The 72,089-nt window shown below is 45.0% G+C and overlaps 1 protein-coding gene, 1 long non-coding RNA gene and 1 pseudogene across 2 annotated transcripts; 1 reads left to right on the top strand and 2 right to left on the bottom strand.

The window, feature by feature from the left end:
• Positions 1-21,249: 21,249 nt before the first annotated feature.
• Positions 21,250-25,294, bottom strand: LOC123147388 (uncharacterized). The gene is made up of 3 exons (XR_006473176.1): positions 25,111-25,294; positions 21,669-21,851; positions 21,250-21,496 (listed from the first exon to the last, which is right to left on the bottom strand). It is a non-coding gene; the product is annotated as an uncharacterized lncRNA (long non-coding RNA).
• A 440-nt stretch (positions 25,295-25,734) lies between these two features.
• Positions 25,735-27,321, top strand: LOC123153703 (MADS-box transcription factor 31-like; annotated as a pseudogene).
• A 10,901-nt stretch (positions 27,322-38,222) lies between these two features.
• LOC123154567 (nuclear transcription factor Y subunit C-4) lies at positions 38,223-43,094 on the bottom strand. The gene is made up of 3 exons (XM_044573263.1): positions 41,597-43,094; positions 41,178-41,294; positions 38,223-39,239 (listed from the first exon to the last, which is right to left on the bottom strand). The coding sequence occupies exon 3, from the start codon at positions 39,189-39,191 to the stop codon at positions 38,487-38,489; it is 705 nt and encodes a 234-aa protein (XP_044429198.1). The 5' UTR covers positions 39,192-39,239; positions 41,178-41,294; positions 41,597-43,094; the 3' UTR covers positions 38,223-38,486.
• Positions 43,095-72,089: the final 28,995 nt, after the last annotated feature.

Below are 72,089 nucleotides of genomic sequence, written 5' to 3'. Positions count from 1 at the left end.
TGCATGGCCCGTGCATGCGCGCAGAGCTCGATCGGCACCGGTGGTGAAGGATGTGAGATGCATGCACGATCCATGCATGTATTCGCCGCCGGTAGAGAGGTGGTGAACTGAAGACAGAGCCCGTGGACGCCGGCGAGGAGAGTACTCTTAGTTTCATTGCACGCGAAACTGGTTATCTGCTGGTCCGTGTCGTCCGGGTGTACTGTGTCTACAGATAATTAATACACTCTTTGGAGTGCGCTTGTCAATGGCCGAACTGCTACTGCTGCTACAGGAGTACTAGTCAATGGCCATGACTTGTCCGACCTCTAGTTTTTCCACGAAACCCTAAAAACCTCCCAGGCGGCGGCGACTATGTTGGCGCCGCCTCCTCGCAGCGCCGCTCTTCTTCTTCTACCTCGAGCTGCCTCGCACAACTCTCTCTTCTCTCTTCTAAGGTTTCTCTCAAGAACACCTGAACGCACACTACACACACACATGCACCAAGGAACAGACCATCCGCTAGCTTTGCCGAGAGGCTCCGTCCTTGGTGAATACAGTGGCTACATGTTTCTGCTCTAGCCCTCACGGCCTCTGTTTTCATTACTCAAAGCAACACATTTATACAGAAGAAGCTGGCACTTACGGTGCAAAACTCACGCCACTACCTAGACCCACTACTCCACTAAACTCTCCATGCACTAGCACCACACAACCGACTAATCTCTATGACCTTATCTCCTCCTAGAATCTCTCCAAGAGCTATGACTTGGCCTCAACAGCAAACTGCATGCGACTAACAAACTCATACGCAACTAACTAGCACTGGCTACTTGCACGGCCATGTTCGGCAGCCTCCGCAACCGCCACGGACTCAAACCCAGCCAGTACCCATGCAACTGATAATAGCTTGCCGGATCACCCGGCTCAACTTGATCTTGCGGCCCATCACGCTCCAGCCACCATCGCGTCGTGCCGTATCTCACGGCGTTGCCGTATCGCACAGCAACATCGACATCTTGTCGTCCTCGCCGCATCGCACGGCAGCCTTACATCTCATCTTCTTCGCGCGCCTGCATGAAACTTCACCGGACTAGCTACTCTCTAACCTATCCTACATGCATGGCAAAAGCAAACTAAATATGCAGATACATGCATCAAGATTAAAGCTAACAATTCCCCCCTTAATCTTGATTCCCCAATCTCCTATGCGGATCACCCGCAACCACTTGCGGACGCCATCGCAGCGCCGCAGCCACTTGTTGTTGTCGACGCCCTCACGGCGCCAGTTGCCATGGACCATCTCGTCGCCGCAGATGATGCCCTAGCAACGCCAATCACCACGCCTTCTTGCCGTGGACGACGCCGTCGCGGCGCCGTGTACCACGACCTCCTGCCACATGCAACGACCATCTCTTGATGTGGACGACGCCTTCGCGGCGCCGATCGCACCGCCACCAGCCTCCTCCTTGCACCGCCGGCCTCCATCTCGCATGGAGTCCGCCGCGCCGCCGCCGTCGCCAGATCGACTAGGCTCTGATGCCAATTGTTGGCGCCGCCTCCTCGCAGCGCCGCTCTTCTTCTTCTACCTCGAGCTGCCTCGCACAACTCTCTCTTCTCTCTTCTATGGTTTCTCTCAAGAACACCTGAACGCACACTACACACACACACATGCACCAAGGAACATACCATCCGCTAGCTTTGCCGAGAGGCTCCGTCCTTGGTGAATACAGTGGCTACATGTTTCTGCTCTAGCCCTCACAGCCTCTGTTTTCATTACTCAAAGCAACACATTTATACAGAAGAAGCTGGCACTTACGGTGCAAAACTCACGCCACTACCTAGACCCACTACTCCACTAAACTCTCCATGCACTAGCACCACACAACCGACTAATCTCTATGACCTTATCTCCTCCTAGAATCTCTCCAAGAGCTATGACTTGGCCTCAACAGCAAACTGCATGCGACTAACAAACTCATACGCAACTAACTAGCACTGGCTACTTGCACGGCCATGTTCGGCAGCCTCCGCAACCGCCACGGACTCAAACCCAGCCAGTACCCATGCAACTGATAATAGCTTGCCGGATCACCCGGCTCAACTTGATCTTGCAGCCCATCACGCTCCAGCCACCATCGCGTCGTGCCGTATCTCACGGCGTTGCCGTATCGCACAGCAACATCGACATCTTGTCGTCCTCGCCGCATCGCACGGCAGCCTCACATCTCATCTCTTCGCGCGCCTGCATGAAACTTCACCGGACTAGCTACTCTCTAACCTATCCTACATGCATGGCAAAAGCAAACTAAATATGCAGATACATGCATCAAGATTAAAGCTAACAGACTAGGGTTCGGGGGAAAAAGAAGGCGCTCGTCGACGTCTGATCGGCGGTGCGCAGCGGGATCCCTGGAAGATGGCCTCATCTGATCGGGGCAAGGGTGCGGGCGGGTCGGAATCGCCGCGCACGGCCAGGGCTCGGCTGGAAGAGGCCCTAGGAAAGCTGGGTATTACCGAGGAAGAAGCTACTCCGCTGGTCATCGATGATCGCGAGGAGGATGCGCCGGAGAAGTGGCTATTAGCAGGGAAGATTCTTCACCGAAATCTACTGCATATCAACACCATTGCTAATGCTCTCCGTCCGGCGTGGGGGAATCCCCGGGGGCTCCAGTTCAGATCTATGGAGGAGAACATGTTTGTGGCTGATTTTGAATCTCAGAGAGATCGTGATCGCGTGTGGGCGGGGTCCCCATGGCATATTAGTAAGAATGCCGTGATTTTGTCCGGGACTGCATGAGGCCAGACGAGGTTCGTTTTGACAGGCTCCATCTATGGGCAAGGGTTTTGAACTTGCCCTACAATCTCCGGGATGACTCATGGGGAAGGATGATAGCAAAACAGATTGATCCATAGGCTTCCTCGGCGCAGTTCGATCACATGGGTGGTTTTCTGCGCGCTAGGGTTGCCATTGATGTAAACAAGCCTCTTAGAAGGTGGATTGTGATTGATTCGGCGAAAAGGAAAAAGCAAGATGCATATGATATCCAGTATGAGAATGTTCCTCACTTTTGCTTTTCTTGCGACCGATTGGGTCATGCTGACCCGTTCTGTCCTACTCCTGGTCAACGGGATGTCAATGGCGAGCTCCCGTTTGGTTCGGGTTTGAGGGCTGAGGAGCGGAAGAAGACTGCATCCGGTGATTCGGCCGGCAGGGAATATTATGCTGAACCGGGCAGTCAGAGGGAGTCAAAGAACTCCAGCAACGTTCCGGCAGGTGGTAAGGAGGTGAACTCTCCTAGGAAGAAGAACACCAATCTGAACAAGAGAAAGGAGGCGCCAAAACAGGTTTATCGCCGTGTCGATAGCACATCTCCCCTTCTGCTGACTGCTTCGGGTGAGGGGACACAGAACCCGGACCCGGGATGTGATGAGGAACAGAGGGGTGGGGAGGAGGATGGGACTGAGGAGGGATTCGAACGGATACCAAAAAAGAACAAACCAACGCCAGAGAATTCGACAGAGGCTGCAATGCAGCCCTGCCCGTCCCAATGAATTGTTTGAGTTGGAACTGTCGCGGGCTTGGGAACCCGGAGACAGTTCGGGAGCTTCGCAAAGTGGTGAAGCACTAGTGGAAAACAGGGCTATGGTCCAGGCCGGGTCAGCCCATTAGTCCCGGTTCAGTGTAGAACCGGGACCAATGTGGGCATTGGTCCCGGTTCGTGAGCCCAGGGGGCCGGCCGGGCCACGTGGGCCATTGGTCCCGGTTCGTCTGGACCTTTTGGTCCCGGTTGGTGGGACGAACCGGGACCAATGGGCCTCGCTCCTGGCCCAGCACCATTGGTCCCGGTTGGTGGCCTGAACCGGGACCAATGGCTGCCCTTTAGTCCCGGTTCATGCCACCAATCGGGACCAATGAGGTGCCTATATATACCCCCTCGCGCAAGAGCAGAGCACAGTGCTCTGTTTTTTCTGGCCGAGGGGGAGAGGGCTTTGTGGTGCTCTAGCTCACCTCCTATGCACATGAGGTGTTCGATGGAATGCCCGAGCCACACTACTTAAGCTTTCTCCTCTCGAAGCTTGACCTCCAAGCTCCATTTTCCTCGAGATTTGTCTAGATTTAGCGGTCCGTCACGCCCCGTCCCCGTCTTCACCGCCGTCGATCACCCGCGCCGATCTCATCACCGACACCACCGTGGTGAGCCTCTTGTTCTTATCTTCTTTCTGAAAGGAAAAATATTCTTACTTGTATGTTTAGATAGATACTTGTATCATTTTCTTACATTTATTATTGCATCTTATATAGTGCGATGGTTTTGGTATCCGCCCCCGTCGGCCCTCGTCCTGTCTATGATTCGGATTTGGTATGTATATTATCTTTATAACTATTGGTTCATTTATTGTTTATGAAAATTATGCCGACCAACGTGACATAGATTTTATTTATCTAGGATGTATGTGAATCGGAAATGCCAACCGACCCTATTGTCGAGAGGTTAAATTTAGTTGAAGAAGAAAACAATTTGTTGAAGGAAAAAATAAAAAAATTGAGGAGGAGAAGATGATATTGGAGTTGCATGTTGCGGATGTCGTCGATGATCACAAGATCAAGATGGATGCAATGCGCTTGAAGATTAGAAAGATTAGAAAATATGCCATTCATACCGAGGCTTGGTATCATTATGCCGTTGGATCAATTGTTACCTTGGTTGCGATTATGATCGCATTTGTTTTCGCATTGAAATGTTTTACATAGTTTCAATGTATGGTTTAATTAATTAGATGCTCTGGAGAGCTATATGTTGTTAGATGAGAACTATGTATGCACTTTGGTTTTAATGTGATGATGAATTTCTATTAATTTGGACACTTAATTATATATAATGCACGCAGATGAACCGGCAATGGATGTACGGTGACAGACACACCCGCGAGTACATTAAGGGCGTGCATGAGTTTCTCGATGCGGCTGAGGCAAACAAGCAGAATGGTTTTATGTGTTGTCCATGCACTGAATGTGGGAATACGAGGTCTTACTCTAACCGGAAAATCCTTCACTCCCACCTGCTTTACAAGGGTTTCATGCCACACTATAATGTTTGGACGAGGCACGGAGAAATAGGGGTTATGATGGAAGACGGCGAAGAAGAAGAGTACGATGACAACTATGTGCCCCCTGAATACGGTGATGCTGCAACGGGGGGAGCTGGTGAAGATCAAGAGGAACCAGACGATGTGCCCAATGATGCTGCCACGGGTGAAGCTGCTGAAGATCAAGAGGAACCAGACGATGTGCCCGATGATGATGATCTCCGCCGGGTCATTGTCGATGCAAGGACGCAATGCATTAGTCAAAAGGAGAAGCTGAAGTTCGATCGCATGTTAGAGGATCACAAAAAAGGGTTATACCCCAATTGCGAAGATGGCAACACAAAGCTCGGTACCGTACTGGAATTGCTGCAGTGGAAGGCAGAGAATGCTGTGGCTGACAAAGGATTTGAGAAGCTACTGAAAATATTGAAGAAGAAGCTTCCAAAGGATAACGAATTGCCCGACAGTACATACGCAGCAAAGAAGGTCGTATGCCCTCTAGGATTGGAGGTGGAGAAGATACATGCATGCCCTAATGACTGCATCCTCTACCGCGGTGCATACAAGGATCTGAACGCATGCCCGGTATGCGGTGCGTTGCGGTATAAGATCAGACGAGATGACCCTGGTGATGTTGACGGCGAGCCCCTCAGGAAGAGGGTTCCTGCGAAGGTGATGTGGTATGCTCCTATAATACCACGGTTGAAACGTCTGTTCAGAAACGAAGAGCATGCCAAGTTGATGCGATGGCACAGTGAGAACCGAAAGAAAGATGGGAAGTTGAGAGCACCCGCTGACGGGTCGCAGTGGAGAAAAATCGAGAGAAAGTACTGGGATGAGTTTGCAAAGGACCCAAGGAATGTATGGTTTGCTTTAAGCGCGGATGGCATTAATCCTTTCGGGGAGCAGAGCAGCAATCACAGCACCTGGCCCGTGACTCTATGTATGTATAACCTTCCTCCTTGGATGTGCATGAAGCGGAAGTTCATTATGATGCCAGTTCTCATCCAAGGCCCTAAGCAACCCGGCAACGAAATTGATGTGTACCTAAGGCCATTAGTTGAAGAACTTTTACAGCTGTGGAATGGAAACGGTGTACGTACGTGGGATGAGCACAGACAGGAGGAATTTAACCTTAAGGCGTTGCTGTTCGTGACCATCAACGATTGGCCCGCTCTCAGTAACCTTTCAGGACAGACAAACAAAGGATACCACGCATGCACGCACTGTTTAGATGACACTGAAAGTATATACCTGGACAAATGCAGGAAGAATGTGTACCTGGGCCATCGTCGATTTCTTCCGACCAACCATCAATGTCGAAAGAAAGGCAAGCATTTCAAAGGCGAGGCAGATCACCGGAAGAAGCCCGCCATGCGCACCGGTGATCACGTGCTTGCTATGGTCAATGATTTACACTACGTAATCTTTGGAAAGGGTCCCGGTGGACTAGCTGTTCCGAATGACGTTGAGGGACACGCACCCATGTGGAAGAAGAAATCTATATTTTGGGACCTACCCTACTGGAAAGACCTAGAGGTCCGCTCCTCAATCGACGTGATGCACGTGACGAAGAACCTTTGCGTGAACCTGCTAGGCTTCTTGGGCGTGTATGGGAAGACAAAAGATACACCTGAGGCACGAGAGGACCTGCAACGTTTGCACGAAAAAGACGGCATGCCTCCGAAGCAGTATAAAGGTCCTGCCAGCTACGCTCTTACGAAAGAAGAGAAAGAAATCTTCTTTGAATGCCTGCTCAGTATGAAGGTCACGACTGGCTTCTCGTCGAATATAAAGGGAATAATAAATATGCCAGAGAAAAAGTTTCAGAACCTAAAGTCTCATGACTGCCACGTGATTATGACGCAACTGCTTCCGGTTGCATTGAGGGGGCTTCTACCGGAAAACGTCCGATTAGCCATTGTGAAGCTATGTGCATTCCTCAATGCAATCTCTCAGAAGGTGATCGATCCAGAAATCGTACCAAGGCTAAGGAGTGATGTGGCGCAATGTCTTGTCAGTTTCGAGCTGGTGTTCCCACCATCCTTCTTCAATATCATGACGCACGTCCTAGTTCATCTAGTCGACGAGATTGTCATCCTGGGGCCCGTATTTCTACACAATATGTTCCCCTTTGAGAGGTTCATGGGAGTCCTAAAGAAATATGTCCGTAACCGCGCTAGGCCAGAAGGAAGCATCTCCATGGGCCATCAAACAGAGGATGTTATCGGGTTTTGTGTTGACTTCATTCCTGGCCTTAACAAGATAGGTCTCCCTAAATCGCGGTATGAGGGGACACTGACTGGAAAAGGCACTCTTGGAAGAGACTCAATAATATGCAGGGACGGATATTCTTGGTCTCAAGCACACTACACAGTTCTACAGAACTCTACCTTGGTGACCCCGTATGTCGATGAACACAAGAACAGTCTGCGCTCCAAACACCCGGAGCAGTGCGACGACTGGATTACATGTGAACACATCACGACTTTCAGCAGTTGGTTGGAAACACGTCTCAGAGGTGACAACACTGTTTGTGATGAGTTGTACTTGTTGTCCAGGGGACCATCTTTGACTGTATTGACTTACAAAGGATACGAGATAAATGGGAATACATTTTACACGATCGCCCAAGATCAAAAGAGCACCAACCAAAACAGCGGTGTCCGCTTTGATGCAGCAACCGAGAGCGGAAAGGACACATATTATGGTTACATAGTGGACATATGGGAACTTGACTACGGACCTGATTTTAAGGTCCCTTTGTTTAAGTGCAAATGGGTCAATCTGTTAGGCGGCGGGGTACAGGTAGACCCACAGTACGGAATGACAACAGTGGATCTGAAAAATCTTGGGTACACTGACGAACCGTTCGTCCTAGCCAATGATGTGGCACAGGTTATCTATGTGAAGGACATGTCTACCAAACCGAGAAAAAGAAAAGATAAGGAAGCGAATACATCATACGATGAGCCAAAGCGCCACATAGTTCTTTCAGGAAAAAGGGACATCCTGGGAGTGGACGGCAAGACAGACATGTCTGAAGATTATGAAAAGTTTCATGAAATTCCTCCCTTCAATGTCAAGGCTGACCCAAGCATCCTGATAAACAATGAAGATTATCCATGGTTACGGCGCAATAAGCAAATGACACAAGCGAAGAAAAAGTGAAGACTTTCTCCCGCAATAAGCAAATGCTATGTGGGTGAAATTATGATACCATCCCAACTTTCAACTTTTTCAGAGTTCATTTGAAATGCTTTCATGTCTTATGGTTCGAAACTTTGATACTTCGAAAGTGATTGTCCATTTTGTACACGAAGTGCATCAAGTTTTTGTCGTAACCCTCTCTACTTTTTGGAACATGCTATGTGGGTGAAATGATGATACCATGCCAACTTTCAACCTTTTCAGAGTTCATTTTGAAATGCTTTCCAATTTCAGAGTCATTTAGCTCAAAGAATGAATTAATAGCAAACAGAATGAACTACAAAACTTTTATGAAAATAAAAACAATCAATTAAAATATTATGTTATGATCAACTAAAATAAAACTATAATATTCTTCAATAGCAAAAAGAATATAATTTTTGTGACCTAAAATCAAACTATAAGTATTTAATTGTAAGTATAAATAAAAAATAAATAGCAAAGAAGAAAAAAATTCTATTTTTATAGTAAAGTTATTCATAAACTAGTGATTCACACAAATTTTATAAAATTCCAATTTAAACTATTCAAAATTTTAAAACTAATGGCACTAACAGAAAGTTTATAATTTTTGTGACCTAAAAGCAAAAAGAAATCACTAAAAAACTATAAGTATTTAGTTGTAAGTATAAATAAAAAATAAATAGAAAAAAATTCTATTTTTATAGTAAAGTTATTCATAAACTAGTGATTCACACAAATTTTTAAAAATTCAAATTTAAACTATTCAAAATTTAAAACTAATGGCACTAACAGAAAGTTTATAATTTTTGTGACCTAAAAGCAAAAAGAAATCACTAAAAAACTATAAGTATTTAGTTTTAAGTAGAAATAAAAAAATAAAAAACCAAAAAAATGTAGAAATAAAAAAGAAAAAACCAAAAAAAATGCCTCCTACTGGGCCTCCACGGCCTGAATACGACTAGAAACCCTACATGGGCCAGGATTCAGGCCCGCAGAGGCCCAATAGGCCCACAGGCAGTAGCAAGTTTAGGCCCGAAAGCCTGCATTAGAGAGGAGCTCGAATGGGGAGGCACAGCAGGGCTTATAAACCAGTGCCGGCGCCCTTTAGCTAGCGATGTGGGACTAAACTTTTAGGCACTGGCAGCACAAGGGCATTGGTCCCGGTTGGTGGCACCAACCGGGACTAAAGGGGGCATTGGTCACGGTTCGTGGCACCAACCGTGACCAATGCCCCCCTTTAGTCCCGGTTGGTGCCACCAACCGGGACCAAAGGCCGCCGCTTCCCGCCCTTTGGGCTGCTGAAAATTGGCCTTTGGTCCCGGTTGGTGGCACCAACCGGGACCAAAGGGGTGCATTGGTCACGGTTTGTGCCACAAACCGGGACCATTGCTCTGGCTATATATACAACCCTTGCGAAATTTTCGCCAACTGCTCCATTCCCCATCGCCGACGCTGCCAGGCTGCTCGTCCTCCTCGTCGCCGTCGCTGCGCCCTGCCCCATCGCCGTCGCCGTCGCCGTCGCCGCGCCCGAGCCCCGCCTCCTCGATCGTCCTCCTCGTCGCCGTCGTCCGCCCTGCCCCGAGCCCCGCCTCCTCGATCGTCCCCGTCGCCGCCGTGTGCCGCCCCGAGCCCGCGGCCGTCCCCGTCGCCGTGTGCCACCCCGCCCCGAGCTCGCTGCCGTCCGCCCTGCCCCGAGCCCCGCCTCCTCGATCGTCCCCGTCGCCGTGTGCCGCCCCGAGCCCGCGGCCGTCCCCGTCTCCCCATCGCCCCGCGCACGCCGTCCCCGTCGCCGGCATCCCCGAGCCCGCCGTAGCTCCTTTCCCGTCGCTGGCCTCCTCTCCCCGTCGCCGCCCGCCCCCAGTGAGCTCCCCCCTTTCCCATCCCCGTCGCCGACGATGCCACCCATTGCCGCCGCTGCTCTCTGTTCATATATGCAAAAGTTACTTTTTTTAGAAAATCATCTATATATGTTCAGAAAAGTTCTATATGAATGTGGCTATATATATATGTTCAGAAAAGTTCTATATGTATGTGGCTATGTATGTGTATGTGGCTATGTGAATATGCAAAGAAGAGGAGATGAAGAAGATGATATATTTTCTTATTCGTGGGTGTGTCGAGAGGGTCATCGATAACTTTAGTGAATTTTAGGTTATTTTCATTTTAGGTCATTTTAGGCGGGGAAGAAGGGGAAGAAGAGGGAGAGGAAGAGGGGGTCGAGAGGGGTCTAGGGTCGCCGAGGGGTCGAGGGTGGTCGAACATGAGAGGAGGAAGAGGATAAAAAAAGAAGAGGAATAAGAAAAGAAAAAAGAGGAGAAGAAAGAATAGAGGAGAAGATCTCCTCTATTCTTTCTTCTCCTCTTTTTTCTTCTTCTTCCTCTTTTTTTATCGGGAACGAGGGTCGTCGAGGGTCGCCGAGCGGTAGAGGAAGAAGAGGATAAAAAAGAAGAGGAAGAAAAAAAAGAGAGGGGTCGACGGTCGCCTAGGGGTCGAGGGTCGAGAGGGGGTCTAGGGTCGCCGAGAGGGGAGAGGAAGACGGGGAGAAATAAATAAGAAGAAGAAAAAAGAAAAAGAAGAGGAGAAGAAGAAAGGAATAGAGGAGAAGAAGAGAAAAATAGAATATATATTCTATTTTCTCTTTTCTCCTCTATTCCTTTCTTCTTCTCCTATTTTTTTTCTTCTTTTTTCTTCGACACGTGGAGGGGGTCGAGAATGTCGGACATTCATGAGAGAGGCAAAGAAGAAGGGGAAGAAGAGGGAGAAGAAGAGGAGAGGAAGAAGAGGAAGTCTTCTCCTCTATTCTTTCTTCTCTTATTTTTTCTTCTTCTTCTTCCTCTTTATTTTATCGGGAACGAGGGTCGTCGAGAGGGTCGCCGAGCGGTAGAGGAGAAACCCTAAATAGAAAGTATCGTCGGTGTGAGATACATGTACCGTCGGTGTCGGACACTACACCCACATCCCACAAGTGGCGCGGGCTTCGACGCCCACGTCACTTGTGGGACGTGGATGTAGTGTCCGACACCAAAGGCCACATGTATCTCACACCCACGATACTTGCTAGCTATTTAGGGTTTCCTCTATTTTCTCTTTTCTCCACTATTCCTTTCTTCTTCTCCTCTTTTTTTTCTTCTTTTCTTCTTCTTCTTCTTCTTATTCTTCTTCTTCTTATTATTCTTATTAGCCGGAAGTAGAGAGAGGTTTCCTAGTGTCAAAGTATTGAAGAAATCCATGCTTTCATCATTAGCCGGAAGTAACCAGGGCATGTTGGTACGAAGTTCTGCCAAGTTGTTTTGGAATGGAGTCCCGGATAGAATAATCCGCTTTTTGGTACGAATTCAGCAAAGGCCTTCCAAATAGCGATATTCGGAAGGCTCTTGCTGAACTTTGTACCAAAAAGCGAATTATCCTATCTGGGACTCCGTTCCAGAACAACTTTGAAGAGCTTCGTACCATCATGCACATGTTACTTTCGCCTAATGATGAAGACATGGTTTTGTCGAATCCCTTAACACTAGGCAACCTCCCGACCCCTCGGCGATCCTATCGAACATGAGAGGAAGAAGAGGATAAAAAAATAAGAGGAAGAAGAAAAAAAGAGGAGAAGAAAGAATAGAGGAGATCTTCTCCTCTATTCTTTCTTCTCCTCTTATTTTTCTTCTTCTTCCTCTTTTTTTTATCGGGAACGAGGGTCGTCGAGGGACATAGATGTAGTGTCGTCGTTGTCGATATATACCCCCTCCCGATAGCTTACTATGATTAGGTAGCTAGTTCTACGTTTGGCACTAATATATCCATCTGTCATGTTTGAATAATAATTGCCATGTTGTAAATATTTGTAGAAACTATGGACACCGCCCTAGACGAAGTAACAAAAGAAGCGTTGTTGAGGGACATAATCGCAGAAGGAAGTGATGCCATCTCGTTGTTTCTCAACGAAACCGATGGTCTGGAAGGAGAGGGTGAACAAGCTGGCTACGGTGACCTAATGCCGGTGCAAGAAGAAGAACATGAGGACGGCTCCGGTGACCCAATGCCGGTGCAAGAAGGAGACCGTGATGACGGCTCCGGTGACCGAACCGAGTCCGGCCAGGTATATATATTAGTTAAGCCTATGCTGACTAGCTGATTGATGCATTCATTGTTTTGGTATGTACACATATTAATTAAGTCTTTGTTCTTTTTTCTAGCCCTCCGGATCGAGCACAACTTCGGTAAAGAGACGAGGCCCGAAGAAAAAGTTGAGCTCGGATGAAAAGTTTGAGATCATAGCAATCGCGCCCGACGGCCAACCTATTGAACCCCTCCGGACAAAGAGCGCATTTGTTGCTCAGTGCGGGGTTCTGGTTAGGGACAAGATCCCGATAAGCATCCAGCAATGGTTTAAGCCGGCTACAGAAGACCCTGAGGTCTCTTATGTCAATGATATGCAGAAAAATGATCTTTGGACTGAGCTGAAGTCAAATTTCACCCTACCGCCTGAGGATAATCCAGAGAACCCAGTTAAAGAGAAATTAATCAAGTCTTTTGCTCTGAAGAGGATGGCAGAACTATTCAGGAGGTGGAAGAAAGAGCTGAATAAGTTTGTCGAAAATAATGAGACACCAGAATTCAAGGGCAGATATGAGAATATCAGAGATCACTGGCCCGCATTTGTGGCCCATAAGACATCGGAAAAGAGTAAGAAGATGTCGGCGACAAACAAGCAAAATGCTGCGAAGAAGAAGCTTCACCATCGCACGGGGTCAGGTGGCTACCTCGTAGCCCGGCCTAAGTGGTCCAAGACTGAGAATGATCTGGTTCATAAAGGGATCGAACCAGAGACAATTAACTGGCCAGACCGTTATCGGACTTGGTTCTTCGGGGCTGGCGGAACACTGGACCCTGTAACAGGGAAGTGCATTTGGACGAACGATCAAATGGACATACCAGTCAGTAAGCTTAAGCAGTATATCGAAGCAGCGCATGAAGGGACGTTCTTTCCAGACAGAGAGAACGACGAGCTCACAATGGCCCTCGGGAATCCTGAGCACCCTGGACGGACACGAGGCACGCCAGGCTCCATTCCGTGGAAGGTTGGGTTTCCGGACGCAGGCGGTTACAAATCCCATGAGAGGAGGAAAAAAGTGCAGCAGACCCAAATGCAGGCGCTGCAAGCAAGGGTAGACGCGATAGAGGAACGAGAAGCAAATCGCAGCAAACGTACTGCCGAAGCCTCCCCCGAAGCTACCCCGCCATCTCAGCGCAGAAGCAGCGTGGCTTCCACCGAGCTGCTTCAGCCGGAGCATGCCTTGACGGCTCCTGCCAGCTATCCCGTGGATGCTATAACGGAGTCTCAAAATTGCCACCTTATGACGCAATGGATGAATTTGAAGGTCAAGGCGGCTGTTGGCTCTGTTTTTCCTACTGAACCCGGCACAACTTTTCACTGTCGGCCGATTCCAGAAGGATATGCTAGGGTGATGGTGGATGAGATAACGGAGGGATTTGAGGACCTCCAGCTTGACCACCCTACCGGTGAAGGGGAGACTCGGCTGGGGTCTGCTCTGAAGACTCCATGCCTATGGCGGAAGGAGCTCATCAACCTTCCGAACTGGACGCCACCGCCTCCTCCTCCTCCTCCGGCGAGTCAGGGCACTCCGCCTCCACCGCCTCCTCCTCCGGCGAGTGACGATCAGGGCCCTCGGCCGGCTCCTTCTCCGGCGCGTGGCGGCACTCCGCCTCCTTCTCCGCCTGCGCCGACGCGCCCGAGCAGCCAGCCTCCTCCTTCTCCGCCTCGTCAGCAAGGGCGGAAGAGACCTGCCGCCGCTCCAGCTGCTCCGGCGCGTCGTAGTCCTTCTCCTCCGCCTCTTAAGCAAGTAAAGAAGACAACCGCTACGTCTGCTCGGTCGGCGTCTAGCAGTACAACCAGAGGCGGGAGGACATACAGATTCGGTCCTTCTCTGAAGACTCCAGAGAAGTTACCATACGAGAGGACCCAGGAGGAGAACGCCGAGATCGCGCGAGAAGAAGTGAAGAAATTCTTTGAAGGGGTGAAAGCAAAGAAACATCCACCTCCGGGGGAGAAGGTAGATCGGGTGAAAGTGAAGCGCACTCTGGCTGCCCTGACAAAACCACCGAAGTCTGATCCGCCGAAAGGAAACTATGACCGCATTATTGGAAAGGAATTTGCCGAAGCGGAGCGGTCGGGAAGTACTGTCAGTGATCAAAGGCTGAAAGAACGACGAGCTGGGAAACAAATTGCCCAGCTCGGCGAACAAGCGAAGCAATCGTGCCCCCCGCTCAAGGTGCCTAGCCACAACGTCGATAATGATCCGAGGATGGTGCCCGGTTATAGCAATCTTGCAGATTACCTGCCCGACGAAGTACATTATGAACCCATGGAGGTGCAGATACAAAGATACGAGTACGGGAAGCCTCTCGTCAAAGATGAAAGATCTCTATCAACGATGATGCGAAGATTGCATGATTGGTACTTGAAAATCTGCAGAGACTCTGGGGGGAGGAGTACTTTGTATGTGAAAGTTAAAAAGGAGCATGACCTCGTTGGAATTGATCTGTTGCCTGTTCCATTTGAGGAGTTCTATCAGTTTTTCAATCAATTGGCCCTCGATAAAACAACGGTCGCCTGCTACTGTCTGTAAGTAGTACTACTTCTGTCATTAAGTTTCTCTATATAGCTTAGCTCTTTCATTGCATGTATTTATAATCATCCTCACTATATTATGCAGATTGAAGATCGCCGAATTGAAGAAAAGACAAGTCGGTGATATTGGGTTCATTAACACATATCTCATAGATGCAACTCAGGTTAAACTTCATGCCGCAGCTACCGAGGCCAGCTTGCTACGATCGTTCGTAATAAATCAAAACAAAGATATAATACTCTTTCCTTACAACTTCAGGTGAGTGTTACTATCTTGTGCGTATTCGGTTTCCCTTATATATTAGTCAAGGTTATAGTAATGTAATTCATGAGTTATGCATGTGTGTGCAGTTTCCACTTTATTCTCCTAGAGATTAAGCTTGAGCAGGGAGTAGTAACCGTCTTGGACTCTAAATGAAAAGATCCCAAGGAGTATACGGACATGACTGAAATCCTCAAGAAGTAAGTTAAATCGATCATTATCCACCATATCAGCAACTTTGTTCATTTCCTGATATCAAGTAATTGTTTTCTTTGTCCGGCAGGGTTTGGAGAAAATTCACCAAAATAGTTCCGGGACTGCCGAAGGAGCTGTAATTTAGACACCCGAAAGTAAGTACTATAGTAGCATGTTCCGCGCATCTCCTAGTGATTCAAGCGCTAGTTTCATCAATACCATTTAGCATTCTTGCTTATCAGTTTGATTGACCTCTATTTCTTGTAAAGTGGTTGTGGCAGGAAGAAGGGAATGATTTCTGTGGATACTACATCTGCGAGTCCATCCGCCACATGACCTGTGAGCGGGGCGGGTACTCTAGCGAACAATATGAAGTACGTAAATAACAACATTCACAATTTTATTTTATTACCATCATTTGTGTTGAGTTTCATTCATTTTATATATATATATATATATATATATATATATATATATATATATATATATATATATATATATATATAGACCCCTTCTTCAAATTAGATGTTTCGGAAGCGGGATGAACTCCTAGCACCAGCTCGCATGCGAGCAATTCAAGAGGAATTGGCGGCATTCTTTCTTGACCACGTGATCCCTGAAGACGGAGAATTCTATGTGGATCCTGAGTCCGTATGATTATATTTGTAAGAGATGATTATTGTATATATGTAGCCGGTAGTGTTAGATAGATATACGAGAACTTGTTGTTCGACCAATCTCTCGGAGAAGGAGAGGTGGTCGATATCACTTCTCTCTGTATATATGCATATATGTTCATGACAATCTTCTGTTTCCTTCGTTTGCTTACTAGCTAGCTAGCGTGTCTAGTCCTCTCTATATACGTATGTATAGTACGTAGCGTCGACCAAGCACGGACATAACAGAGGACACTTCTCTCTATTAATTATAACTAGCTAACACAATATATGAAACACCTAAATTAACCCCCAAAACCCCCACCCCCCCCCCTCCCCCCCTTTCAAAAAAAACAAAAAACCCAGCCACAGAAGTGCTGACGCGTGGATGCCTATTGGTCCCGGTTGGTGCCACCAACCGGGACCAAAGGGTCTCCTGACTGGGCTCTGCGCACTGCCCACGTGGAGGGCCTTTAGTCCCGGTTCTGGATTGAACCGGGACTAAAGAGGGAAGGTATTAGTACCGACACTTTAGTCCCGGTTCCGAAACCGGGACTAAAGGCCCTTACGAACCGGGACTATAGGCCCTTTTTCTACCAATGAAGCAGGAAGGTCCCTCCCTTCTATTCGTAATGGAAACAAAAATTCAAGGGAAACGTGTTGAGAGTCTTAAGAGCTTACTTGGTTTTACTGGTTGTTTTGCTGTGGATAGCAATGGCCTCAGTGGAGGCATTGGGCTGTACTGGAATGATAGTGTGCATGTTGAACTCAAGAATTACAGTAAGGCTCATATAGATGTGTTGGTCGGGAGATGATCAGAATGAACCTTGGTGCTTCATAGGTTTTTACGGTGAACCCCGAGCTGAAAATAGACACCATAGCTGGGAGTTTATGCGTACGTTGCATGGTGTTCCGCATCAAGGATGGCTATGCATGGGCGACTTCAACGAAACTATGTATGCGACCGAGCATTTCAGCGAGCATATGAGGCCGGAGTGGCAAATGCGCTCTTTTCGTGAAGTAATTGATTTTTGCTCTTTCCAAGATCTTGGATGGAGAGGTGTTCCCTTTACATGGGATAATAAGCAATAGGGTAGTGCAAATATAAAAGCTAGAATTGATCATGCCTTTGCTAATGCAAGTTTTTTATCCCTGTATGCGTTTTCATGTGTCAAGCATATTAGTTCAACAGCATCTGACCATTGTTATGTTCTTGCTGAGTTGAGGAAAGTACAAGCGAGAGGGGGGCGGCGTGGTTCGCGACCGTTTCGTTACGAAAATGTTCGGCAGACTCACTGTGATTATGATTCTCTGGTGCAAGAAATATGGCAATCAGAGTCTGGCCGTGAAGGTTTGGAGGGTGTGGTGCATGCACTCACATCTGTCCAGAGTGGACTCGGGTCCTGGGGTGCCCATGAGTTTGGAAACATTGCCAAAAAGGTGAAGAAACTTCAGAATCAGTTGGAACGACTACGAGCAGCCTCCATTGGGAGGGGGCCGAACACTGAAGAGCTAAGGGTGGCCGCTCAACTGCAGGAGGTTTTACGTCAATAGGAGGTGTGGATGAAACAAAGGTCTAGAGTTAACTGGCTGCGCAAAGGAGACCGGAACACAAAATATTATCAATCTCAGGCAGCGCATCGTAGTCGAAGCAATAGAATTGTCTCTCTACAGAGAGCAGATGGCTCGGTCTGTGATGACCCTGATGAGGTGGAGGCCGAGGTTCAGGAGTTCTATCAAAACCTTTATCAGTCGCAGGGGTACAATGACATGTCAGAATTGTTGCAATTCGTTCCGCTACATGTTAATGAAGCCATGAATGATTTACTTGAGAAGGAATTCACGGCGGAGGAGGTATGCAAAGCTCTTTTCTAGATGGCGCCTTCAAAAGCGCTAGGAGTGGATGGGTTTACTGCTGGGTTCTTCCAGCGACATTGGGAGGTTCTAGGCAGTGATATTACGGCGGCCGTGCTCGATTTTCTGAATGGGGGGGGAGCTACCGTTGGGTCTCAATGATACAACCATCACTCTTATTCCCAAGGTACGAAACCCTCAGAAAATAACTCAATAACGACCAATTTCTCTTTGGCCGGTCTTGTACAAAATTGCATCCAAGGCAATAACTAACCGGCTACGCGGATTTATGGATGAGATTATTGGGGAGGAACAAAGTGCTTTTGTACCAGGACGGTTGATTACCGACAATGTCTTGGTAGCTTATGAAAGTGTGCATGCTATGAAGAAAAAGAAGCGATGCAAACAAGCCTCATGTGCCGTCAAACTCGATATGTTGAAAGCTTATGACCGTGTCGAGTGGCATTACTTGGAGGCAATGTTAGTTAAGCTGGGATTCAGTGACAAGTTTGTGCGGCTCATTATGAAGTGTGTCACCTCTGTCCGGTTTACGGTTAAGGTAAACAGATCACTTTTTCCGTTTTTCACACCTTCCCGAGGGTTGCGACAAGGGGATCCAGCATCTCCTTTTCTCTTTCTTATATGTGCAGAGGGCCTTACATCCTTAATGAATTATTATGGCGGCGCATATATTGATCGAGGTATTAGGGTGAGTGTCCACTCGCCTTGGCTTAATCATTTGCTTTTTGCGGACGACAGTTTAATCTTTATGAATGCGAGGGTGGAAAGTGCACAGAGATTGAATGACATTCTCAGGATTTATGCTGCATGCTCTGGTCAGGCAGTAAACCGGGAGAAGAGTGCAGTTTATTTCAGCCCTAATGATGTGCCTCCTCTAAGGGCTGAGATTAAACAGGCACTAGGAATTCTTGTTGAAGCTTTTACCGAACGCTACTTGGGTCTACCAACGGCGGTCGGCAGGATTACAAGTGGGAGTTTTTCTCATATTGGTGAGAGGAGCCGGAGTACGATGCAAGGTTGGTCTGAAAAGAATTTGGCATGTGCTGGGAGGGAGGTTTTGCTCAAATCAGTGGTCCAAGCCATACCTACTTTCAGCATGACTTGTTTTCAATTGACCAAGGGGGTTTGCTCACAATTAACGTCTTCCATGGCTAAATATTGGTGGAGCAGTGACATTGATAGGAGATCTCTTCATTGGCTGTCTTGGAAGAATCTCTCTGTACCGAAAGCAGAAGGAGGCATGGGTTTTCGTGACTTTGAGCTTTTTAATCTAGCCCTTCTTGGTAAGCACGGGTGGCGGCTAATGACAAACCCTGACTCCCTGTGTTCGCGAGTTCTGAAGGGAAAGTATTTCCATAACTGCAGTTTTATGGAAGCTACAGCACCTCGCTCGGCATCTGCTATGTGGAAAGCTATTATTTCAGGGCGTGCGGCGTTGGAACAAGGCTTGATCGAGAGGATTGGGGATGGGGAATCCATCTCCATCTGGACGGATCGCTGGATACCGAACACGGCTACTCTCATGCCTATGGGTCGCATCGGGGCCGATCCTTTAAATCGTGTCTCTGAATTATTTGATCATGAGAATGGAGCATGGGATGTGGATTTGGTTCGAAGAAATTTTCTTGCACCAGATGCAGATGCAATTTTGAATATACCTTTGAGAGCGAATGGTGGTGAAGATTATCTTGCATGGGACTTGGAGAGGTCCGGTGTCTATTCTGTTAAAACGGCTTATCGTGCTCTAGTGACTCGGAAAGAGCGTTCAACTCTAGAGGAAGGAACGATAGCGGAGTCTTCAACTTCAGATAGACCCATGTGGATCGCCTTGTGGAAACTAAAGGTTATTCCCAGAGTCCGTGTTTTCTGGTGGTGGGTCTTGCGTGGAATCCTACCAGACTATGCTACTCTTCAGCATCGGCATATCCGGACAGCAGCTGTGTGTGATCTGTGTAAAGCCTCAGTGGAAGATCTACGACACGCACTGATAAACTGTTCACATGCCAAGCTATTTTGGACAGCAGCCCGAGGTTTCTTGGGTTTGAAGTTACCAAGGTTACACCCTGCCACTTGGGCGAGGGATGTTTTGATGGACGGCATCATAGATGATCAAGACAGATGTGAATTAATCACGGTAATGCATGCGATATGGTCTGATCGGAATCGATGGACGCATGACAAGATCGGTTATGATCCAGTTCAGGCGGTAAAGACAGTTCACGATGATATTTTGATGCTTGATGTTCCTAAACCCAAGAGTGGCGTGGCGGGTACGCAATGGCGTCCGCCGGATGTGGGATGGATTAAGATCAACACGGATGGTGCTATTAATAGTGAAGCTCGATGTGCGGGAGGGGGTGGGATAGCTCGGTCGCATCTCTCGTTTATCGGAGCATGGAGCAAACCTTTTCCGGGGGTGACAGATCCTCTCGTTGCGGAGGCCTTAGCTCTAAGGGAAGGAGTCATCTTCGCTCAGGTGCGTGGTTTCTCACATGTGCTAATGGAGGTAGATTGTTTAGAGGTTGTCAACCTCTGGTTATCGCGTGACAGTTCGAGGTCAATTGTTGCGCCTATTTTAGATGACATTGGGAAGAAGTCTTCTTTTTTTATCTCTTTCTCTGTTAGATATGTTCCAAGGGAGGCCAATACTTTGGCAGACTCTTGTGCTAAACGGGTCTGTTCCTTGTTGGTTTTAGACTGTTGGCTTGAGAGCTGTTCATCCTTTCTTCTTAGTGGCCTGAGGGCAGATTGTAATCATATGCTAGCTATGCAATAAAGTTCCCCAAGTTCGTTGCAAAAAAGAACTGCTACTGCTACTGCTACACAGACGGGCAGACACAGGGGAGCAAAGTGGTCAAAGCTGGTCGCCGAACGAAACTTGCTGGCAACTGCGCTGCATGTTGCCAGTACGTTACGGAGGCGCCTGGCCGTGGACTCGCCGGAGGAGACCAGAGGCCCTGCCCCGCCGCCGCCTAGCCAGCTGCTGTTCCCTGCATATCGATTATCGCCTCTGCTGCTTCCTCTTTTGACCCTCGTCAAGGTACGGTTGCAGACTTAGCCCCAAAGGAACAAGAAAAGAAGAAGCAGCTACCCCGCCGCCTTCAAGGCTTGCGCAGAGTTGGGTACGTGCCACACAAGTAAAATGTATCTGTCAAATGGATCTGTCTAGGTCTCAGTCGACTGACACTTCGCGAAGTCCCAGTCATCTGACGCCATCACGAGTAGATTAGGCCTGTTTACTAGCTCTTGTACTGCTGGGTTGTATCCGGCTAGAAACTGGGCTTATTTTCGTTTTCCTGTTTGTTTGTTTGCTACTTTGGGATGGGCTGGGTTATGATTTGTTTGTTTGTTTGTACACACATCCGGAAAAAGTTATTGAACAAAAAAGTTGGAGGCCAGGCCCAACCAATATCGATACAAAAAATTATGAATGTACATACGAGGAGGGGAGTTGCTGTTCAGAGCTAGCTAAACAGAACCGTGATGTCCATTGTTCATGGAATTGATCAGAGCAACTTATAGATGTTTTTTAGTACTAAAGTTGACTAGCAGCTTGCAGATGCTCCTCTTCCTAGTTTCAACAAGAGTACATAGACATGTTGACACGGCTGGTTAACTTCCCTGCATTAAGTAGCTAGTTAACAAAAGTTCATGTATTAGTTAGTTTAAACTTTAGCATGAGTATGGAGCGGCGACACAGCTAGTTAACATCATGTGTTACCTAGTTAACCCACTGTTTCAACTAAATAAAACTAAAAAAAATCATGAATATTTATAGAAAAAGGTTACTAACCATTGTAGCAACTTCTTCAAAAAGCGAACCCTCTCATGCTTCCGTGTCAGTGATTTCTTCATGATATCCTTTCTCTTCTAATGCTGGATCTCCAAGACACTGCTCTTTGCCTTCTGCATTTCAGTTGTCTGTTTTATTTTCAGGGTCGCTTCCTTTCTCATCCGTGTCAGTGCTCGTGTGCTGCTGTATTCACAAAATGTATATGTGACATTAGTGTTGTGAACAAGGGGACTAAAAAACAAAAAGGCAGAAAAAACTAAGGATATGAACTGGACAAACATTATAGCCACTAGCACAAATCATCAGACAGTTTTAGTTCCTTTTATCAAAAAGACAAACTTTACTTCAGGAATGTTCTCAACTCTACTTCATGAATACACAAACTTTACTGATGCTTGTGTTATAAAAACAGGACAACAAGAACAGGTGAAACTTTGATGATTGCTTATGCAGCTTCTATTGTGATATGTTATAACCATGGCCATCTATAAAACTCTGCAGCTTCCAGCTTGTGTTACACACAAATTTCTACTATGCATTCAAAGTTGCTGATGAGGACATCAACAAGGTGTTGTGCTTATCCTGGGCGGATGGCTACTCGAGAAAAATGTATGAGTTATATGGTGATTGTTTGAGTTTTGGCACGACATACCAGACGAACTGTTACAATATGCCATTTGCACCATTTGTTGGCATCACTCAACACGGGCCCCTCTCTCGACGCCGCCTCCTACGACAAAACAAAGGTCCCCCAGCTGCGTCCAAGTTAGAAGACATGCAGTTGCGTGCCTGTAGTGGGACATGCAAACTAGCCCCATCTCTCTCAACGCCGCCCCTTCTGACAAAAACAAAGGCCCCCCCCCCAATTGCGACCAAGTTAGAAGACATGCAATTATGTGCCTAGTGCGGGACATGCAACTAGCCCCCTCCGACAGAATAAAGGCCCCCAATTGTGACCAAGTTAGAACCCATGCAGTTGCGTGCCTAGTGTGGGACATGTAACTGGCCCCTCTCCCCGTACAACAAAAAAATGGAAGTCAAGTTGCGACCAAGTTATAAGACATGCAATTGCGACGATGCCGGAATTAGAAGACATGCAATTGTGTGCCTAGTGTGGGACATGCAACTGGCTCTCTCTCTCTCTCTCTCTCTCTCTCTCTCTCTCTCTCGGCGCCTCTCCCTCCAACAAAATAAAGGTCCCCAGTTGCGACCAAGTTAGAAGACATGCAGTTGCGTGCCTAGTGTGGGACATGCAACTGGCCCCCTCTCTCTCAACGTTGCCTCCTCCGACAAAACAAAGGTCCCATGTTGCGACAAAGTTAGAAGACTGCAGTTGCGTGTCCTATTGTGGGACATGCAACTGGCCCCTTTCCCCGTACAAGAAAAATGGAAGCCGAGTTGCGACCAAGTTATAAGACATGCAACTGGCCCCCCTCTCTCGACGCCGCCTCCTCCGACAAAAGAAATGTCCCCAGTTGCGACCAAGTTAGAAGACATGCAGTTGTGCGCCTGTTGTGGGACAAGTAATTGGTGCCTCTTCCCGTACAACAAAAATTAAAACCGAGTTGCAACCAAGTTATAAGACATGCAGTTGCGACCATGCTGGAAGACATGCAATTGCGTGCCTAGTGTGGGGCATGCGACTAGCCCCCCTTCTCTCGACACCGCCCCTCCGATAAATCAAAGGTCCCTAGTTGCGACCATGTTACAAGAGATGCACTTGCGTGCCTATGTGGGACATGCAACTGACCCCTCTCTCTCAACGTCGCCCCCTCTGACAAAAAACAAAGGCCCACCCAGTTGCGACCAAGTTAGAAGACATGCAATTGTGTGCCTATTGTGGGACATGCAACTGGGCCCATCTCTCTCGACGCTACCCCCTCCGACAAAACCAAAGGTCCCCCAGTTGCGACCAAGTAAGAAGATATGCTTTTTCGTGTCCTAGTATGGGACATGCAACTAGCCCCTCTCCTCATATAGCAAAAAATGAAACTCGAGTTGCGACCAAGTTATAATACATGCAATTGCGACCATGTTGGGAAAAGACATGAAGTTGCGTGCCTAGTGTGGGTCATGCAACTGTCCCCCCTCTCTCTCAACGCCGCCCCTCCGACAAATCAAAGGTTCCTAGTTACGATCAAGTTAGAAGATATGCAGTTGCGTGCCTGTTGTGGGACATGCAACTGGCCCCTCTACCAATACAACAAAAATGAAAACTCGAGTTGCAACCAAGTTATAAGACATGCAGTTGCATGCCTAAAGTTGAGCATGCAACTAGGCTCCTCTCTCTCTCTCTCTCGACGCCGCCCCTCCGACAAAAACAAAGGTCCCCACAGTTGCGACCAAGTTAGAAGACAAGTACTCTGAACTTAATCCGGATCAAAAAGATCCTCTCATATCTACTGAATTAGGCACACAAACATTTCAATCAATAAAAAAATTTGGACAAAAAATATCCCCTCAGATTCTATGCTTCAATCTAGTAATCATTCTCTTATATTCCAGAAAAACAAGAGAGTTTTGAACATGCTATTGATTAATACAGTTTCAGCCAGAAATTTGACAAAAACAAATGAACATGCCCCCTCCTACCTAGTGACATATTCAGTAACAAATCTTTCTCTTATTACAGGGGAAAGATTTCAAAAAACATGCTACTCATTAATAAAAAAGGGTTCCATATGAAAAATCTGAAAAAACAAAATAAGGATACCACACTCTCTATTGATAGATTCAGTAAATTATCTCTATTGTTTCTAGTAAACAAAAATAGGGTTTCATTACAATCTAAAAAACTAAAACTAAAACAACAGACTAAGCCACTCCATTCAACAAAAAAATAATCAAAACATACTACTGATTTCACAAAAATGCTACTCATTTTGATGGGTTTGGGTTCTGTAATATATATGAGGGGGGTGGGGTTCAGTAATTTCACAAACATGCTACTGATTAAGAATAGGGTCACATAACAAAATCTGAAAAAACAAAAGAAGATACCCACTCCCCTAATGATAGATTCAGTAAGTATCTCTCTTGATTCCAGTAAAATAAGTAGGGGTTTCATTAAACAATCTAAAAAATAACAAAAACAACAGACTGAGCCACTGTATTCCACAAACAAAAAAGGAATCCTCAGCCATTCTACTGATTTCACAAAAACATGCTACTGATTTCAGGGGGGTTGGGTTTGGGTTCAGTAACAAAAAATGAGGTGGTCTGGGTCAGTAATAATCCTCAACACATACAAAAAAGAGGACACTCTACATATCACTGCTTGAATAAAAAAAAGAATCGATTCTATGCTTCAAATCAGGTATACTGCTCTCGCCCAACAAAAACAAGAAAATGGAACTCAAAACTCCCTCGGATCTACTACTCTCGTCCAACAAATCAAATGGAAAAACAAAGATGGAAGAAAAAGAGGGGGGGTAGCACTTACAACATCAGCAGCGTCCCCCATACTCTCGTTGGACGTTGAGCAGCACAGCAATCCCTTCGTTTGCTGCAGAGATCTTCAGATTTTGACAGAGGTAAAAAGTGATAGAGAGAGAATGGGGGGAGAGGGGAATGGATAGAGACGAATGACTGCAGCTTCCCCTCCTCTCATTTACCACCGGTGGCCGCCTCCCCTCCCCTATAACAAAACATCAAAAAGAAGAAAGCGGACCGAGAAAAAAATCAAGACAGAAACAGACAAACAAAAAAGCCCAGCCCACGAAAAAGCAAAACGCTCACCCTCGGCCGCGCTTCGACGTAGAAAAAGGCGAACGGACTGGTCCGAGCCCACCGCGCCTTAGACAGGCCGAAAAAAGGCACAAAAACAACCCAGCGTGAATCTACAAGCAACAAACGGATCGGACGGCTCGTCAGTCGACTGAGACTTCGTCGACTGATTTTTAGCAGCTCCGCTGTCAAATATTGGCACTGGCACTGGCATGGCACTACATACATTGCTTCTCCTTCTAGCTACCTCCTGGTTGGCACCGCGGACTGCACTACTGACCACTTCCCTCTCCAAGCTAGCTAGCATCCACATCGGCCACTCGCCAAGTTGCAAGCGAAGATGGGGCGCGGGAAGGTGGAGATGAAGAGGATCGACAACAAAGCGTCGCGGCAGGTCACCTTCCACAAGCGCCGCCGCGGGCTGCTGAAGAAGGCGCAGGAGCTCGCCGCGCTCTGCGACGCGCACCTCGGCGTCCTCGTCTTCGACGGCACCGGCAAGCTCCACCACGACTACTGCAGCCCCCATACCAGGTCTGTCCGTCCCTTGCCTGCGTCCATCTTTCTCACACTTCTTCTCCACGGCCGTTCGTCCGTCCGTCGTGATTTTATCCCGCCCGGCCGGTTGCAAATTGATTTTAGGGTGCACCGCTATTTGGAAGAACGGATTTGTTTCTACAGTTTGGCTATTTTTATTGAATTTCTGATTGATCAATATGGTTCTTTACATACAGAAACTGTTGGAGGATATCGCAAGGCTGAAGCGTGAGCGTGACCATCTCGTGGCGAGCCATCGGATGATGACCGGAGAAGACATACCATCTTCAACCACCAAGGAGGAACTCGCCGATCTGGAGCAGAAGCTAGAGTGCGCGTTGTGTAAAGTCCGTGGAATGAAGGTACACTACACACACCACGACCAGGCAAAATTCACTGCGATTGCATGTGAGTGTTTGAGTTGAACGGTCATGTTAATCACTGCACGACTTTCTTGTGTGCAGGATAAACTACTGAACCAGCAATTAGAGAATCACGCCACAAGGTAACTACTGCCTCCGTCCCGTAATGTCAGTTGTTTTTGACACTAGTGCAGTGTCAAAAACGGACGCATACGTTTTCTATGGGGACATCTACATCTTATATGAAAAAATAATAGTTATTCAACAAAAAGTCAAAAAATTGAAAATATTTTTGAAATAAACTTGATCGGCCATTGTACTTGTGAGAAAATTTTCACAAAAAGAAAATCCCCTTTTGACTTATTTTCAAAAAAGACAAATTTTTGGCCAAAATAGTGTGAATAGTGGCCAATAATAGCAAATAAATTTTGTCATTCCCGCTATGAAGTCAACGTTGGTTTTTTCTTCGTGAAAATTTATATACTAGTGCAAAAGTAAGTCAAGTTTATTCTAAAAAATCTTCATTTTGACTTTTTGTTTAATTATTTATTAAAAAATATCCTCATATAGAGTGTATACACAACCAAGAACCAAAATATATTTTCCGTTAAAAATGTCTTACATTATGAGACGGACATATAATCGAAAGATAACCAACATTAATTAAGATGCAAATAAGCAAATCGTTCATTTGATTGTGCGTGCGTGGACATGTAGGTGCGCATCTTGGAGGAGAAGAACAGCCTCATGCGCCACGTGGTAATTTGCGTCGCTGCCTGCCTGCTAGGCTGATGTAGTCATGTTCGTACTGAACTGCCTTCCTGAATGTGTACATGTTGACTCTGCAAGATGAACCATGACGAGCGGCGTCGTGCGGCCGTGGAGGCGGAAGCTCATGGCGCCGATGATGCTACCGGCGTCGGCGTTCGGGGCTTCTTCCCGGAGGCGGAGGAGGAGGGGTTGTCCACGTCTCTGCAGCTGTGGCCGCAGCACTCCCCGACGTGCGGGATCCCAACCTGCAGCGATGGTGATTAACGTCGTGCGTATAAAACACATTACTTGTAAACTAAACTTCTTGGTGATTTCCCGTATTATTCTGTTGTTTTGCAGATTGAGAAGGAGAGAAACCTGATAGAATGGGCCGGAGGCTAATAATTAGTTAATGCATAATTCGCAAAAAATTAGTTAATGCATGGAGTATGTAGCTACTCCTTTCGTTCGGAATTATTCGTCTCAAAAATAAATGTATTTAGAACTAAAATACATCTAGATACATCAATTTCTGCGACAAGTATTTTCGAACGAAGGGAGTAAAACTTAGTAGTACTCCTCCTAAGTAGCTGCCCAGTAGTTTATGGACAAGTATCCGACGTAGGCACAAAGGACATGCAGTTGACTAGTGGTGCACCGCAATGTTTAGTCAACACTATATGTACAGAAGTCCCATTTTGCTCCACGGGATTTCCCGTATGCTACTGCCGTACTGGCTAGCACAGTAGCACTCCCATGTATCACGTCGGTCCATACGAATTTACGGCAGTGTTCTCTTTGACATCAGTGCTATATTTGAGGGTTGGTATCACCTGATATTTTTCTAATATATGATTACATCTAACATGAATGGGTTGATCAGCATATGTACTTCATCTGTTTGCGTATCTACCTTCCTGCATGTTAAACAAATGACAACAGATTGTTATTATTTTAGGAATAGTCGTAGTTTGTCATCCTTCCGACCATTACAGGTAAGCGCTTCTCCAACACTGATCCTCAAACCGTCCGGACTGAGCGGCCCAGACGCTGCGGGGCATTCAACACACCACGTCATTGGTCCACGTATGGATTTCGACGTTCGTTTTTCCACAAATCGGAAACAAACAAGAGTGTTTTTGCGGGCGTCCGGACCGCTGCGACGCACACGTCTGGAACCCAGGTTCTACACAAACCCCTCTCCTGAGCGATGTGCTTGTCGCACATTCATGCCGCTCGAGAGCATCAACACTGCATTCATGTTCAGAGTGGACGCGACCTCTCACTAGCGTCAGCATTGAACAGACTCGCCGGCCGCGTCACGTCCTGATCTCCATGTTTGTTCAATGCCGGAGCTACGTGAGTCGATGGGTTTGAGCAAGTAATGGCCACACTATCCTTGTCCTCTGACTCTGATCCTAGCTCGGTGTGCATACCAGCGGCTGTCTGGTCTAGCTTCTTGTTACGCCTGTACAACTTGCCTTCGTTGATATCCTGAATATGACGTCTCTGAATAGGCTAACACATCTTGAAGCAATTGTCAATCGACTTGAAGAACGACTTCTTCTCCTCTCTAGTGAAACTGGCTTGACCAGACATACCTGGAGCTCTCCCACACGGACTATGACCGCCTTGTCTACCTATGTTTTAAAAAATGAGCTATCTAGGACATATCTAGATGTGACATAAATTTAGATTTCTTTTTGTATAACTTCAGTTAAACTCTTATCATTGTTTTTTATTTGATTTATTGAATTCGGATATAGGGGCTCTAAGTTGCAGAAATGAATTTAGTTGTTTTGACGAGGCTGTAGGTTTGTTTAAAATATCTAGATTCAATTTAATAGTAAATATTGATTTATTGTATCTGCTATTTTAGTATTTTTGCACGTGACATGAAGAGGGTTTCATAGAAAGTAGAAACCACAGAAGACTTTTACATCGCAGACAAAAGTTATGCTTAACAACATTTATGGCTATCTATAGATGTATAAATTCAGGCTTGGAATCTGTGTTTGGTATACAGAAGAAATTGACATTGAGAAAATGAACTTTTCTCCTCCATCAATTGAAAGTCACAAGGGTAATTGCAGTTCTTTTGTTTGATTACTTCCACTTGAATTTTTTTTTTGAGACATTCTACTTGAAGTTACTTGAGTTCATGAACTTGCCCTCTATTGACAACGCAGCTCCAAGTAGTGCATCCCAGCCCAAGAAGTTCCTATCATTTCTGTGCAAGTTTGCCATCTTTAGAAGTCACAAGGGACTACACGGCGAGTACTTGTTCATGTATTCGTCCAACAAGTTCCTATCATTTCTCTAACTGCCCGGAGAAGTTGTTTTGGGGATTTGAGTACTTCAAACAAAAATGTAAATACTTTTATAACTAAGGAACTGGATGCAATATTTTGTCCGGACACTATGAATCTTTGTAGGAGTAGTAGAATTGCAAGAAAAATTGAACGCACTGGCTTTGGTTTGCTGCATACGGCAATGACTAGAGTGATACAGTTCATCAAAATGCACATCCTTCCAACAATCACACTCGATCACATATATAAATCCCAAGCATCCAATGCAAAATGTCCAAGCTTATAGCTGGCCAATTAGGCACTCGCCGTGTCGCAGGGCGGTCCGTCACTGTCGCTTCCTAGTGGCTCGCCCTCTCCGGCCGACGTCCTCCAGGTTCTTCGCCGTCGTGCCGTCGGAGCTCCGGCGGTGGCAGCTCTTACACACGAAGTACACCACCACCTGCGCCACCAGCCCCGCCATCACCGCCATCCACAGAGCCGCCGCCATCACCACCCCGGCGGCCACCCGGAGCCAGACTCCGAGGCCGATGCTGCTGTCCACCACCGGCGCCCCGAAGGCCAGTTGCACGGCCACCACTACCAGAATTAGCTGCGTTGCCGACGGCCCATGGCCGTCGGCATAGGCCCAAAAGCCGTCGGCAAAGGGGTACGCCGACGGCCCCCGTCGGCAACTCGTACGTCGGCGTACCTCAGGGCGGCCGTCGGCATAGTGAGCTAAGCCGACGGGGGCCGTACCACCGTCGGCATACACACACCGTCGACAACATTTTCCACCTGACGGACGTTGGCGGCGCCGCCGTTAAAGGTGTGCCAATTATACGCTGACGCATGGCAGCCTTTGGGCGATCGTGGCCTGGCGGTACGCTAACGGTTAGGCCGTCGGCATAGCTTTTGGGGCTATGCCGACGGCCTAACCGTCGGCCTAGAGATGCCACGTTCAGCTGTTGAGCTGGCCTGGTGCGTAGCTACGTCGACGGTTAGGCCGTCGGCATAGTGTTAGAGCTATGCTGACGGCCAAGCCGTAGGCATAGCTTGAAACACGTATGAAAAAAAATGGCTGCCCAACAGCCGGTGAGCACGGCGAGCAAGGGCAGCGACGCCCAGGTCATGTTCGTCCAGAGGCCAGCCGGCGTGCAGCTCCGATGAGCAGCGCATCTTGCCGCTCCGACGTCCTAGGTTTCCGGCGAGCAGCACATCCTACATCCGGCGAGCAACGCATCCTGCGAGTAGAATTCCGACGAGAGGCAGCACGGCTCCCTCGACGGTGCCGCTCGTACACCTTGGCCTCGGGTTTGGAGGGGCTCGGATCTCACACGGCTCGCTCGGCGAACGGCCGGGGGGGCAAGACGGCTCCCTCGGCGGTGGAGGCGAGCGGTCGAGCCGAACGGCCGGTGGGGCACCACTGCTCCCTCGACGGTGGAGGCAAGTGGCCGAGCCGAAGAGCCGGTGGGGCACTACGGCTCCCTCAGCAGTCGAGGCGTGCGGCAGGTGGGGGCGAGCGGCCATTGGGACGCGATGGCGGTGGGGCCAGGCGGCGGCGGATCTGCAGGGGCGAGCGGCGGCGGCGGATCCGCAGGGGCAAGCGGCGACGGCTTCATTCGGTGGGGGCGCAGAAGAGAGAGAGAGAGAGAGCGTCGTGCGTAGAGAGACAAGCGTGAGAGAGATAAGATCGAGGGGAGAGGATAACGTGCGTGGAACGTGGGGTGGTGCATGCATCCAGCCATCCACGTCATCGATCCAGGTGACTAGGTGGCCAGCCAATAGGAAGGCTTCATTTTTTGTGCTTTTTTACGTATTTGTTTTGCTAGATTTATTAGGTTTATTTTTACTAAATCTTTTCTAACTTTTTCCACACATTCTATGAATCATAAGCTGACATTCTGCCAAATTTCAATTTTTTTTATTTTCCTTTGAATTTTTTAGAATTAAAAAATTAATAAACTCATTTTGCCTATAGTCATTTGAGAAATTGTATGCAAAGTGGTTTGTCAAATCATATATGATGTCTTTAGGGTATGTGTAGGCCTAGTGCAACCAAAGGAGGGGCAGGCTCCACCACCGAAGGGCGAATGTACATCGGCGGCATGCCGGATATAGCCGTTAAAATCCACTGAAAATCATACGATATTGGAAATCCTTGGGACCTCGCACGGTGTCGTCATATGGCCCTTGTAGGGTGTGGTAAAAGTTTGAGTGTGTTTCGCAGAAGCCTGACCGGAGGCCGCTTCTAAACCGCCCATGTCCGAGGTAGTATCGGGCTATCGGGAGAGAATGTGTCCGGATTGTGAAGGAAGTGCGCTTCACGTTGTTCCGTTGTACTCGAAACTTCTCGTGCTCTGAAAGGGGGCATTGCATGACACGTGCCATGACATGGCATTTTTCGGGTGCGCCTGCAATATTTGAGAAGTTTATTGCATATTTAGGGTTTCAATGCGGGAAATTGCCAACGTGCACGGCGGCCACCTTAAATGATGTTAAGAGGTGGTTTGTAAAATCATGTATGATGTCATTGCGGTATGTGCAGGCCTAGTGCAACCAAAGGAGAGGCACTGCCGCCGTCACTTTCACACGTGCATCAAGACCCGTGCGGTGTTTCAGTGGCATAGTACACCCGGAAGGCCACCACGAAGCCTCATTGACCAGGAGATCTAGCCCTTTGACTATCGCCGGACGGGCTTTGACTAGTGGACTCTTCCACCTGGTTGCGCTAGGCTAGCCCATAGGAACATCCTCGAACATGGTCTGGACCCAACCCACCACTAGATTCCCTCCGGCTCGACCTGACGCGCACGATCCCCCCCCCTCCAAGTGACGGCGGCAGTGCCATCCGTGGAGGAGGGCCACACCCCGGAGCCCCAAGACGGGTGTCTACGCATGTAACATCACTTCCACACATGCATCAGGACCCGTGTGGTGTTCCGGTGGCATAGCTACACCGGGAAGGCCACCACGAAGCCCTGTTGACCGGAAGATCTAGCCCTTTGACTATCGCTGGACGGGCTTTGACCAGTGGACTCTTCCACATGGTTGCGATAGGTCAGCCCATAGGAACAATACCGCACACGGTCTGGACTCAACCCACCATTAGATTTCGTCCGGCTCGAACCGACGCGCATGATTCCCCCCTCCAAGTGACGGCGGCACTGCTATCCGTGGAGGAGGGCACACCCGGGAGCCCAAGAATAGCGTCTACGCATGTCACAACACTTTCACACATGCATCACGACCAGTGCGCTGTTTCAGTGGCATTGCTACACCCGGAAGGCCACCATGAAGCCTCGTTGACCAAGAGATCTAGGCCTTTGACTTTCACCGGATGGGTTTGACCAGTGGACTCTTCCAACTGGTTGTGATAGGTCACCCCATAGGAACATCCCCGAACATGGTCTGGACCCAACCAAGCACTAGATTCCCTCTGGTCCTACCCGACGCGCATGATTCCCTCCTCCAAGTGATGGCGGCACCGCCGTCCGTGGAGGGGGGCAACACCGCAGAGACCCAAGACGGGCGTCTACGCATGCCACATGACTTTCACACATGCATCTAGACCCAATACGGTGTTTCGATGGCATAGCTACACCCCGAAGCCCCACCGACCGGACTAACCTTAGCCCCGTTGACCAGGAGATCTAGGCCTTTGACTTTCATCGGACGGGCTTTTACCAGTGGACTCTTTCATCTAGTTGCGATAGATCAGCCCATAGGAACAACCCCGAACATGGTCTGGACCCAACCAAACACTAGATTCCCTCCGGTTCTACTTCTACCCGACGCGCACGATTCCCCCCTCCAAGTGACGGCGGCACTGCCGTCCGTGGAGGGAGGCACACCTCGGAGCCCAAGAAGGGCGTCTACGCATGCCACAACACATTCACACATGCATCAAGACCCGGTGTGAGATTATGATAAGAAAATCATTTAAAAGTTGTCCAAATCTAGTGAAGTATCAATTACTTATGATTTTTACCAAGTGTAAGGACCTATATGCAAAATTACATGATGTTACATTTTAACATACTCAAAAGTAAAAACAAACTGGATATTCATAATCTATGGAAAATTCTGCCCCAAATCCATATATAATTTGTGTATGTTTAAGTTTATATAAATTAGATTTAAATTAATCAAATCTAAGGTTTAATAAAAATGAAAAATGAGAAATAAAAACATATAATATATACGCCGACGGTATCCCCGTCGGCATAGAGAGCCCATGTGCTTTTTGCTGAATAAAAAAAGGTTTACAAGCTATGCCGACGGCCTCCGTCGGGGCCGTCGGCATAGTGATGACGGCGTCAACCCCTCGTCTGGACCTAGGTCGGTGGACCCACCTGTGTGCCGACGACGGCTCTCTGCCGACGGCCCCCGTCGGCATAGTGGAAGATATGCCGACGGCCTTCCTACACCGACGACCCCCGTTAGCATATATGGAGGTTTGCCGACGGCTTTAATACGCCTACGGCATTTTCTCGGCCGTCGGCATACCATGATCTATGCCGACGGGGGCCGTCAGCATAGAAAAGGCCGTCGGCAGCAGCCGTTATTCTGGTAGTGCATGATGCACCCGTCGAGCGTCCAGAGGACGGGGGCCGCGTCCCAGAACTTGCCAGCAAGGAGCTCGTCGCTGATGTGCATGCTGCGGAAGCCCCAGTCGTCCTCTAGCACCAGCATCACGCGCCACACCGCGCCGATGTGCGCCGCTCCGGTGAGGTACGCGTCGCCGCCCAGCAGAAGCGCCACTTGCGGCAGCTGCACGCCGATATCCTCGCTCGGAGCAGGGGCGGCGAGAAGGTGGTGGTGCGCGAGCCAGGCGGTGGCGCCGAAGAGGGCGGTGTAGCCGAGGAGGAGGAGGAAGGCGTCGAAGGTGGTGACCACGAGGCGCCAGCCAACCTTGAGCGCGCGCGGCTCTGCGGGAGTTGCCTTGGAAGGTCGACGCGTGGCCGCTGGCGAGGAACCTGGGGACGGTGTGGAGCTCACGGGCGATGGAGCGGGCGTCGCGGTCGTCGACGAAGCCGTAGCGCGGGGCGGCGGAGTGGACGAGGTAGGCGGCGAAGCTGAGTGACGGGAGGACGACGCAGAAGAGGCAGGCGGCCTCTACGAGGAAGAAGGGGCCCCAAATCGCGGCGAGGCGGAGGAAGCCGGCTCCGGCGTCGGAGGCAGCGACAACATGGGAGAAGAGGGCGCGGGAGATGACGACGTGGGCGAGCCTGGATAGGGAGAGCCCGACCATCTCGCCGGCCATGGAGGCGAAGCCCGGGCGGCGGGAGCGGATGACGGCGAAGGTCTCGCGGCAGATGCCGGCGAGCCCAAGAGCCCCGAGAGCAGCAGCATCTGGGCGTTGCTCCATGGAGCAGCTGCTGCTGAGGAAGAGAGAGGAGCTCAAGCAGTGCGGAAACCTCGAGCAAAGGGGGCAAAGTAAGAGCATCTCCAACAGGCGCAGGTCGCGCCGCGCGCAAAAAACACGGCGCGTTGCGCCCGCTCCAGCAGCCGCGTTAAAATGCAGCGCGCGCGCGCCGCTCAGCAGCGCGCGCGCTCATTATAGGCTATTGGAAAATAGATAGATTGCATAGATTTTAACGATACAAAGGTATTTTACATCGGAAACATAGATTGCATAATAATTAAAAATGACAAACGATAAAACACGAGATAGATTGCATAAAAAAACTAGTCTAAGTCGCTATCATCACTATCGTCATCCTCCTCGGCGGTGTCGTTCGAGGTATCCAGCCAGATGTCCAACCACGGATCATCATCCGGCGTGAAGAACGACTGCCCACCTGCTTCAACGAGATCGGACTGCGCGTTCGCCAACGCCTTGCGCCGACGCCTGTCCAACCGCGCCTCGTGGCGCCTTCGCGTGTCCTCCTCGCGATGCCTTGCCTAGTAAGACTGCTCGTAGGCGACGTCCTCCGGGCGGCGGCGACGCCACTCCGCCATGACCCGCTCGTCCTCCTGGGCGACGAGGAGGCGGCGCTGCCGCTCGGCGTGCTCCGCACAGTCTTGTGCCGTGTTCAGACGCGGCGGCGGGGTACGGTCGAGCGCTTGCTGAAGCGTGTAGACATCCTAGAAGTTCATCTGGCCGTGCGGCCGGCCTAGGCGCCACGCCGCCGCGTCGTACGCACGGCTGGCCTCGCGCGCCGTCCCGTACGTGCCGAGGCCGAGCCGGAGATCGCCGGAGCATATCTCCGCGTAGTAGCCGCCGTTGGGGCGCAGGCGGACGCCGCGGTAGCCGGACGCTCCTCAGCGGCATGGCGGCGCGTCGATGGCGGGGCGCTGGAGCGGCGCGTGGCAGAGAGAGAGAGGAAAAGGAGAAGATGAGACGTGGAGAGGCGCGTGGCGCGCGCCGCACTTTATAGGCGCGCGGGAAGCGGCACGCAAAAGATGGCGCGCGAGCTAGCGCCTTTTCGCGCGCGCAAGCGGTTTCTGCGTGCGTGGTTTTCCCGCCGCCGCTGAAGCGCGGCAAAACGCCCCCCGCGCGCTAAAGGCTGCGTTTACCACGCGTGCGTCGTTTCACGCGGCTGTTGAAGATGCTCTAAGGAAGAAGGACAACGGATCGACTGACCAACAGAAAAGGCACACGCGTAAGCTGGCTATATATACACATTTTCGATCAATTTCACTTGAGCAGTGCTATGCAAACCACAGTCTGCCGATGATGTTTGGACGATAAGCCTTTCAAGCCGTTCATTCATGGCAACAAACGGGCGCCAACCACACGATGGCCATCGTGCAGTGGTCGTCCATGCAATTCATCGTGTGTAGAGCAGTTTTGATTTCACTTACTGTACCAGTAGATTTCTTTTAGGCAATCTCACTGGGCTACTTATGTATGAGACTAACTAGTCCAAACGTGTTAAAAAAAGTGTGCAAATTTAGCTAAAGGTGACCACAATTTTCAACTTTAATGCATTGTAATTTTTAACTTTAATGCATTTGTTATACGTGAATATTGGTAATAATATCAGGAAAAGAACATCCTTCTGTGCTTCCAGACATGTTGAACTCCAGGAAACTTTGTAAATTTTGAAAAGGAACTGAGACGGGTGCGAATATTGGTTGAAAGTTAAATAAAGTGACAAATTATGAAGAGATGATCCGTGTGTGATCCATCATCCACTTGCCATTTTTTTCGTGGCCAATGCATCTTTTTAGACCATTTACAGTTAGGCTCCTCAAATGCCCTATATACTTCCGGGCGGACATCCCGGTCAGTGATTGATCACAAAATCGTGACCTAGCTGGCCACTCAAACCGGCCCTATATGTCTAGCTGACCGACACCCCTGATATCTAGCTCGTATCTGCAGTGGATATGAGAAGGCCTAGGCGCATCCGCCATCTCGGAACAGACAGACCGAACCCGCCCCAAATTTCATCAAATTGACCAACTCCACTAAATCCACCACCATCCTCTAGCGCATGTACTTTTTTTCCGCATCCATGCCGTTGCCGTCCTCCACCTTTGCTTTCTCATCCGCGTTGCCGCCCCCATTCACTGCCCTAGATGTCATCACTAGGTACCCCGCCCCTCACGGACAACATGGATGATGCCTTGACATCATCCATGGCGGTCCCGTCCATGGGGATGAGCTGCAACACAAAGAACTTCGCCAAGAGTGAGCGACAAAGGAAGCAACACGAGCGGAACGCGGCCGGGGTTGTGGACATCAATGAGGATTTGTCCCCTTCACCGCACCAGCCCGCCCCGCGTACGTCCACTCTGCCGCACACAAGGAAGCCACCATCCATCCGGCATGTGAATATAAGGTGTATTGATTTTCGTGCAAGTCAACCATTTAAATGTTTGACCAAGATCATAGAATAAAATAAACAACATCTGGAATACCTAATAGATAAAATATGAAACTACTTTTCATGATGAATCAAATAATACAAATTTCGTGTTGTGAATATTGATATACTTTTCTAAAAACTGGGTCAAACATGCACTCGTTTGACCTTAGAAAAAACAAATACACCTTACATAAAAAAGCGGAGGAAGTACGATTGGATGCATTTTACAAACAAGGAATGTAATATTGTGGACAGTATTCAGTATTCACTTGTCAAGGTGGTGCACACATTTGGTGATGTGCAGGACTAGCGCCCATGCATGATGTGTTACAAGTCTGCATCACAAAAAAAACATTTCAGCGTCTAAATTTCTGGTGCATATAGCTATCTACAGTAGTGAGTAGTGTGATCCACCTCCCGTGGTGCAATCTGCAATGCTGATCTTGGCAAAGCCGTGGGCTGGACCATGCCCCGTCTCAGGTCGCCGTCTGTGCCTCTGTGGCGCACGACAGAGACACCACCGGCACAGCACGGCACGGCGCGCATGTGATCGATCCCCTTTGTGGCGACGGACTGCTCGAGCCATATTATTGATTACCCCACATCGATGGCCATCGATGGCTACTCACAAAACTGTGATAGCAGGCGTGGACGGCGACTGTTTTGAGGCTAAAAATGCCATCCCCTTTTGACGATCTGCATCACCCAGTGACAAGGCGGGTCGGTGAGGAACAGTGCTTTCCTGTCGTCCAAAAGGACTTGATGATGCTCTACAACTCCTGTTGTGCATTCAGTTGCTACTACTTGTCATGCTTCAGCAGAATGACCGACCATCAACTGTTGATTTTGCAAAACATCAATGCACATTCGGTTTCGGACAAATTCAGCTGGAGCTCAGCATGATCTCAAATTTCATGCAACACAATACAGCTTAACAACCACAAGAAAACATAGCATAGATAGATAGAAGTAAAAAAAAAAAACAAGGCATCACCAGAGGCCAACTTTTGGGTTTGGAATGAAATTCGACCAATTAGTCTCAAATCACAAATTCATGGTACTGACACACACAAACATATCATAAATATATAGAAAATAAAAACAACGCATCACCAGAGGCCGACTTTTGCGTTTGGAATGGTAAAATTCGACCAACTAGTCTCAAATCACAAATTCAGAGTACTTCTCAAATGACAACAGCAACCAAACTTCCTAAACTTCTCCTGATCAGAACCGCCCGTTTCAACCGTCGAATAACGATAATGCGAAAGCTAACGCGAAACCAAAAGTTTTTTAAATGTCGAGGCGGAAACGAGGACTCTGAATCTGGTGATAGCTTCAGGGCTCCTCCTGTTGTTGCTGAGGCTCTTGCCACACGTAGGTGGACGCATGGGCATGGCCCTGCTCTTGTACCTGAGGCTCTTGCCACACATAGGTAGACGGGCCACCGTATGCCATCGACGCACCTGCCACCTGCTGCTGCGGCGCATAGTAGTACGGGTATGCACCAGCTTGAGTCCCCATGGGCTGCTGCCCGGTCCTACGAAGCAGGACCCCATGCTTCGTCTCTTCTCTGGTAAACAAATCCAGCAGGAAGTCGTAATCGTCAGTCCTAGCCACAGCCGCGGCGATGTCACTCCTCTGCAGGACCCGGCGTTTGTCCTCCTCGGTGACCATCCATGACCTCGTCGTCATCTCCAGCGTGAACATCTCGCATGCTTTCGCGAAGAGCGCCGGAGCTTCTGCCGAGATCATGCGGACGTCCTCATCGGCCCTCATGATCTTCCTTATCCTGGTGGGTGGCAGGGGGTGGTTCTTCATGTCAGTCACCTGCTCGATCTCTGACCGCTGCTCGGCCCAGAGCTGCTGGAGCTGCCTCTGGAGCTGCTGCTGGAGCTGCAGCTGATACTCCTGCGACTGCTCGTACATAAGCTGCTCCTGAGCACTGAGCTGAGCTGGATTGCCAGGGAATTGTTGTGTTGGCTGTGAACCGGCAGGAGTGACATCACCCATTGCAGGCTGAGGTTGCGAAGTCGGTACCATGTGCACTGCTTGATCTTGCTTGCCCGAAAATCAATGGTCTTTCCGGCACTGTAAAAAAGAATAAAAATTACTATTAATTAGATCAATTATAAAGTAAAACAATGTGAAAAAAAAATTGCAGCTCAATCATAAAGTAAGAAAATCTTTAAGACAGTTGGATAGTGCTAGCCTCTAGGTTACAAAATAAAATTTTGTGCAGAGCCTTTAGATGATTGTGAACATTTGTGCCTCTCTTAAAAGATCAGTTTCAAACAGAGTGCATTTCTTTGTTAGGATCCTCGCAAAATGAAATATAATTATTTGCTAGTTCAGAAACTAAGATCAGTTCTGAGTAACAGCACCAGAGCAGACATAGTTAAAAATATGCATGCACAGCCAAATATACACCAGCAAAATCAAACAAAGTAAACGGTTGACAAAGATCAATGGAATAAATCTGGCTACAAAGGCAACTGAGCCATTCTACAGCCATGTAAGCCACCACAAAATTAGCATCTTGTTTTCTGTTACATCTTAAGTGCAGTGCCCAAAAAGAGAATGACCTCTGGATAACATATAAGACGTGTTCCTATAACACATAAACAGCTTAGATTGCACAAGCAATCGATAGTGATAATGTGGTTTCTAACTCCAGGCATGCCCCACAGGTGCTCCATAAAGCATATATAGCTAGAGAGTGGATAACTCAGTTGAATATTCCCACCAGATGGTTTCAAACAAAGAAAAAAAGAAAAGTAGATGGCGACAAGGGTGGGAACTGATCAAACGCAGCTGGATAATAGAAAAACCATATTCGCATCATAGCCATGTTAAGAACATAGATGAATATGTTTATTCAAAGAAGAGATACGAATACCAGCAGTGAACATGAATATACAGACAGAAATAAATAGAATATCTGAATCATGGTAAACCATTCCAACTATATATTCATGATATATAAAGATATTTTATACATACATATTAAGATGCATATTCTGGTATCAGTATCACCATCCGCACTCGTATCCCCTACAGAGATGGCATCATTATACGATCGAGGTTTCCAAAACCCCAACCTCCCAATTCATCTAGTAGATCCCGTGGGACCGTTTCGATCGATAGTTGAATACCAAGAATAAGATTTGAGATTGATAGTAATACAGATCTTAGGGTCGCGGTCATCCTACAACCAAAACATATGCTAACCTGAGAAGAATCGTAACTATCAGATCATGCCAACCATCGTTTTCTATACCTACTGGCATCAGCGATGAATTTTTGTTAGATCTATAACCTCCTAATTAGAAATTCAACAGCTGCTAACACCATATTGATATTTAGATCTAGAATTCTAGAGAATGGCCACTGCGAGCGGCGCTGTATCACAAAGATCTGAAATAGTTTGTACCAAACCAAATGACTAGACTTATGCAATCCAAAAAATACTGCATAACTTGATTGACATGTAAGTGAGAGAAATCAAACAGGCTTGTACATACCCGTCGAATACAGAATTCTTGTGCACCTCAGAAATTATCTTTCGATTAGCACAAAGCTCGGCAAAGAAAACTGTATTTATATACCTTGATGGCAAGAGCGGCAAAGACGGCACAGCTGTAGAACACGCGTGATTTATACATATTAATATGGAAATCAATTAAAGATATGGGCTGTCAAGATATGCATGATTTCCCTTTTTATAACTTTCTAGAGGTTTCCGGAAGAATAGTTTGATACATTTCCCAAGCATTGATTCGCCATACTCCGCAATAAAAGAATTACATTTATTACCGAAGATTCGCAACATCTTTGTTTTTAGATTTTCTAGGCAGATCCGCTTTAATCCCAGTGATGGGCACAGGTGTGGCACCAAGCTGTATATGACTGCACAGTTCCGGGTTTTTTTTCAGAAAGCGTTAGATGAGAAACTTGAGTTGGCAATGTAATGGATAAAAAACAAAGTAGTGCATGATGTATACAGATGATGATAATAGAAATTGTTACCTTGGCAGAGCACTAACTTTTGCAGAGTTCTTTAAATTCTAAAGTATGTTCTTTTCTTGATAATCAACCTGTTCTTCTTCTCCTCCCTCTATTGAGCAAAAGGATCAACACCAGGCTCTATCACAGACAAACATCCAATAGAACAGTAACAGATTGAGCAAACAGGTTTGAAAACGAATACATTTCACAACAAATTACTACATTGTTAGATTCAAGTGGTCGTAAATGAAAACTGCATCTGATATTAAAAAATAAACAGTGTACATAAGAAGAAGCACGCGGGCTGTTAAGCATTTATGTCATCACATGATAACCACTATGTGTACTCAGCACTGGGAAAGCTCGGGAAGATTACTAGTCTTGCCACGAAATAAATAAATAAATTCACCAGCAGTAGATAGAGAAGACAAGTTGCTTACCATCTGTGATTCTGGCTTCAATGATCGGATCGTCTCTATCGTCATTAACACGATCATAGCCATATAAGTCGGCTTCCACAAAGAAGTTTGCTCATCCCATGCACGCTTGTTCTTCTTGCGTTAGTAATCCCTGCAAGTATGTTTCTGTTACAGAAAGATTCAAGTTTATACACTTACAATAAAAGGCACTCATAAAGCCAGCAAAAGGAACAAGTTCACCTTTCGAATTTTGACATTGCAAAATGCTCTTACTTAGTAGGAGGCCTCAGCCTCGGTAATTGGAATAGCTTCCCTGCCTTTCCCATTCTTCGATATACCAACAACCATTGTATTCCATAGCAGCAAATCCTTGGCACAGACAGCATTGAAGAGTTTCCTGACATGCTTCAAGGAACCTAACTTACAATACATGTCAATGAGAGCAATGGCGACAATTATATCATCCTCAAACCCACGTTTATATACCAGCCCGTGGATTTGTGTGCCCTGCTCCATCAGACCAAAACAGAAGCTCCATCTCAGCACACTTGCAAAAGTGAACTCAGTTGGAAGAACGGCATTTCACAGAGCCATCCCAAAGAGGCCCAGAGCTTGCTCCATTAAACCACTTGTGGCATACACAATATCATCGCATTACATGTTTCTGAGTCCCAATTTGTTGGCTAATCCCTCGAAAAGCATAACGGCATCAAGCAATCTGACAGGCATGGACAACATGCCGATAACAGCACTATAGATGACAGAATTTGACAGAGTCCTGTTTCGACGCGAAGGGCCAAGAGCTGGTAACCCTCAGCCAAATCCTTGACATTTGTGCCATATGGTAAGCACCGTTGAGTTGGCACACTGCATTTGTCGACCAAAAACCCGTGGCTTCTAATCAACCGGAAACACTCAAACACTGAATTGCTCTGACTATCATCTTTGTACACTGACAAGACAGAATTCACTCAAACGATGCCCTGCTCATTCATACCCCAAAAGACGTGCACCGCGTGTTTGAAGAGGCCGGCGGCATGCCGATACATATCCGCAAGTGTGCTGCCGGTTACAGTGTTCTGTTGGGCAGAGCCGTGGCGTACATCAGCTGCAGCCTGCAAGAACCTTCCATCCCATGGGGAGCAGAGCAGACGCCCGATGAAACGGCAAACGGCAAAGGGCAGAGCCATGAGAAGCCGCTAGGCCTGACTCCTAGCTCCTTCATCATCTGCACAGCCGGAGGGCCTCATCGGTGCGTCCACCTCCAGCCTAGGCAGAGATCGTTGAGTTGTAGGAGACGGTGTCCTTGCGAGGCATTCCGTCGAACAGCTTGCGCGCCATCCGGACGGAGGTCACGGGCTGGAGCAGCGCGGCGAGGAGGATGTCGTGCGAGAAGCGGCTGGCTGCTGCGGCGCTGGGCGCGTGGGCTACCCGAGGACGCGGGCGTGGACGCCGCAGTGGCCGTCAGGGAGACGCAGCAGAGCATGGTCTGTACCGAGGGCGTGCGGGGGAGGAGCTGCCTGGCACACACAAACCGTGTGGTAGTTCTGCACTGATTTTTCCTTTCTGCATCTTGTTTTTTTTTTTGAGAAATGCATCTTGTATTTTCTGTAACTTTATTCATGCTTATAACAATTACAGGTACACTGATTTGGACCTCACATCTATAAAAATACAAAGCAAGTCCTATTACTAAGAATTGCAATAAAATCTTGGATGGGCGACTCAAGACGCATGCATCTTTTTCTTTTTTCTTTTTTTTTTGCGGGTGACATGCATCTTGTTATTCTTGTACACTGCAGGGCACCGGGCCGAATCTCGCTGCTGGCATGGCAGCACATGAGGCCCGTGACGTGCCCGGGCCGCGGCACACCTGGGCCGTGTTCGAACCGAAATCACTGATTTCATAGGTCACACAAAACCGTGCATTTCGCGAAAGCAAAACCTTGCATCTAAAAAAAAACTGTTTTTTTTCGTTTCGGAGAGGCATGGCCTCTCGTAAAAGCAAAACCGTGTCTCTCATGAAAAGAAATAAAAAGAAATGATGTTTTTTCTTGTTTTCGAAAGGCATGGCTGCGCTTCTCGCACAAGTAAAAACGTGCCTCTCACGAATGGAGAAAAAGAGAAAACAAGTTTTTTTTTGTTTTTGAGAGGCGCAGTTGTGCCTCTCGCGAAAACAAAACCATGCATATGATGAAAGCAAATCCGTACCTCTCGCGAGAGAAAAAAAGGAAATGCTTTTTTCGCGTAAAAAATTTCTTTTTGACGAAAAGCTAAGAAAGACCGATGAAAATCCGAAAAGCCAAAAAAAACATCTAAAATGCCAAAAACGTGTGCAGAAAAATAGAAAAACAAAATCCGAAGAGAGCATTCAGAACGCGATATGTGACTGCGGCTAAGAGCACACCAAATAGTGCACTCTCAGCCCACACAAGTGATCATTGGGAGGCTCCCGAAGGAGCGCTCCTCAACTAGTTACTATCTGCTCAAGCACCTGGCCGAGGTGGAATGTTTTTCTGAACTTGTTAACTTTTGAACAGCCCATAAGCCCCAAAACAACCTAAGAGTCGGTTACTTCCACGACACGTGATGCCTGGCTGGATGACGAGGTTGCTAAGTTAGCCTGGTCCAGGTGACCAATTCTGGGCGACAATTACTCAAAAAAAGGGTTTTTATCACTTTTGCCATTAGTTGTGTCACACTACTCACTTTCGCCATTAAAAGTTTTCACTATTCAAAAATGCCACTGTACCGTTAGGAACACACTCAGAAATGCCATTTTCTCACGTTACCGTCAGTCAAAGGGTCATTGACTGCGTGATATGACCGAAATGCCCCTGGTTCCATTACTTCCCGAACTGTGGGCCTGACATGTTACTCACTTTCGCCATTAAAAGTTTTCACTACTCAAAAATGCCATTATACCGTTAGGAACACACTCAGAAATGCCATTTTCTCACGTTACCGTCAGTCAAAGGGTCGTTGACTGCGTGATATGACCGAAATGCCCCTGGTTCCATTACTTCCCGAACTGTGGGCCTGACATGTCAGGGGCAGGGAAATAATTTTTTGATATAAAAATAGGCAACACAGGGGTTTGAACCCCAGACCTCCCGCTAGCCAATACACTCAAGGTCACCAGCTGACTAATCAACTGAGATACGCTACGTATCCTTACGTCTGGGGTTCGAACCCCTCTATTTGCTTGTGTGCTGAATGTTTTCAACCTTATGTACATGCGTCATGCTAATTTTTTAAGAGAAATTTAGAGAACCATTTGTTGCTGCTGTTGCGTGTACAACTCGAGTTTACTTGGTTTGTTAATAGCTATGTCCTATGCCTAGATGTCATGTAAGGATATGTAGCGTATCTCCATTGATTAGTCAACTGGTGACCTTGGATGTATTGGCTAGCGCGTGCGAGCGCCTCCGAGGAGGTCTGGGGTTCGAACCCCTGTATTGCCTATTTTTATATCCTAAAAATTATTTCCCTGCCCCTGACATGTTGGGCCCACAGTTCGGGAAGTAATGGAACCAGGGGCATTTTGGTCATATCGCGCGGTCAACGACCCTTTGACTGACGGTAACATGAGAAAATGGCATTTTTGAGTGTGTTTTTAACGAAACAGTGGCATTTTTTTAGTAGTGAAGACTTTTAGTGGCAAAAATGAATAGTGTGACACAGTTCGGGAAGTAATGGAACGAGGGGCATTTTGGTCATATCGCGCGGTCAACGACCCTTTGACTGACGGTAACATGAGAAAATGGCATTTTTGAGTGTGTTTTTAACGAAACAGTGGCATTTTTTTAGTAGTGAAGACTTTTAGTGGCAAAAATGAATAGTGTGACACAGTTCGGGAAGTAATGGAACGAGGGGCATTTTGGTCATATCGCGCGGTCAACGACCCTTTGACTGACGGTAACATGAGAAAATGGCATTTTTGAGTGTGTTTTTAACAAAACAGTGGCATTTTTTTAGTAGTGAAGACTTTTAGTGGCAAAAATGAATAGTGTGACACAACTAGTGGCAAAAGTGATAAAACCCCCCAAAAAATTCTGGGCGACAGGGTGTGCCTGGTGCATTAGCCGGGCAATAATCATGGCTGCTAATAATGAGGACACGAAATTCGAGGTGAATGAGAAGAAAACAGCGACAACTTAGATCCCACTAGGCCATGCCCTAAACCAAACACTCCTCCTATGCGCCTGGCCAGGCAAAAAAATTTGTGTTTCTTAGGCCCGATCCAGGCACCAAAATTTTCCAGGCATGTTGTCTAGAAAAACAACCAAACTTGCCCTAAAAGACTGAAAAGTATGCAGGAGCCATAAAAAACTCTAGAATCAAAGATGCTCGCAGAAAAATAAGGCTCAAATAGGAAAAAGGCCACCAAGATGACGGCATGCAAGGGCTTGGTCTGCCATGATTTATGGATTTATCCCTTCTCCTAGTCCACAAGGACCCATATTCCAAATATTACTTCCTACTAGTAGAACGCCAGTACGTTGCTATGGGCTATAATGCATATACTTTAAGAAGGATGTCTGATCTGAACTTAAATATTATGCCTCTTAATAAAAAATTATGTGTCTTAGGATCTACTATAGGTTTGCTCACACTACTAGGGAAAACCTAGTAGTAGCGTGGGTTTAATGCCCTCTAGTAGCGCAGGCAGCCGCGCTACTAATAAGGTGCTACAGCTATTACTTAGCAGTAGCGCGTGCAACACGCGCTATTGCTAAGATATATAGCCGCAACGCTTGTCCACTACCGTGCTGCTGCTAATCTAGCTAGTAGTAGTGTGTTTACTATCCATCGCTACTAGTATTCTTTTTTTAGTGTATTTATACGCCGTTATACAAATTTTGATACAATACCAATTATGAGGTTTATATCTTTATGTCCATAACAGTGTGTCAAATGAAAGTGGATTAGGTGCAAGTGGAGGCAATATATGGTGCATGTCAAAAGTATACTACTAATTCAAACTTGATCTAGTTTGGACTAGTAGTACTTTCGATGTGCACCACATGTTGCCTCCACTTGAATCTATCTTCAAACTCATTCTAGCTAGCTAATCACCACCAACACTAGCTGTGGTAGCTATCTAATCACCACCAACACTAGCTAATAATAATAATCATAGTCATTACCACCAACACTAGCTATTTAATCATCATAGTCATAATGTAGCACATCATCATCTTCAAATTCATTTCTAGCTAGCTAATCACTCCTGCTACTCCCTCTCAGGTAAAATAACATAAAACATGTGTAGCACTCCTCCTTCATCAAGTTGGAGCATGCAAATGAACATGTCTCCTAATCGTGAGTTGCGCTTCTGATTGCTGCCCCCTAGTACTTCTCTGCGATCGTTCATAATTTTGCTCCAGTCTTTCACTATTAAGCATTCCTCGCTATTAAAAATCCTGAATGCACTAAAGTGCATTGTAGGATATCTTGGCCATAAGCTAACAATATTCATGGTACCTTTAGTCTCGATCCAATGAGGCACAAATTCATCGGGAGTCCCTATTGAAGAACATCGTATAGTAACATACTTAGCATTAAAGTTTAGCTTAAAAATAATGTATACAAAAGATGCACTGAGGACAAATAGTAAAAATCTTACCATCTTTCCTAAATAGATATGACCGTAGTTCAGTACGAACACTACTTGTCGCACGTTTTGAGTACTAACATTTCTAAGTGCAGGAAGAAAATTTGTCTTGACAGTATGAAGATTCTCAAGCCATGAAACATAATGACTTATCTCCTCGCAGTTTAGTTCAGCCCCGGGATAGTAGTAGGTCCTGTCTACCAAGCGCTGGACATGTTTGCTTGAACAAAAATAAGCTGACAATAGAAATTAGTTGTCAACTATTTTTGAATAAACAATATCAAAGACATAAATATGGTTGAGAAACTCACATAATGGTATAACTGGAGGCGTCTGCACATCGACCCAGATGTCGATATTGCCTTCAATATCATCTTCCGGACGAATATCAAAGGTGATAACCATATCAAGCTCAAATGCATAAGTCTTGCATAGTGCTTGCCAAGTTTTGCATCCAAAATAGGTATAGTCGTCTGCGTTGTATAATTTTGCGTGGAAAATACAACCATGCTCGGTCTTCAAGTAAACTCTCTTTACCTCCATAGTACGACTGAAACATATCTTATCCAAGACAAAAACTCTTGCATGACAGGGGATACGCTACTAGAATAGTAAAAAAAATTATAAGTTGAAGCAAATGAAGCAGATGTCATGCTTAATTATGAAAAAAGACTTGTCGTTGTGACTTACTGTATCCACTTCAAAGTTCTCGTCCAGCTTGATGCTGAAGCGCCTATCATCATCTAGGAAGATTCCATCGCACAGGCCGCGCTCGTCTTCGCAGTATTTGCAAATACCAAAATCCTTTTCGTTGTCAGACATTTCCTATGTTCATAGTTGAAACATTAATTGAAAATCGATCGAAGACAACTACCAGGATACTCAACACACAAATCCGGGGCACTCGATATCTCCTACATATTCTGGCACAAGTCATGCCAAAATTCACGAAAAAATCCGGCATGACCTTTGCTAAGATAGGACATATCGAGCGCCTGAAATTTACTGGAACGGAAATGAATCAACACTCCGGCAAAACATAGGCCACTCGGAGGTGTAACCTGCAAACTAGTTCTTACAATTAAATCTAGTCAATTAATTCTATACCTAATAAAATGAATAATGACATAAAAAGGCCTATGCTTTGCAGGAATGTTGACTCCTTCCCGGTGCGGCAAATACCGAACACTCGATATGTCCTAGTTTGTAGCACAAGTCATGCCGAAATTCACGGAAAATTTCAGCATGGCTTTTACTAAAAAGTGGACAAATCGAGAATCTGAAATTTGTCGAAACAAAAATGAATCAACATTCCGGCAAAACATAGGCCACTCAACTTCATTCCCTGGAAACAACAAAGCCACTTGGGCACAATCGAACCACTTCAATTATGTTTTTTGTTTATAGCTAAATGCTACTGTTTTCTATAGCTAAATGCTATTGGTTTTTTTATAGCTAAATGCTATTGTTTTATTTATAGATAAATGATGCTATTTTTTTATTTATAGCTAATGTATATACCCTCTGTTAATGCCCTAGCTAAATGCTATTATTTATATACCCTCTATTAATTTAAAGCTAAATGGAATTAATGTTTAGGCATTTTCATAAAAAATTGCCCTAGCTAATTTCCTAAAAAATCTAATTTTTTTCCTTGATGCTAAAAAAAATCATACTGTCCTAAACAAATCTATGGTTCATATGAACATCATCACATCAGCAACATATATATGAACACATCTAGCTAGGGTTCATATGAACAAATCATCACAACAGAGAGCAGAGAGAGAGAGAGAGGAGGGTAGGGGAGAGAAGAGGCAGAGCCTTACGGTGACTGCGGCGAGGGAGGGGCAGGCGGCGTCGAGGTCGGGGTCGGGGCTCGGGCGCGTGTCAGAGGGCGGCTTCGAGGTCGGGGTCGTGGGCAGCGTCGAGGGTGTGCGGCGGGTGGCGGCGGTGGTGAGGTTGCGGGCGGCGGCGGTGAGGTCGAGAGCGGCAGGGCGACGGCGGCGATGAAGCAGTTGGGGGAGAGGGGGAAGTGGAGGGGAAGGACTTAGCAAATTTTTGAGCCCGCGCGGCCGGGGGTTAAGCCAAACTAGCAGCATCGCGTTTGGCTGGAACGCGCTATAGCTAAGTTAGCTATAGCGTGTTATGTGTAACACACTACAACCATTCCTTTCTGTTTTATAATATCATTAGCGCTTTGCCCTGAAAAAACGCTACTGCTAAGCTTAAGCATGTAAAAACTTCAAAAATATACATTGGAATTATTGATCTTTTTGTGTAGAATCTAAATAGTCAACATGAATCCTCACAGTACCTGTATAGGCACTGGTGAAGATTCATATTGCAGCCACAAATCCTACACATATAGTTCAATGAAGACCAAGTGCTCAAGATAGTTTGAGAAGTAACATATTTAAGGTGGTAAATACCTCGTTCGCTTAGCAGTATGGGACTAAACTTAATCAGGTGCAATACTTAGCAGCAGCGTGTTTTAAAGAAAAATGTTGCTACTAGTACTTTAGCAGTAGTGCGTCCTTGGAAGGGCGCTACTACTGTATCTAGCCGGGGGGCAACGCCGTGGTAGTTATAGTAGTAGCGCTTGTTTCACCTAGACCGCTACTGCTACCGTGCTATTAGTAGCGCGGTTTCTTGAAACTCGCTACTGCTAAACAGCAGTAGCGTCTGTTTTTAAACTGCGCTGCTGCTAAAATTATGTGTATAAGGTTTTCCCTAGTAATGTCATGTGGGCGCTCGCTGGTGGCCGACATCTTATCATGGGAGCACAACATTCTTCTCTTTAGTTTTTCATCTTTTTATTCCATTTTCTTTCTTTTTCCCCATAGAAGTGTCTTGCTCTCACCCTTCCTCTGTCAATAAAAACACACCTCTCATGTGTACTTACACTCTGCCGAATTCCCTCTAAGTGCTCTACTCCCATTCTAATGGAATGAATGATTCCTCTCAGTCAATGGTATACATTCCATCAGAAACTTCAAGAAAACAACCATGTTTCATACAACTCAAGATTTTAGCCTTTTTTATTTCTCAGGCAACCAACCAACATTAATTTATGCCTTCCAATGTGCATGCATACAATGGAACAGCTGAAAACATATGACAAAAATAGATTGTAACACACATATGTATGCAACCTAAAATATGTTGTGTATTTCGAATTTGGACAACCATTTACCCATAATAACAGAAGAATGATTGATTGCGAAAGACCTATGGAGGATACATCACAAGCGCCATACTCATTAATTCCACTCACAAGCCTTTTCTCGTAGAATTTCACAACTTTATAATTCATCTTTAAAAATCAGCCATCAGAGAATAAATTTCTCAATCGAGACAAGGTATGCACATATTAAACATTTCGCTCCATCTGGGTCCATATTTTTTTAAAACAAGTCAAAATGCTTGGCATTTCATTGAATAAGAAGAAGGTTTTAAGAATCTAGGCCAAAAGGCCAAATTACAAGCATAACTCTCGCAGCATTATATTACACAGATATTCCGCCCGGCAAGGCACCACAACGATGCCTCCGCTTCGATCTGTGTCACAAGCACACCGGACAGAATCATGTTGTTTCGGAACACCCGAGCATTTCGCTCGTTCTAGATTTCCCAAGAGGTAAGAAGCATAAGGAAAACAAGCGCCCTTTGAGATTTCGACCTCCGGAAGCTTTGTTGCACCACCACTCCTTCACGGAAACCATGCCTCCCCAATCCATAGTATGAACATCATGTAAACCAAGCCACGTTCTGGTCATTCCCCAAACTCTGTATAAAAGAATCGACATGGAAGTATACTCATATATCACTGAATCCTGTAAAACATTTAAAAGGTAATAAGCCACATTTTAACAACACTCTCTGGCTCTTAAATAAGTGATATTTTACTTGCATAGTTTGCAAGGTACAAATTAAACCATAAACTATAGTAAAAACAAAATCATAAAGTCATAATTTTTTTATAGAATCCTTCTATCAATATTCCTGTAAAATTCAGCGTGTTTAATGCTATGAAGAATAGAAACTTGAATTCAGCGTGTTTAATGCTATGAAGAATAGCAACTTGAATTCACCGAAAAATAAGTTCCATGATTCACTGATTCATCACCTTGAGGTAAATATCGTACACCCTCTGCTCCTCTTCTTTGAATCATTAATTTATTTTTGTAAACATAGCCTTTGGCTGTAACTGTGCCAGCCCATTGACAACAACACAACACATACTTTTTGTCAAATGTTACAGTACAGAAGGAAAATGAAAGGACTTTGCCCTTGTGCTTTGGCAAAAAGCTTCCAAGGCATAAGTTGCAAAACCATGAGGTGTGTGATAAAGTCTAATGTCTAAAATTTTCAGATTGTTTTGACTTTGTTTGATCATGTTTTTCCAATTATTTGCATACTCAGGTGTAGTACAACTGAGAGTAGAAAATCCACTCTCAAAACCTATTCATAACATCTTATAATTAAGAGAAATGCAGTAGGGACCACATGCGTGTAGTGATGCAGCAAACAATTTAAAAGTGAAAGTAAGATAAACAACTTACCGATCTGCACTGAAGAGTAATGAAAGTAAATTTGAGTTTCCTTGTAGTCGTAGCATGATGTACAGTAAGCAGGAAACATCCATTCTTCAAAAGAACATAGAAAGGCCATAGTGGCGTGCAGTTTAGTGGCCAAGCAAAAACAAAGGAAACCCTGTACTTTTGAGTAAGAATGTTAGCTTCCTCGGATGACAATATCATTTTCCCTTTCAAATGGCACAAAACGATTTAATAACTACAATTCCTCTTGCTAAACAATGCATATCTTGCACACACCCAAATTAATCTTAGTTCACCGACGCTAATAAGTAGAGCTAAGAAAACATAGTTTAGTATGCCACTCGAGACCCACACTTGCTCCGCTGGGCGCCTGGGCCAGAAAGCACCCAAGTGCTCATCAGACAACACACCGAACACCGAGCAGCAGGCCATTTGTGCGATCCCATCAGAAACTCAAAGAATTCCATTGGAAGGTTAATTAGAGTGAGTGTTTTTTCAGCGGAATTCATGAGTCATTCCAAGTTGGATGCCTGCACAATGTATGAAAGCAGTATGGACATAAGATAAACACCATGCATCTGCACATCTTAGTTTTCTCGTCAGGTAAGAATGGAAGAGTTTAGATAAATGGTTTATATATAAAGAATAGGTGTGAGGCACAGTCCAGCATTACCATACAGTCCACTGGAGTATTAGCACAGATTAACCAGTAGCACCCGTTGCGCACTGACGTATCTTCCTCCTCCCTCTCTCTTCCCTCTTGGACGACTCTCGCTAGTAGCCTGCTCTTCTTACGCCGATGTTTACCGACGTCCTACACAAACAGACCATCTTTTTATGTTTTGTAAAACAAATGGACCAAGAATACAACATAGGTGAGATAAATTTTGAGCATTCAAAATCTTTGTTTCAAAAGAGGATGAAATCGACAATAAATAAGCAAGTTTTGCAATAGGTTTACAATGACAAGCTTAAGAATGGTGTATTCCAACACTCAATAAATTAGTACTAACTTCTAATAATCCAGTACTAATTGTTGAAAATTTGCTTCCACATTGACTTGCACTAATAGAGCTAGAGTAATAAGTGTATGTTTTGGATGAACCTATTTTAGTTGTTTGGCAAAGTAATGGATTCTCGGTATAAGCAATTCCACCTTTTGCTGCATGGAGAACAAATAAACACGAAGGTACCTTGTCCCAGGTAGTTGAAGCAAGTGGGTCACCAGAACAAGCACTTGAACTCTTTGATTCAACAGTGTTGGAATTAATCTTTAGTTGTAACAAACTAAGAGATAAGGGGGAGCTAAACCTCCCACGTACATGCCCTGATCGGTGGAATCAAACCAACGACTTGGTCTCGGTCCCGCCTCCTGGCACCTAATACCAAAAGAAAAAGGACCCCTCCCGTTGAAATAACTAATGATCTCACATGGGGGTAGGCCACGTCCTCTCTTCAACAACCGATCCTAAAGAGGTGCTCAAGGAGACGAAGACTGACTACCACCACCGGCCACCACCAGGGTAGTGCCGGTAGCGTGTCTACTCCGACCAGTTGTTGCGTCTGCAATGGATGCCACGACGGTCAAGCCAGTGGCGCTACTGGATTGCTGCTATACTTCTTCCCCAACCATCTCATCGGTGCTGGTGGCTCAAGGTGCAGCCATGGGCTACACGCCATCTAGCAGACAAGGGGACTTCACCCAGTTCCTGTAAGTTCTCACGCTTCCGCTCATGTAGGTGTTCTAATCACGAGATTAATATCAAGTAATGTTAAGGACTTATATAACAATGGTATCATGAGCAAGATTGATCTATGTTAGAACCCTAATTTGCCTTGGTATGGTATTGGCCTTCTGTAATGTCTAATTTATTCATGTTCAGATGATATTTTTTTGCCGTCAAGGCTTATGCTGTTTCTGCTTAATACTTCCCGATCTAATCTGCATAATTAAGATTCCGTGAAGGCCCTACGCTGTTTATGTTACCACAAATCTCAATTTATTATGGCCATAATGTGCCCGCACAGAATTTAGAAGGAGGGGAATTGCAAATTGAGGAAATCGCATTGAAGAAAGCACTTATGTTTGCCTGAATTCCCTAATCTGTGAAGGAAATATGCCCTAGAGGCAATAATAAAGTTATTATTTATTTCCTTATTTCATGATAAATGTTTATTATTCATGCTAGAATTGTATTAACCGGAAACATAATACATGTGTGAATACATAGACAAACATAGTGTCACCAGTATGCCTCTACTTGACTAGCTCGTTAATCGAAGATGGTTAAGTTTCCTAGACATGGACATGAGTTGTCATTTGATTAACGGGATCACATCATTAGGAGAATGATGTGATTGACTTGACCCATTCCGTTAGCTTAGCACTTGATCGTTTAGTATGTTGCTATTGCTTTTTTCATGACTTATACATGTTCCTATGACTATGAGATTATGCAACTCCCGTTTACCGGAGGAACACTTTGTGTGCTACCAAACGTCACAACATAGCCGGGTGAATATAAAGGTTCTCTACAGGTGTCTCTGAAGGTACTTGTTGAGTTGGCGTATTTCAATATTAGGATTTGTCACTCCGATTATCGGAGAGGTATCTCTGGGCCCTCTCGGGAATGCACATCACTATAAGCCTTGCAAGCAATCTGACTAATGAGTTAGTTGTGGGATGATGCATTACGGAACGAGTAAAGAGACTTGCCGGTAACGAGATTGAACTAGGTATTGAGATACCGATGATCGAATCTCGGGCAAGTAACATACCGATGACAAAGGGAACAACGTATGTTGTTATGCGGTTTGACCGATAAAGATCTTCGTAGAATATGTGGGAGCCAATATGAGCATCTAGGTTCCACTATTGGTTATTGACCGGAGACGTGTCTCGGTCATGTCTACATAGTTCTCGAACCCGTAGGGTCCGCACGCTTAAAGTTCGGCGACGATCGGTATTATGAGTTTATGTGATTTGATGTATAGAAGGTAGTTAGGAGTCCCGGATGAGACTGGGGACATGACGAGGAGTCCTGAAATGTTCGAGACATAAAGATCGATATATTGGACGACTATATTAGCCGACATCGGATAGGTTCCGAGTGATTCAAGTATTTTTCGGAGTACCGGGGAGATACGGGAATACAGGAAAAGAAGTATTGGGCCTCATGGGCCAAATGGTGGGAGAGAGGAGGCAGGGCAAGGCAGGGCGCGGGGCTCCCCTAGCCCAAACCGAATTGGACTAGGGGGCCGGCCCCCCTTTCCTTTCTCTCCTCCCTTTCCTTCCTACTTCCCTCCTTCCCTTTGGTGGACTCCTACTAGGACTTGGAGTCCTAGTAGGACTCCACACTTGGCGCGCCCATAGGGGCCGGCCAGCCTCCCCTCCTCTCCTCCTTTATATACTGAGGCAAGGGGCACCCCATAGACACACAAGTTGATCACTTGATCTATTCCAGCCGTGTGCGGTGCCCCCCTCCACCATATTCCACCTCGGTTATATCGTAGCGGTGCTTAGGCGAAGCCCTGCGTTGGTAGCAACATCATCACCGTCATCACGCCGTCGTGCTGACGAAACTCTCCTGTGAAGCTTTGCTGGATCGGAGCTTGCGGGACGTCATCGAGTTGAACATGTGTAGAACTCGGAGGTGCCGTGCGTTCGGTACTTGGATCGGTCGGATCATGAAGACGTACGACTACATCAACCGCGTTGTGCTAACGCTTCCGCATTCGGTCTATGAGGGTATGTGGACACACTCTCCCCTCTCGTTGCTATGCATCACCATGATCCTTGTGTGCATAGGAATTTTTTTGAAATCACTACGTTCCCCAACAGTGGCATTCGAGCCTGGTTTTATGCGTAGATATTATATGCACGAGTAGAACACAAGTGAGTTGTGGGCGATACAAGTCATACTGCTTACCAGCATGTCACACTTTGGTTCGGCGCTATTGTTGGATGAAGCGGCCCGGACCGACATTACGCGTACGCTTACGCGAGACTGGTTCTACCGATGTGCTTTGCACATAGGTGGCTAGCGGGTGTCAGTTTATCCAACTTTAGTTGAACCGAGTGTGGCTACGCCTGGTCCTTGAGAAGGTTAAAACATCACTAACTTGACGAACTATCATTGTGGTTTTAATGCATAGGTAAGAACGGTTCTTGCTCAGCCCGAAGCAGCCACGTAAAACTTGCAACAACAAAGTAGAGGACGTCTAACTTATTTTTGCAGGGCATGTTGTGATGTGGTATGGTCAAGACATGATGCTATATTTTATTGTATGAGATGATCATGTTTTGTAACGGAGTTATCGACAACTGGCAGGAGCCATATGGTTGTCGTTTTATTGTATGCAATGCAATCGCCCTATAATTGCTTTACTTTATCACTAAGCGGTAGCGATAGTCATAGAAGCAATAGTTGACGAGACGACAGCGATGCTACGATGGAGATCAAGGTGTCGCGCCGGTGACGATGGTGATCATGATGGTGCTTCAGAGATGGAGATCACAAGCACAAGATGATGATGGCCATATCATATCACTTATATTGATTGCATGTGATGTTTATCTTTTATGCATCTTATTTTGCTTTGATTGACGGTAGCATTATAAGATGATCTCTCACTAAATTTCAAGATAAAAGTGTTCTCCCTGAGTATGCACCGTTGCCAAAGTTCGTCGTGCCGAGACACCACGTGATGATCAGGTGTGATAAGATCTACGTTCATCTACAACGGGTGCAAGCCAGTTTTGCACACGCAGAATACTCGGGTTAAACTTGACGATCCTAGTATATGCAGATATGGCCTCGGAACACTGAGACCGAAAGGTCGAGCGTGAATCATATAGTAAATATGATTAACTTAGTGATGTTCACCATTGAAAACTACTCCATCTCACGTGATGATCGGACATGGTTTAGTTGATTTGGATCACGTGATCACTTAGATGATTAGAGGAATGTCTATATAAGTGGGAGTTCTTAAGTAATATGATTAATTGAACTTTAATTTATCATGAACTTAGTCCTGGTAGTATTAGCATATCTATGTTGTAGATCAATAACTCGCGTTTAGCTCCCCTGTTTCATTTTTGATATGCTCCTAGAGAAAAATAATTTGAAAGATGATAGTAGCAATGATGCAGATTGGATCTGTGATCTGAGGATTATCCTCATTGCTGCACAGAAGAATTATGTCCATGATGCACCGCTAGGTGACAGACCGATTGCAGAAGCAGATGCAGACGTTATGAACGTTTGGCGAGCTCGATATGATGACTACTTGATAGTTTAGTGCACCATGCTTTACGGCGTAGAATCGAGGATTCAAAGATGTTTTGAACGCCACGGAGCATGTGAGATGTTCCAACAGTTGAAATTAGTATTTCAGACTCATGCCCATGTCGAAAGGTATGAGACCTTTGACAAGCACTTTGCCTACAAGATGGAGGAGAATAGCTCAGCTAATGAGATGTGCTCAGAATGTCTGAGTAGTACAATCACTTGAATCAAGTGGGAGTTAATCTTCCAGATAAGATAGTGATTGACAGAATTCTCTAGTCACTATCACCAATTTATTGGAACTTCGTGATGAACTATAATATGCAAGGGATAACAGAAATGATTCCCAAGATCTTCGTGATGCTGAAATCGACGAAGGTAGAAATCAAGAAAAGCATCAAGTGTTGATGGTGGACAAGACCACTAGTTTCAAGAAAAGGGCAAAGGGAAGAAGGGGAACTTCAAGAAGAACGGCAAGCAAGCTGCTGCTCAAGTGAAGAAGCCCAAGTCTAGACCTAAACCTGAGACTAAGTGCTTCTACTGCAAAGGGACTGGTCACTGAAGCAGAACTGCCCCAAGTATTTCAAGGACAAGAAGGATGGCAAAGTGAACAAAGGTATATTTGATATACATGTTATTGATGTGTACTTTACTAGTGTTTATAGCAACCCCTCAGTATTTGATAATGATGACCCACAAGTATAAGGGGTCTATCGTAGTCCTTCCAATAAGTAAGAGTGTCAAACCCAACGAGGAGCAGAAGGAAATGATAAGCGGTTTTCAGCAAGGTATTCTCTGCAAGCACTGAAATTATAGGTAACATATAGTTTTGTGATAGGATAATTTGTAACGAGCAACAAGTAACAAAAGTAAATAAAATGCAGCAAGGTGGCCCAATCCTTTTTGTAGCAAAGGACAAGCCTGGACAAACTCTTATATAGAGAAAAGCGCTCCCGAGGACACATGGGAATTATCGTCAAGCTAGTTTTCATCACGTTCATATGATTCGCGTTCGGTACTTTGATAATTTGGTATGTGGGTGGATCGGTGCTTGGGTGCTGTCCTTACTTGGACAAGCATCCCACTTATGATTAACCTCTATTGCAAGCATCCGCAACTATGACAAAAGTATTAAGGTAAACCTAACCATAGCATGAAACATGTGGATCCAAATCAGCCCCTTACGAAGCAACACATAAACTAGGGTTTAAGCTTCTGTCACTCTAGCAACCCATCATCTACTTATTACTTCCAAATGCCTTCCTCTAGGCCCAAATAATGGTGAAGTGTCATGTAGTCGATGTTCACATAACACCACTAGAGGATAGACAACATACATCTCATCAAAATATCGAACGAATACCAAATTCACATGACTACTAATAGCAAGACTTCTCCCATGTCCTTAGGAACAAACGTAACTACTCACAAAGCATATTCATGTTCATAATAAGAGGGGTATTAATATGCATATAGGATCTGAACATATGATCTTCCACCAAATAAACCAACTAGCATCAACTACAAGGAGTAATCAACACTACTAGCAACCTACAGGTACCAATCCCAGACTTGGAGACATGAATTGGACACAAGAGATGAACTAGGGTTGGATAGGAGATGGTGCTGGTGAAGATGTTGATGGAGATTGCCCTCTCCCAATGAGAGGAGCGTTGGTGATGACGATGGCGATGATTTCCCCCTCCTGGAGGGAAGTGTCCCCGGCAGAACAGCTCTGCCGGAGCCCTAGATTGGTTCCGCCAACGTTCCGCCTCGTGGCGGCGGAGTCTCGTCCCAAAAGCTTGCTTATGATTTTTCTTCGGACGAAAGACTTCATATAGCAGAAGATGGCCACCGGAGGACCAACAGGGGGCCCATGAGGCAGGGGGCGCGCCCCCACCCTCATGGACAGGTGGTGGCCCCCCTGACGTATTTCTTCCACTTAGTATTTTTAATTATTTCTAAAAATAACTTTCGTGGAGTTTCAAGACTTTTGGAGTTGTGCAGAATAGGTATATAATATTTGCTCCTTTTCCAGCCCAGAATTCCAACTGCCGACATTCTCCCTCCTTATGTAAACCTTGTAAAATAAGAGAGAATAGGCATAAGTATTGTGACATAATGTGTAATAGCACCCCATAATGCGATAAATATCGATATAAAAGCATGATGCAAAATGGACGTATCAACTCCCCCAAGCTTAGACCTCGCTTGTCCTCAAGCGGAAGCCGATAACAATAAATATGTCCACATGTTTAGAGGTAGAGGTGTCGATAAAATAAAATACGGACATGAGGGCATCATGATTATTCTCATAACAGCAACATATATGAATATTGTCATATGATTTCTTATGCTCAAGTAATAATCTATTCACAATGCAAAGTATGAATCAGAAACTTTATTGAGAACTAACAAACTATAATCTCAGTCATTGAAGCAATTGCAATTTATCATAACATTAGAAAGAGTCTATGTCAGAGCATTCTAGCAAGTCCACATACTCAACTATCATTTAGTCTTTCATAATTGCTAACACTCACGCAATATTTGTGGTTACGGAGTTTTAATCAGACACAGAGTAAGATAGGGGCTTATAGTTTCGCCTCCCAACCTTTTACCTCAAGGGTAATGTCAACAATAATAATTCATGCTAACCCACATCCAATTTTATATATATATATATATATATATATATATATATATATATATATATATATTAGGATCTTTCCAACATCCTGTGCTTGCCAAAGGATAAAATATAAAAAGGAAAGGTGAAGATCACCATGACTCTAGCATAAGGTAGAAGATAATAATAAAAGATAGCCCTTCACAGAGGGAAGCAGAGCAGAGGTTGCCATGCGCTTTGAAGGTTGGGTGCACAAAATCTTAATGCGAAAGAATGTCACTTTATATTGCCACTTGTGATATGAACCTTTATTATGCAGTCCGTCGCTTTTATTTCTTCCACATCACAAGATCGTATAAAGCTTATTTCCTCCACACCAATCAATCATACATATTTAGAGAGCAATTTTTATTGCTTGCACCGATGACAACTTACTTGAAGGATCTTACTCAATCCATAGGTAGATATGATGGACTCTCATGGCAAAACTGGTTTAAGGGTATTTGGAAGCACAAGTAGTATCTCTACTTGGTGCAAAGAATTTGGCTAGCATGAGGGGGAAAGGCAAGATTAACATGTTGGATGATCCATAACAATATACTTTATCTCAGATATAAGAAAACATAACCCATTACGTTGTCTTCCTTGTCCAACATCAACTCTTTGGCATGTCATATTTTAATGAGTGCTCCCAATCATAAAAGATGTCCAAGATAGTATATTTATATGTGAAACCTCTCTTTCTTTATTACTTCCTATTAATTGCAACAATGACCAAAGCTATGCTTGCCAACTCCCAACAATTTTTAATCATCATACTCTTTCTATGTGAAGTCATTACTCTCAATAAGATCAATATGATCTCTTTATTTATTTTTATTCCTTTTCTTTTATTCACCCAAGATCATGGAAAATAATCAAGCCCTTGACTCAACACTAATCTTTATTATATAGCTCACGGACTTGATTATAAAGAGGGATCATAAAGCAAAACTCAAAACTAGATCACACCAAAACTTTTATTCTACTAGATCAAGATAATACCTAATAGGATCGAACTAAGAAAAACGGTAAAGAAAGGAGATGTGGTTGTGATATGATACTGGGGCACCTCCCCCAAGCTTGGCAGTTGCTAAGGGGAGTGCCCATACCCATGTGATTATGTCTCCTTCGCTGGTGAAGAAGGTGGGGTTGTTGATGATGCGGGCTTGTCGTCCATCTTCCAAGGCATAGGCTCACCATCATAGAAGGATGATCGAGTCTCCGGGATCCTAAAATCTGCAGCCAAACTCATCCTTTTGAATCTATATTCATACTCATAGTTTTGGTTTTGCAGGTCATAGATTTGGGCTTGAAGGTGCTCGATCTTTTTGTGAAGCTTGAAGATGGTCTCCCCAATGTTCTTGGCATCCAGCTTGTGGTTGTTGGTGAACTCGATCATCATGTGGTTGGAGTTGAGTCCACGTTCCACCATCCCCTGGCACTTGAAAACTTGTTGCTCCATTGCTTCGAGCCTCGTCTCCACGCTTTCGGTCCCCTTCGGTCCCTCAACATCGGGGATGTGCAGCAACCCATCACGCATCTCAATGGTTTGAGGGTGTCGCAGCACCTCCGCGAGGTAAGGGTTGATAACCTTCTCGAAGAACTTGTCCTTGTGGGCGCTTGGAGACGTCATGATGATCTAGATCTGTCAGAAAAACAGCTCGAAACGAAAACAAAAGATATTTGCGTGATACAGGAGTCAAAACCTTCGGGAGATTATATACGAGGTGCCCACGAGGTAGAGGGGCGCGCCCAGTAGGGTAGGGCGCGCCCTCCACCCTCGTGGAGGACTCATGTTCTTCCCGGAGTACTTCTTATTTTTCTATTTTTCTAAATATTCCAAAACAGAGAAATATTGCCATAAAAACTGTTTTGGAGTCGGTTTACTTACCGTACCACATACCTATTCCTTTTCGGAGCCTGAAACATTTTAGAAAGTGTCCCTTATGTATTCCTCCGGGGTTATGGTTTCAATAACATTGGTTTCAACATTTATGGGATTACCTGAGATATAATGTTTGATTCTTTGACTGTTCACCACCTTTGGATTTGTGCCTTCGAAATTGTTGATTTTTATGGCACCGGAATGATAGACCTCCTCGATAACGTAAGAGCCTTCCCATTTAGAGAGAAGTTTTCCTGCAAAAAATCTTAAACGAGAGTTGTATAGTAATACATAATCACCTACATTAAACTCGCGCTTTTGTATTCTTTTCATGCCATCTTTTAACTTTTTCTTTAAATAATTTGGCATTCTCGTAGGCCTGGGTTCTCCATTCATCAAGTGAGCTAATATCAAATAACCTCTTCTCACCGGCAAGTTTGAAATCATAGTTGAGCTCTTTAATAGCCCAATAAGCCTTATGTTCTAGTGAGAGATGTAAGTGACATGCTTTTCCATAAACCATTTTATACGGAGACATACCCATAGGATTTGTATATGCAGTTCTATAGGCCCATAATGCATCGTCAAGTTTCTTGGACCAGTTCTTTCTAGATCTACTAACAGTCTTTTGCAAAATTAATTTGAGTTCTCTATTGCTCAATTCTACTTGACCACTAGACTGTGGGTGATAAGGAGATGCAATTCTATGATTAACATCATACTTAGCAAGCATTTTACGGAAAGCACCATGAATAAAATGTGAACCACCATCGGTCATTAAATATCTAGGGACTCCAAACCTCGGAAAAATAACTTCTTTAAGCATTTTAATAGAAGTGTTATGATCAGCACTACTAGTTGGAATAGCTTCTACCCACTTAGTAACATAATCAACAGCAACTAAAATATGTGTGTATCCATTGGAGGCAGGAAAAGGTCCCATATAATCAAAACCCCAAACATCAAATGGTTCAATAACAAGTGAATCGTTCATAGGCATTTCTTGACGTCTACTAATATTACCAATTCTTTGACATTCATCACAAGATAAGACAAACTTACGGGCATCCTTGAAGAGAGTAGGCCAATAAAAACCGGATTGCAATACCTTATGTGCAGTTCTATCTCCAGCGTGGTGTCCTCCATAAGCCTCAGAGTGACACTTGCGTAGGATCTGTTCATGTTCATGCTCAGGTACACAACGCCTAATAACACCATCTGCTCCTTCTTTATAAAGATGTGGGTTATCCCAAAAGTAATGTCTCAAATCATAGAAAAACTTTTTCTTTTGCTGTTATGTGAAACTAGGTGGTATAAATTTAGCAACAATATAATTAGCATAATCAGCATACCATGGAGCAGTATGACATTTAATTGTTCATCAGGAAAGCTATCATCAATAGGTAGTGGGTCATCAAGAACATTCTCTAACCTAGACAAGTTGTCTGCAATGGGGTTCTCAGCTCCTTTTCTATCAACAATATGCAAATCAAATTCTTGTAGCAAGAGAACCCATCTAATAAGTCTAGGCTTAGCATCTTTCTTTTCCATAAGATATTTAATAGCAACATGATCTGTGTGAAAAGTTACTTTAGAATCAATAATATAAGGTCTGAACTTATCAAAAGCGAATACAACTGCTAAGAATTCTTTTTCAGTAGTAGCATAATTTCTCTGGGCATTGTCTAGAGTTTTACTAGCATATTGAATAACATTTAATTTCTTATCAACTCTTTACCCTAGAACAACACCTACATCATAATCACTAGCATCACACATAATTTCAAAAGGTAAATTCCAATCAGGTGGCTGAAAAATAGGTGCAGAGATCAATGCTTTCTTAAGTATTTCAAATGCTTCTACACAATCATCATCAAAAACAAATGGTATATCTTTTTGTAATAAATTAGCTAGAGGCCAAGATATTTTTGAGAAGTCCTTAATGAACCTCCTATAAAAACCGGCATGACCAAGGAAACTTCTTATACCTTTGATGTCCTTGGGACATGGCATCTTTTCAATAGCATCAACCTTGGCTTTATCAACCTCAATACCTCTTTCAGAAACTTTATGCACCAAGAAAATACCTTCATTAACCATAAAGTGGCACTTTTCCCAATTCAAGACAAGATTAGTTTCTTCACATCTCTGCAAAACTCGGTCAAGGTTGCTTAAGCAATCATCAAAATAGGATCCATAGACGGAAAAATCATCCATGAAAACCTCACAAATCTTTTCACAAAAGTCAGAGAATATAGCCATCATGCATCTTTGAAAGGTAGCCGGTGCATTACATAAACCAAAAGGCATACGTCTATAAGCAAAAGTACCAAAAGGGCAAGTAAAAGTAGTCTTCGATTGATCATTGGCTGACACAGGTATTTGAGAGAAACCAGAATAACCATCTAGAAAGCAAAAATGTGTTTGTTTGGATAATCTTTCTAGCATTTGATCGATAAAAGGTAAGGGGTAATGATCTTTTTTAGTAGCTTTATTTAATTTGCGGAAATGAATTACCATCCTATAACCTGTAATAATTCTTTGCGGGATCAACTCATCTTTATCATTAGGAACGACAATAATACCTCCCTTCTTAGGGACACAATGGACAGGACTTACCCACTGACTATCAGCAACGGGATAAATTATACCTGCCTCAAGAAGCTTTAGTATTTCCTTTCTTACCACTTCCTTCATCTTAGGATTCAGCCGTCGTTGATGATCACGAACTGGTTTGGCATCTTCCTCCAAATTTATTTTGTGTTGACACAGAGTGGGACTAATGCCCTTATGATCATCAAGAGTATATCCAATAGCAGCACGATGCTTCTTCAGAGTTTTCAATAATCTCTTCCTCATGCTCTAAAAGGTTAGCACTAATAATAATAGGATATATCTTTTTCTCATCAAGATAAGCATATTTAAGAGTATCAGGTAACGGTTTAAGCTCAAACATGGGATCACCCTTGGGTGGAGGAGGATCCCCTAGGATTTCAACAGGCAAATTGTGTTTCAGGATGGGTTCCTGTTTAAAGAATACTTCATCTATTTCTCTTCTTTCATTCATAAACATATCATTTTTGTGGTCTAGCAAATATTGTTCTAAAGGATCACTAGGAGGTACGACAATAGAAGCAAGACCAATAATTTCATCCTTACTAGGTAATTCCTCTTCACGGTGTTGTCTACTAAATTTAGAGAAATTAAACTCATGAGACATATCACCTAGATCAATAGTAACAACATCCTTTTCGCGGTCTATCTTAGCATTAACATTGTTCAAGAAGGGTCTACCAAAAATAATGGGACAAAAACTATCTTGTGGGAACCAAGAACAAGAAAATCAGCAGGGTATTTAGTTTTCCCACACAAGACTTCAACATCTCTAACAATTTCAATGGGTTTTATTGTATCTCTATTGGCAAGCTTAATGGTAACATCAATATCTTCTAACTCAGTAGGTGCAATATCATGCTTAATTTCTTTGTATAAGTCATGAGGTATAGCACTAGCACTACCACCCATATCACATAAGCCATGATAACAATGATCTCCTATTTTAACAGAAATAACAGGCATGCCTACCATAGGTCTATGCTTATCTTTAGCACAAGGTCTGGCAATTCTAGCAGTTTCATCACGGAAATGAATAATATGCCCATCAATATTATCAGACAAGATATCTTTAACAATAGCAATATTAGTTTCAACTTTGATTTGCTCAAGAGGTGTATAAGTTCTAATATTGCTTTTACGAACCACAGTTGAAGCTTTAGCATGATCCTTTATCCTAACAGGGAAAGGTGGTTTCTCAACATAAGAAGTAGGAACAATAGGATCATTATAAGTGATAGTCTTTTCTTCAACTTTAATAGGTGCAGGTACTTTTACTTCTATGGGAGGATGATATTTAAACCACTTCTCCTTAGGGAGATCAATATGAGCAGCAAAAGATTCACAAAAAGAAGCTACTATCTCAGAGTCAAGTCCATATTTAGTGCTAAACTTACGGAAAACATCGGTATCCATAAAAGATTTAACACAATCAAACTTAGGTGTCATACCTGACTCCTTACCATCGTCGAGATCCCAATCTTCAGAGTTGCGTTTAATTCTTTCCAATAAATCCCATTTGAATTCAACAGTCTTCATCATAAAAGAGCCAGCACGAGAAGTATCGAGTATGGTGCGATTGTTATCAGAAAGCCGAGCATAAAAATTCTGAATAATTATTTCTCTTGAGAGCTCATGATTGGGGCATGAATATAACATTGATTTAAGCTTCCCCCAAGCTTGAGCGATGCTTTCTCCTTCGCGAGGCCAGAAATTATATATATAATTGCGATCACGATGAACAAGATGCATAGGATAAAACTTCTGATGAAATTCCAATTTCAATCGTCTGTAGTTCCATGATCCCGTGTCATCACATAGCCTATACCATGTCAATGCATCTCCCTTCAAAGATAAAGGGAAGACCTTCTTCTTAACAAAATCACTGGGCACACCTGCAATCTTAAATAATCCACAAACTTCATCCACATATATTAGGTGCTCATCAGGATGCTTTGTTCCATCTCCTGCAAAAGGATTAGCTAGAAGTTTTTCTAACATACCCGAAGGAATTTCAAAGTGAACATTTTCATCTTCAGTAGGTTCAGTAGGTTGAGGAGCAACTCTTTGCTCTACTGGTCGGGGTGAAGATACCCCGAACAAGCCCCTCAGAGGATTACTTTCCATAGTAACAAGTGACAGTAAATTTCAGCACACTATATAAATTTTTTCTTACCAAATTCCACCTACCAAAGGCGCTTCACTCCCCGGCAACGGCGCCGGAATAGAGTCTTGATGACCCACAAGTATAGGGGATCTATCGTAGTCCTTTGGATAAGTAAGAGTGTCGAACCCAACAAGGAGCAGAAGGAAATGATAAGCGGTTTTCAGCAAGGTATTCTCTGCAAGCACTGAAATTATAGGTAACCGATAGTTTTGTGATAGGATAATTTGTAACGAGCAACAAGTAACAAAAGTAAATAAAGTGCAGCAAGGTGGGCCAATCCTTTTATAGAAAAGGACAAGCATGGACAAACTCTTATATAGAGAAAAGTGCTCCCGAGGACACATGGGAATTATCGTCAAGCTAGTTTTCATCACGTTCATATGATTCGCGTTCGGTACTTTGATAATTTGGTATGTGGGTGGACCGGTGCTTGGGTGCTGTCCTTACTTGGACAAGCATCCCACTTATGATTAACCTATATTGCAAGCATCCGCAACTACAACAAAAGTATTAAGGTAAACCTAACCATAGCATGAAATATGTGGATCCAAATCAGCCCCTCACGAAGCAACACATAAACTAGGGTTTAAGCTTCTATCACTCTAGCAACCCATCATCTACTTATTACTTCCCAATGCCTTCCTCTAGGCCCAAATAATGGTGAAGTGTCATGTAGTCGACGTTCACATAACACCACTAGAGGATAGACAACATACATCTCATCAAAATATCGAACGAATACCAAATTCACATGACTGCTAATAGCAAGACTTCTCCCATGTCCTCAGGAACAAACGTAACTACTCACAAAGCATATTCATGTTCATAATCAGAGGGGTATTAATATGCATATAGGATCGGAACATATGATCTTCCACCAAATAAACCAACTAGCATCAACTACAAGGAGTAATCAACACTACTAGCAACCTACAGGTACGAATCCCGGACTTGGAGACAAGAATTGGACACAAGAGATGAACTAGGGTTTGAGAGGAGATGGTGCTAGTGAAGATGTTGATGGGGATTTCCCTCTCCCGATGAGAGGAGCGTTGGTGATGACGATGGCGATGATTTCCCCCTCCCGGAGGGAAGTATCCCCGACAGAACAGCTCTGCCAGAGCCCTAGATTGGTTCCGCCTCGTGGCGGCGGAATCTCGTTCCGAAAGCTTGCTTATGATTTTTCTTCGGATGAAAGACTTCATATAGCAGAAGATGGCCACCGGAGGACCAAAAGGGGGCCCACGAGGCAGGGGGCGCGCCCAGGGGGTAGGGCGCACCCCCACCCTCGTGGATAGGTGGTGGCCCCCCTGACGTATTTCTTCCGCTCAATATTTTTTATTATTTCCAAAAATAACTTTCGTGGAGTTTCAGGACTTTTTGAGTTGTGCAGAATAGGTCTCTAATATTTGCTCCTTTTCTAGCCCAGAATTCCAGCTGCCGACATTCTCCCTCCTTATGTAAACCTTGTAAAATAAGAGAGAATAGGCATAAGTATTGTGACATAATGTGTAATAACATCCCATAATGCGATAACTATCGATATAAAAGCATGATGCAAAATGGACGTATCAGATACCAGTTTAGTTGCTGAGATTAGTAACTTGAAATAGTAGTTGCAGAATGAACAGAGACTAGTTAAGGGTGAAGTGATGATGTGTGTTGGAAGTGGTTCCAAGATTGATATGATCATCATCGTACACTCCCTATACTTTCAGGATTAGTGTTGAACCTAAATAAATGTTATTTGGTGTTTGCATTAAGCATTAATATGATTTGATCATGTTTATTGCAATACAGTTATCCATTTAAAGTTAGAAAATAATTGTTGTTCTGCCTACATGAATAAGACCTTCAATGGTCATACACCCAAGGTGAATGGTTTATTGAATCTCGATCGTAGTGATACACATATTCATAGTATTGAAGCCAAAAGATGCAAAGTTAATAATGATAGTGCAACTTATTTGTGGCACTGCCGTTTTATGTTATATTGGTGTAAAGCGGATGAAGAAAATCCATGCTGATGGGCTTTTGGAATCACTTGATTATGAATCAGTTGATGCTTGCGAACCATGCCTCATGGTCAAGATGACTAAGACTCCGTTCTCCAGAACAATGGAGCGAGCAACTGACTTATTGGATATAATACATACAGATGTATGAGGTCCGATGAGTGTTGAGGCTCGCCGCGGGTATCGTTATTTTCTGACCTTCACAGATGATTTGAGCAGATATGGGTATATCTACTTGAAGAAACATAAGTCTGAAACATTTTAAAAGTTCAAATAATTTCAGGGTGAAGTGGAAAATCATCGTAACAAGAAAATAAAGTTTCTATGATCTGATCGCAGAGGCGAGTGTTTGAGTTATGAGTTTGCCACCTGGAACACCACAGCGTAATGGTGTGTCCAAACATCATAACCGTACATTATTTGATATAGTACAATCTATGATGTCTCTTACCGATTTACCACTATCGTTTTGGGGTTATGCATTAGAGACAGCTGCATTCACATTAAAAAGGGCACCATCTAAATCTGTTGAGACGACACCATATGAACTATGGTTTAGAAAGAAACCTAAGCTGTCGTTTCTTAAAGTTTGGGGGCGTGATGCTTATGTGAAAAAGTTTCATCTTGATAAGCTCAAACCCAAGTCGGAGAAGTGCGTCTTCATAGGATACCCAAAAGTAACTGTTGGGTACACCTTCTATCACAGATCCGAAAGGCAAGATATTTGTTGCTGAGAATGGATCCTTTCTAGAGAAGGAGTTTCTCTCGAAAGAAGTGAGTGGGAGGAAAGTAGAACTTGATGAGGTAACTGTACCTGCTCCCTTATTGGAAAGTAGTTCATCACAGAAATCTATTTCTGTGACTCCTACACCAATTAGTGAGGAAGCTAATGATGATGATCATGTAACTTCAGATCAAGTTACTACCGAACCTCGTAGGTCAACTAGAGTGAGATCCGCACCAGAGTGGTATGGTAATCCTGTTCTGGAGGTCATGTTAATTGACCATGATGAACCTACGAACTATGAGGAAGCGATGATGAGCCCAGATTCCGCGAAATGGCTTGAGGCCATGAAATCTGAGATTGGATTCATGTATGAGAACAAAGTGTGGACTTTGGTTGACTTGTCCGATGATCGGCAAGCCATAGAAAATAAATGGATCTTCAAGAGGAAGACGGACACTGATAGTAGTGTTACTATCTACAAAGCTAGACTTGTCAAAAAGGGTTTTTGACAAAGTTCAAGGTGTTGACTACGATGAGATTTTCTCACTCGTAGCGATGCTTAAGTATGTCCGAATCATGTTAGCAAATTGCCACATTTTATGAAATGTGGCAAATGGATGTCAAAACTACATTCCTTAATGGATTTCTTAAAGAAGAGTTGTATATGATGCAACCAGAAGGTTTTGTTGATCCTAAAGGTGCTAACAAAATGTGCAAGCTCCAGCGATCCATCTATGGACTGGTGCAAGCATCTCAGAGTTGGAATATACACTTTGAATAGTTGATCAAAGCATATAGTTTTATACAGACTTGTGGTGAAGCCTGTATTTACAATAAAGTGAGTGGGAGCACTACAACATTTCTGATAAATATATGTGAATGACATATTGTTCATCGAAAATAATGCAGAATTTTCTAGAAAGCATAAAGGAGTATTTGAAAGGAGTTTTTCAAATAAAGACATCAGTGAAGCTACTTACATATTGAGCATCAAGATCTATAGAGATAGATCAAGACGCTTGATAAGTTTTTCCAATGAGTACATACCTTGACAAGATTTTGAAGTAGTTCAAAATGGAACTGTCAAAGAAAGAGTTCTTACCTGTGTTACAAGGTGTGAAATTGAGTAAGACTCAAAGCCCGACCACGGTAGAAGATAGAAAGAGAATGAAAGTTATTCCCTATGCCTCAGCCATAGTTTCTATAAAGTATGCCATGCTGTGTACCAGATCTATTGTACCCTACACTGAGTTTAGCAAGGGAGTACAATAGTGATCTAGGAGTAGATCATTGGATAGTGGTCAAAATTATACTTAGTGGAATAAGGATATGTTTCTTGATAATGGAGGTGACAAAAGGTTCGTCGTAAAGGGTTACGTCGATGCAAGTTTTGACACTGATCTGGAAGACTCTAAGTCTTGATCTAGATACATATTGAAAGTGGGAGCTATTAGCTAAAGTAGCTCCATGCAGAGCATTGTAGACATAGAAATTTTCAAAATACTTACGGATCTGAATGTGATAGACCCGTTGACTAAAATTATCTCACAAGCAAAACATGATCACACCTTAGTACTCTTTGGGAGTTAATCACATAGCGATGTGAACTAGATTACTGAATCTAGTAAACCCTTTGGGTGTTGGTCACATATCGATGTGAACTATGGGTGTTAACCACATAAAGATGTGGACTATTGATGTTAAATCACATGACGGTGCGAACTAGATTATTGAATCTGCAAGTGGGAGACTGAAGGAAATATTCCCTAGAGGCAATAATAAAGTTATTATTTATTTCCTTATTTCATGATAAATGTTTATTATTCATGCTAGAATTGTATTACCCGGAAACATAATATAGGTGTGAATACATAGACAAACATAGTGTCACTAGTATGCCTCTACTTGACTAGCTCGTTAATCGAACATCGTTAAGTTTCCTAGCCATGGACATGAGTTGTCATTTGATTAACAGGATCACATCATTAGAAGAATGATGTGATTGACTTGACCCATTCCGTTAGCTTAACACTTGATCGTTTAGTATGTTGCTATTGCTTTCTTCATGACTTATAGATGTTCCTATGACTATGAGATTATGCAACTCCCGTTTACCGGAGGAACACTTTGTGTGCTACCAAACGTCACAACGTAACTGGGTGATTATAAAGGTGCTCTACAGGTGTCTCTGAAGGTACTTGTTGAGTTGGCGTATTTCGAGATTAGGATTTGTCACTCCGATTATCGGAGAGGTATCTCTGGGCCCTCTCAGTAATGCACATCACTATAAGCCTTGCAAGCAATGTGACTAATGAGTTAGTTGCGGGATGATGCATTACAAAACGAGTAAAGAGACTTGCCAGTAATGAGATTGAACTAGGTATTGAGATACCGACGACTGAATCTCGGGCAAGTAACATACCGATGACAAAGGGAACAACATATGTTGTTATGCGGTTTGACTGATAAAGATCTTCGTAGAATATGTGGGAGCCAATATGAGCATCCAGGTTCCGCTATTGGTTATCGACCGGAGACGTGTCTCGGTCATGTCTACATAGTTCTCGAACCCGTAGGGTCCGCAAGCTTAAAGTTCAGTGACGATCGATATTATGAGTTTATGTGATTTGATGTACCGAAGGTAGTTGGGAGTCCCGGATGAGATCGGGGACATGACAAGGAGTCTCGAAATGGTCGAGACGTAAAGATCGATATATTGGGCGACTATATTCGGACATCGGAAAGGTGCCGAGTGATTCGAGTATTTTTCGGAGTACCGGGGAGATACGGGAATACGGGAAAATAAGTATTGGGCCTCATGGGCCAAGTGGTGGAAGAGAGAAGGCAGGGCAAGGCAGGGCGTGCGGCTCCCCTAGCCCAAACCGAATTGGACTAGGGGGCCGGCCCTGGTTTTTGACGGGGATCCCGGAGGGATACTCGATCACCAAATGAGCTCGAAGGGGGCA

Source organism: Triticum aestivum, chromosome 7A (genome assembly GCF_018294505.1).
Source record: "Triticum aestivum cultivar Chinese Spring chromosome 7A, IWGSC CS RefSeq v2.1, whole genome shotgun sequence".
In the NCBI taxonomy this organism is placed as follows: Eukaryota; Viridiplantae; Streptophyta; class Magnoliopsida; order Poales; family Poaceae; genus Triticum; species Triticum aestivum.
Note: the sequence above shows the minus strand (reverse complement) of the source record. Positions and strands in the feature narration are given on the sequence as shown.

Coding starts and splice junctions, on each gene's coding strand:
- LOC123154567 (XM_044573263.1), bottom strand. CDS start 39,191: ATGGTACCGACTTCGCAACCTCAGCCTGCAATGGGTGATGTCACTCCT.